General features: G+C 32.7%; 26 protein-coding genes across 26 annotated transcripts in view; 13 read left to right on the top strand and 13 right to left on the bottom strand.

Annotated features, from left to right (window-relative positions):
• The window catches only part of SHQ1 (Hsp90 cochaperone SHQ1), a gene marked incomplete at both ends in the record, with an annotated part of 1503 nt that extends 87 nt beyond the window's left edge, over positions 1-1416 (top strand). Inside the window, one exon of the mRNA XM_001644529.1 lies at positions 1-1416. This exon is cut by the window's left edge and continues 87 nt beyond it. Within this exon, the coding sequence (XP_001644579.1) occupies positions 1-1416 (1416 nt within the window).
• Positions 1417-1495: 79 nt separating this feature from the next.
• Positions 1496-2428, bottom strand: Kpol_1003p25 (DUF2722 domain-containing protein; the record flags this gene model as incomplete). Its single annotated transcript, XM_001644528.1, has 1 exon — positions 1496-2428. The coding sequence occupies one exon, from the start codon at positions 2426-2428 to the stop codon at positions 1496-1498; it is 933 nt and encodes a 310-aa protein (XP_001644578.1).
• A 3777-nt stretch (positions 2429-6205) lies between these two features.
• Kpol_1003p24 (bifunctional nucleoside/nucleotide kinase/histidine phosphatase family protein) lies at positions 6206-8488 on the top strand (the record flags this gene model as incomplete). Its single annotated transcript, XM_001644527.1, has 1 exon — positions 6206-8488. One exon carries the CDS (start codon positions 6206-6208, stop codon positions 8486-8488), a length of 2283 nt encoding a protein of 760 aa, XP_001644577.1.
• A 206-nt stretch (positions 8489-8694) lies between these two features.
• On the bottom strand, positions 8695-10749 carry Kpol_1003p23 (zinc metalloproteinase family protein; the record flags this gene model as incomplete). Its single annotated transcript, XM_001644526.1, has 1 exon — positions 8695-10749. One exon carries the CDS (start codon positions 10747-10749, stop codon positions 8695-8697), a length of 2055 nt encoding a protein of 684 aa, XP_001644576.1.
• A 2063-nt stretch (positions 10750-12812) lies between these two features.
• Positions 12813-15593, top strand: Kpol_1003p22 (uncharacterized protein; the record flags this gene model as incomplete). The annotated part of the gene is made up of 1 exon (XM_001644525.1): positions 12813-15593. One exon carries the CDS (start codon positions 12813-12815, stop codon positions 15591-15593), a length of 2781 nt encoding a protein of 926 aa, XP_001644575.1.
• Positions 15594-16108: 515 nt separating this feature from the next.
• Kpol_1003p21 (uncharacterized protein) lies at positions 16109-16958 on the top strand (the record flags this gene model as incomplete). The annotated part of the gene is made up of 2 exons (XM_001644524.1): positions 16109-16125; positions 16217-16958. The coding sequence occupies 2 exons, from the start codon at positions 16109-16111 to the stop codon at positions 16956-16958; spliced, it is 759 nt and encodes a 252-aa protein (XP_001644574.1).
• A 101-nt stretch (positions 16959-17059) lies between these two features.
• COG5 (Golgi transport complex subunit COG5) lies at positions 17060-18295 on the bottom strand (the record flags this gene model as incomplete). The annotated part of the gene is made up of 1 exon (XM_001644523.1): positions 17060-18295. The coding sequence occupies one exon, from the start codon at positions 18293-18295 to the stop codon at positions 17060-17062; it is 1236 nt and encodes a 411-aa protein (XP_001644573.1).
• A 1865-nt stretch (positions 18296-20160) lies between these two features.
• On the top strand, positions 20161-21009 carry POR1 (porin POR1; the record flags this gene model as incomplete). The annotated part of the gene is made up of 1 exon (XM_001644522.1): positions 20161-21009. One exon carries the CDS (start codon positions 20161-20163, stop codon positions 21007-21009), a length of 849 nt encoding a protein of 282 aa, XP_001644572.1.
• A 485-nt stretch (positions 21010-21494) lies between these two features.
• Positions 21495-22049, bottom strand: OCA2 (Oca2p; the record flags this gene model as incomplete). The annotated part of the gene is made up of 1 exon (XM_001644521.1): positions 21495-22049. The coding sequence occupies one exon, from the start codon at positions 22047-22049 to the stop codon at positions 21495-21497; it is 555 nt and encodes a 184-aa protein (XP_001644571.1).
• A 920-nt stretch (positions 22050-22969) lies between these two features.
• On the top strand, positions 22970-24001 carry Kpol_1003p17 (uncharacterized protein; the record flags this gene model as incomplete). The annotated part of the gene is made up of 1 exon (XM_001644520.1): positions 22970-24001. The coding sequence occupies one exon, from the start codon at positions 22970-22972 to the stop codon at positions 23999-24001; it is 1032 nt and encodes a 343-aa protein (XP_001644570.1).
• A 379-nt stretch (positions 24002-24380) lies between these two features.
• Positions 24381-26630, top strand: ARP5 (actin-related protein ARP5; the record flags this gene model as incomplete). Its single annotated transcript, XM_001644519.1, has 1 exon — positions 24381-26630. One exon carries the CDS (start codon positions 24381-24383, stop codon positions 26628-26630), a length of 2250 nt encoding a protein of 749 aa, XP_001644569.1.
• Positions 26631-26700: 70 nt separating this feature from the next.
• Positions 26701-28602, bottom strand: NOP2 (rRNA (cytosine-C5-)-methyltransferase NOP2; the record flags this gene model as incomplete). Its single annotated transcript, XM_001644518.1, has 1 exon — positions 26701-28602. One exon carries the CDS (start codon positions 28600-28602, stop codon positions 26701-26703), a length of 1902 nt encoding a protein of 633 aa, XP_001644568.1.
• Positions 28603-29107: 505 nt separating this feature from the next.
• On the top strand, positions 29108-30493 carry GCD10 (tRNA 1-methyladenosine methyltransferase subunit GCD10; the record flags this gene model as incomplete). Its single annotated transcript, XM_001644517.1, has 1 exon — positions 29108-30493. One exon carries the CDS (start codon positions 29108-29110, stop codon positions 30491-30493), a length of 1386 nt encoding a protein of 461 aa, XP_001644567.1.
• Positions 30494-30628: 135 nt separating this feature from the next.
• MTQ1 (S-adenosylmethionine-dependent methyltransferase) lies at positions 30629-31603 on the bottom strand (the record flags this gene model as incomplete). The annotated part of the gene is made up of 1 exon (XM_001644516.1): positions 30629-31603. One exon carries the CDS (start codon positions 31601-31603, stop codon positions 30629-30631), a length of 975 nt encoding a protein of 324 aa, XP_001644566.1.
• Positions 31604-33719: 2116 nt separating this feature from the next.
• YDJ1 (type I HSP40 co-chaperone YDJ1) lies at positions 33720-34946 on the top strand (the record flags this gene model as incomplete). Its single annotated transcript, XM_001644515.1, has 1 exon — positions 33720-34946. One exon carries the CDS (start codon positions 33720-33722, stop codon positions 34944-34946), a length of 1227 nt encoding a protein of 408 aa, XP_001644565.1.
• Positions 34947-35309: 363 nt separating this feature from the next.
• On the bottom strand, positions 35310-37055 carry QDR2 (cation transporter; the record flags this gene model as incomplete). The annotated part of the gene is made up of 1 exon (XM_001644514.1): positions 35310-37055. One exon carries the CDS (start codon positions 37053-37055, stop codon positions 35310-35312), a length of 1746 nt encoding a protein of 581 aa, XP_001644564.1.
• A 2162-nt stretch (positions 37056-39217) lies between these two features.
• Kpol_1003p10 (uncharacterized protein) lies at positions 39218-40582 on the bottom strand (the record flags this gene model as incomplete). The annotated part of the gene is made up of 1 exon (XM_001644513.1): positions 39218-40582. The coding sequence occupies one exon, from the start codon at positions 40580-40582 to the stop codon at positions 39218-39220; it is 1365 nt and encodes a 454-aa protein (XP_001644563.1).
• Positions 40583-41897: 1315 nt separating this feature from the next.
• SUN4 (putative glucosidase SUN4) lies at positions 41898-43232 on the bottom strand (the record flags this gene model as incomplete). Its single annotated transcript, XM_001644512.1, has 1 exon — positions 41898-43232. The coding sequence occupies one exon, from the start codon at positions 43230-43232 to the stop codon at positions 41898-41900; it is 1335 nt and encodes a 444-aa protein (XP_001644562.1).
• Positions 43233-47110: 3878 nt separating this feature from the next.
• On the bottom strand, positions 47111-47419 carry RPL9B (60S ribosomal uL6 domain-containing protein; the record flags this gene model as incomplete). The annotated part of the gene is made up of 1 exon (XM_001644511.1): positions 47111-47419. The coding sequence occupies one exon, from the start codon at positions 47417-47419 to the stop codon at positions 47111-47113; it is 309 nt and encodes a 102-aa protein (XP_001644561.1).
• Positions 47420-50122: 2703 nt separating this feature from the next.
• On the top strand, positions 50123-57604 carry TAO3 (Tao3p; the record flags this gene model as incomplete). Its single annotated transcript, XM_001644510.1, has 1 exon — positions 50123-57604. One exon carries the CDS (start codon positions 50123-50125, stop codon positions 57602-57604), a length of 7482 nt encoding a protein of 2493 aa, XP_001644560.1.
• Positions 57605-58181: 577 nt separating this feature from the next.
• On the top strand, positions 58182-60566 carry Kpol_1003p6 (uncharacterized protein; the record flags this gene model as incomplete). The annotated part of the gene is made up of 1 exon (XM_001644509.1): positions 58182-60566. One exon carries the CDS (start codon positions 58182-58184, stop codon positions 60564-60566), a length of 2385 nt encoding a protein of 794 aa, XP_001644559.1.
• A 357-nt stretch (positions 60567-60923) lies between these two features.
• Positions 60924-61592, top strand: CSM2 (Csm2p; the record flags this gene model as incomplete). Its single annotated transcript, XM_001644508.1, has 1 exon — positions 60924-61592. The coding sequence occupies one exon, from the start codon at positions 60924-60926 to the stop codon at positions 61590-61592; it is 669 nt and encodes a 222-aa protein (XP_001644558.1).
• Positions 61593-62658: 1066 nt separating this feature from the next.
• On the top strand, positions 62659-63802 carry Kpol_1003p4 (60S ribosomal protein uL13; the record flags this gene model as incomplete). The annotated part of the gene is made up of 2 exons (XM_001644507.1): positions 62659-62692; positions 63234-63802. 2 exons carry the CDS (start codon positions 62659-62661, stop codon positions 63800-63802), a joined length of 603 nt encoding a protein of 200 aa, XP_001644557.1.
• A 435-nt stretch (positions 63803-64237) lies between these two features.
• Positions 64238-64420, bottom strand: TOM7 (Tom7p; the record flags this gene model as incomplete). The annotated part of the gene is made up of 1 exon (XM_001644506.1): positions 64238-64420. One exon carries the CDS (start codon positions 64418-64420, stop codon positions 64238-64240), a length of 183 nt encoding a protein of 60 aa, XP_001644556.1.
• A 390-nt stretch (positions 64421-64810) lies between these two features.
• RNH201 (ribonuclease H2 catalytic subunit RNH201) lies at positions 64811-65749 on the bottom strand (the record flags this gene model as incomplete). Its single annotated transcript, XM_001644505.1, has 1 exon — positions 64811-65749. The coding sequence occupies one exon, from the start codon at positions 65747-65749 to the stop codon at positions 64811-64813; it is 939 nt and encodes a 312-aa protein (XP_001644555.1).
• Positions 65750-66141: 392 nt separating this feature from the next.
• On the bottom strand, positions 66142-67857 carry MSK1 (lysine--tRNA ligase MSK1; the record flags this gene model as incomplete). The annotated part of the gene is made up of 1 exon (XM_001644504.1): positions 66142-67857. The coding sequence occupies one exon, from the start codon at positions 67855-67857 to the stop codon at positions 66142-66144; it is 1716 nt and encodes a 571-aa protein (XP_001644554.1).
• Between the last annotated feature and the right edge of the window lie 2427 nt (positions 67858-70284).

Here is a 70284-nt window from a genome sequence, read left to right as displayed (position 1 = left end):
GGAATGGAAATGGTAGTAACTGGCAATGTTTTTGTCTTTCATCTCTCACCATACTATTTAAGATTGAGATTTCCTCACAATTTGGTTGACGATGAGAGGGCAACTGCTGAATATAAGCTATCTGAAGAAACTATACATATAAAGCTTCCAAAAGAGGAACGTGGGAAAGTATTTGAAGATCTAGATTTCCCATCTAAGCTATTAGCAAGAGAAGGTGATATACTACAAGCAGATAATTTGAATAATGTTGAAGCCAATACCAACAATATTGCAAAAGGTCCTTTGATTCAGGAAATTGGAGGAGAGAAATCTCAGTCTGATGAAGTTCAAAATATAGCTCAACTTGGTGAAACATTTAATTGGGAAATTGAACAAAAGATAGCTGAAGATTCCATGGATGTCTTGTCGGCAAAATATGGGTTTGATAATAATTATAATTCTATCGTATCAGTTTCTGTTGCAAACGGTAATGATATAAATGAATTAGATGAACCAGAAAAGTCGACCGCCGATGAACGAGTTAATGAAAGGTTAAGAAAGGAAAACCTAAAATTTGATCCAGAATATTACGTCTCTGAATATATGACAAATAAATTTGGCTCAGACGAGGACCTAGTAATAAATGGTATAAAAGAGCTATTACAATTTACACCTGCTATAGTAAAGCAATATTTAAAATGGTACAAAAATGCAGAAAACAAAGATGCGACTATGCCAGTAGATTTTACTGAAAAGGAGCAGGAGCAAATGCAAAAAAACCTACCCAATAAAAATTATTTGGTTCAAGATTTAAAACCATTATACATAACTATACTAAATTTATTATTTGCATACGTTTTTGAACAAATTGAAAATGAGGGAGTTCAACAAACCGAGAGTGGATGGACAATTGGAAAACTAACACCACAATTATGCTTCCTTGATCAACAATTAATGGTGAAAAAAGAAGTTTTAATTAGTGAAAACCCCAATGAAGATATTTCTGTAATCAGAGCTGCAATTATTGCCGGTATTAGAAGAGGATTAAGTTATCCATTACATAGAAACTTTGAATTAACTAAAAAAACCTGGAATTACGTCTATTATATACTTAGAGGCGGTAAACGATTAATCATAAAATGCCTATTAACTATTCATGAACTATTTAGATTTCATGATGTATATTACGTTTACAACAAAATTTTGTTGGACGACTTATGTTCGTGGTTCATATCTAGTGGTAATGAGAATATTATCAGAAGTCTCGCCATTGAACTGAAGAAAGAATTGGACACAGTCACTAGTGAAACTATTAACTTCGATTGCATAGCTGATTTCAATGCTGAAACTGGGGAGCCTGTGTGGGAAAACCTGACTTTAAAGGAAATGGAAATTCTTTCCGAGTCAGAATATTTAGCATCTTTAGAACCCAATTAAATAACATGATGTATTAATAGAATAAAATTTAGATAAACCTTTACTCTAAAATTTTTTATTGTTACCATTTCCTTTTAATTCATGTACTATTTAGTAGTTTATTGATGAAATGTGGAGGTCTTGTAGCAGCTGATCTCACCGGACTTGCATCACGACTGCTGTTCTCACTACAAGTTTTATCATCGAAATCTTCATTTACATCGACTGTTTTACCCTTTGGGGTTACTGGTTGAGCCTTTGGATCATCGACGACATTTAAATCTATAACTTTAAATCCTGTAGCTGATTTTGAACGTCTGTGTTTTCTCTGTTGTGAATGATTAGAAGGAGGTTGTAAAGTTTGCTTGGAAACACTTAGATTTGGGCGTTGAACTTGCAAAGTTGAATTGCTGTTGAAATTTAGGACTGAAGTCATTCCTGAGAATGTATTTGAACTTGAATTCATCGGCAGAGACATATTTCTACGATGCATATAAGTACCATTTTCATTTGGAATTGGAATTGGACTAACAGAAGACCTATGTGGGGGAGTAGTTTCTTCTTTTATAATAGTACCTCCCAAGGATGCTATAGCAGATGCACCTATTCTTGCAGGGGAATTAGTTCTTCTATGTTTCGGTTTTGCTATCGATTTTGGAGGTAAATAATTGCCCACTGGAGGAAATTTATAACTTGAAGGTTGTTGCGAAGAAATTGATTCCGACTTTAATAGCACAGTTTTATTCGTATCATCTTGAGTTGAATTACCAAAATTAAATACATTCGATATTTGATTTGGCGGAATACCATTTTCCCTTGCCATTTTAAAAAGTTCAATTGATTTATTAATTATTTCTAATTTATAGTACTGTTGTTTGGTCCTTTCTTGTTCTTGCTTTAATTCCAATGCTTTTATTAAAGAGTTCTCAGAAAAAGTCCATTCATTCACATGTTGACCAAACAGTATATCCAATATAGTCTTTCTATCATCGTTATCCGCATTGGAATTGGTATTTGAAATTGGATTACTCATGATATGTTAAAAAATAAATCAAATACTCAAAACAAGACAAAACACTTCAACGAAATTTCTATCCACAATTTTCTCCCTTCCTCTGATGATGATCACTCTATTATATTACAATTATATCACAAACCCAAAATAATTAATAAATATCCTCGAAATGTAAATTGTATTTTAAAAGGAAGCCTATTTTTAGAGTAGTTTATAGAACAAACTAATATTATCTGGATTGAAAAAAACAAAAATTTTTATTAGAAAGAGATGCCTAATTATCCTTTAAGTGTGCTGAAACCGTAATAATATCAAACTAAACCAAATCAATATAATATGAATCCAGATATATTCATGCCCATATAGATAAACATATAAATAATATATATATATATATATATATTTATACAAATAAATTATACGAATAGATAAGGAATTTATGATACAAGTTCGTGTTACTATAAGGTTCAACAATTTGCCAAGCAAATACAATGTTGATTTATCCTCAATCAATATCAATTTAGATGTAATATAATAAGGAAAACTAAGCAAATAAAATGTTTCCTTACTTCATTAAGCTGTTAAAAATTTCAATATTTTTTCAAATTTATCACAATTTTTCCTTTTGAATTTTAATTTTTTTTTTTCCCTATAGTTTTTCACTATTTAGTAGTGAAAAATTCCATATTATTTAATTCTGATCTATTTCATCGATCAATCAATATACAAACGATAATTTAGTATTTCAGTATTTAGTATTGAGTATTGAGTATTGAGTATTGAATATTTCTTCTTTATTTCCTTTCTTAAACAGATTGAGTGTGCAGATAGACGAAAATGGAAGTGATGGGAATAAGGTATGTTATCCAAATCAAGTCCGTATTGCCTAATTAGGACAAGGGCAATCAACTCTGCTTTCGAGGGATATCAGTAGGGCTCAATTGGGAAACAGAGTAATTGGTGAGTTTCGGCTTTTCTCGTCTCTCTTTAATTTCTCTGTCTGACAGGTAAAAAGAAACGCAGTTGTACTCGAAAGGGATCTGCTGTGGGGCACTGCTGCACAGTCTTCATTTTTTTTCAAATTTCTTCCTTTCGCTCTTTTTGTTCGCGGCGCGGGACGGCGCGGTCTCAACAATCAGGACAGTTGCACAGGAATACTTAGTTGAGTTTCGGGAGACAGAGAGAGGCAATTAAACATTAAAAGAAAAAGAGACAAATTTGTATTCCTTGTTTATCTGTTCTACATTCTTGGCCGACTTTCTATGGGACATTTACTGTCGTCTTTTCATTTCATACCATACTACATCCTGCATAATGGGGGAGACAAGCTCTTGTTCTGCGGGAATTGTATTGTCAACTCATTTTGAAAATTTTATGGGCTGTACTAGAACTGAAAAAAATAGGTAGTTCAGTTCTCATTGAACCACTTCGAGGACAGTTAGTTATTTGAAATTTAGGCTAAAGAGAGAGACATTTGTTATCCTAAATGGGAAATTAGAGAGTGAATTCGCATAAGTTCAGAATTGGTGCCAGACGAATGTTGTTATTAATTTTAGAAATCTTTTTTTTTTTTTATTTTTTTATCTTTTTTCTTGACTGGTCTGCTGTCCTTTCTGTATCCCGGTGTCGAAAACACAATATTTTAACAGAAAGGGAAAGCAGACATTAAAATACATAATTTATTCTTTTTTTGGTTTCTGTTAAAATAATTACCCAAAACGGCTAATGTGATAAAATAAAATTAAAATTCTTTGTACCGATTAGGTAAAAATAATAAGTAGAGACATCGATGTGTCCAGTTCCATATACTTATCTATCCTGATCAATTAAAATATTTATTTGACATATTATTATCTTCACTATTAATAGTAACAATATAATCTTAGATAAACCCATTCATGCCCCTATAATTATATATTTCAGATGAGTATTTTCAATTGTTTAATTCCAGGTTACCATCCAATGAGGTATTTCAGTATATAAAAAATGAAGTCATAGTAGTAGTTATTACCTCCAGAGTTTTGAAATGGTATTACAGCATTGGTACCACTATTGCTGTTCCCTCCTGTAACCGCTTTCATCGCTAACTGCCATTTAAACAGGTTGCTTACAATCGAAAGTACATCATCTATAATAGTCTTTATCACTCTGAGAACTAAGAGCACTACTACTGCAACAAAACATACAGTAATTACTGTAGACGTCGGAAATTCTATTATAACATGTCCAATTCGACTGGCCCTTAGATTTTTATCAATATCTTCTTTTGCTAATATTGGAAATTTCCCTCCTCTACCCCATTTTTTCATCAATTTTTTCTTGACAACAATTTTTTTACAATTACAGTCTTTATCAAAATCCGAATCTCTCTTGTCTTTAAAATATTTCGATTTTATCTTTGAATACCAATTTCTTTTAAAGGTCACAGTTTTGTCTACCATCTTATCTCTAAAAACTTTGTTATCCATAACCTTACCCTGTAAATAAAACAGTCCTTTAACAAAAATATCAATTACGTTCTACTTTACCATCTAAATTATAACTAGCCTTTCCCTAAGTCAATTCGACCATCTGATTTCTAAATCGAATTGAAAACACATATAAAAACCAAATCTGGATTCTCACAGTTGTCAAGAGTCTTGTTCTCTGAGCATCATCAAACTCCATCACAAATCAATTCAAAACTTCTTTAAACTGAAAATATACCAGATCAAACCAGCCATTCATCACAAGAAGATTAAAAACTTAAGCTTGTTAACATAACGAATATTAGATAGAATCCCAGCAATAAGCTGCTTGTGAGGTCAACAAAACACCGTGCATATATCATCAGGAACGGGGCATCTGGCCTTCCACAGCTGAAGACATCTCGAGCATCTGACCATAATTAACAACTAGATTCATTCCATGTCAAATTGGTTCAGTTGATCTTCATTTCTACTGCATCAATTGGCGGTGTTTGGGGGGTTGATCTTAGTATTAGTATTTGTAGGGAGTAGAAACGGAAGAGGGAGGAGCAAGATGGAAGGAATTGCTTTTCCTATCAGCTATAGCCATAGCCATGTATGTCTATTATTTGTTTTTAGCCATACGATATTGTCTTGTACCTCCGGTAAAAATGACACAACATATCCATTGACTAAGCTGGGCTGCTTCAAATCCTGTTGAATATCGAGAGTTAGCTTCGCTATCACCCACCACCAGAGAACTCAAATGTCTTTTTAAAAGATTGACAATGATTCAATGTTGGAGGATGAGTGAGGGAGTGAGTATAGATAATCTCCACGTTTCTAATGGAATATTCCTCAAAGTAGTTTGTTCTTTCTGAAGTCTATACTTTTCAGTTAACTTTGTCTGTTCAAGGAGATTGATTATCCATCCATTTGGTGCATTATCTATTCTGCTAAGATAAACTTCTTTTTAGGTTCTATCAAGACATCATCTCTAAACTCCCCCCGTAGACTACCCTCTTAAATATGAATATTATAAACTGATTATTTATCTAGAATTGCTCTTTCTATCAATCTTTTTGATTCATTTTGTTTTTAAAAATATTTTTTTTTTTGACGTATTTAAACTTCTTGATTTTACTCCTTTGGTTCCATCGATCCAACGTTAATTTTGTAATCTTAATTTTATTGTTATACTATTTAGCTTCATTCTCCTTTTCTTATCTTCTTATTTTATTTTTACAGGTGTCATGTCTCTTTAGTTTGGGTCAATGAACTCAAAAATTCTTTCATGTTCTGTTTCTTTGTCTCTTTATCTTATAACAAATATGATAAGTGACTGGAAATGACTGCATGCTCACATGAGTCAACTGTTAATGGAAACAGCAACAATGGCAACATTACCAGGACAAACGAAAATGGTAATAATATAGCCAAAAATAACAATGTTGTAAGATTTTTAGATAATGATGGCGCCAGTTCTAATGAGTTGCCGCTTTTTTTGAAACGACCTTATAGTGACACTCCAGTGACAAGTAATTGGAATTCTCCAGAAAACTCTACCGATGGAACACCGTTAGTCTCCCCAGATACAAGTTTCGTTAATTTAGGAAAATTGGATGAATTGATCTCTGTAGACAGTTCAACTGAAGAGATAAATCAAGAAAATTTTCTAAGATTACAACCAGATAATATCAATAATGATGATATTTCACCTTCGAAATTTAATCACCCAAGGAAAAGAAATACAACTTTCGATGTGCCAGGATTGACAAAATCAAAAAAGTCTCCAGATGGGACCATTTCAAAGGAAGACCCTTGCTCTAAGCTAATTATAATAATGGTAGGTTTACCAGCCACGGGTAAGTCATTCATTGCAAATAAATTGTCAAGGTATTTGAATTACTCAATGTATGACTGTAAAGCTTTTAATGTTGGTAATACCAGAAGAAAATACGCCAAGGATCACGGTTTAGAAGATCAAGATTCAAAATTTTTTGACCCAACTAATCAAAAATTCTCGGATTTAAGAGACCAATGGGCATTAGATACTTTATCTGAATTGCTAGATTATTTGTTAGATGGGAATGGCTGTGTAGCAATTTTTGATGCAACTAACACTACAAAAGTAAGAAGAAAGCTTGTTGTAGAAAGAATAAGAGAAAGATCTGAACATATTGGGATCTTATTTTTGGAGACTATTTGTTCCGACAACAAAGTAATAGAAGAAAATGTCAGATTGAAATTATTTGGCCCAGATTATAAGGGAAAAAACCCTGAAAAGTCATTAAAAGATTTTAAAAAGAGATTATTGAATTATAATAAAGCATACGAACCATTAGAAGATCATGAAAATATCCCATATGTTAAAATGGTCGATGTAGGTAAAAAGGTAATCTCATATAAAATAAAAGGTTTTTTAGCGTCACAAACTGTTTATTACTTATTGAATTTCACTTTAAATGAAAGACAAATCTGGATCACTAGAAATGGGGAAAGTGAATATAATGTCAGTGGAAGAATTGGTGGTGACTCAAATTTAACAAAGCGTGGTAAGAAGTATGCTACCGCCCTAACCAAGTTTATCGATAAACAAAGGACAGAATTTAACAATTACGAATTAAAAAAGCTTGAATCCAATAAAAAAAAATATAAGTCATTTGATGTGTCTTCAGATGAGAATTCGGAAAATCATGATGATGATGACGAAGATCACCAATTCAATGAGTTTTTTGTATGGTCTAGTATGCGCAAGAGATGTGTACAGACAGCAGAACATTTTAATGAAATTGAGTACCCAATAAAACAAATGAAAATGTTGGATGAGCTAAATGCAGGAGATTATGAAGGAATGACATACCAAGAGATTCAAGAAAACTTCTCCGAAGAATTCGAGGAACGCCAAAAGGATAAATTGCGTTATAGATATCCTGGTATCGGTGGGGAATCTTATATGGATGTCATTAATAGATTAAGGCCTGTAATCAATGAAATAGAGAGATTGGAAGATAATGTTTTAATTATTACCCATAGAGTTGCTGCAAGAGTACTATTAGGTTATTTTATGAATCTAGGAAAAGATATTATTGCTAATTTAGACATACCTTTGCATTGCATATATTGTTTAGATTTAAAACCCTATGGCATCTCTTGGTCATTATGGGAATATGATGAAGAAAAGGATGATTTCTTTAAGCTACCAACATCAGGATTAAATACATGCAAGGTAAAAGAAGTGGGTTCTGTATACAAGGAGAAACATTACTCTATCGTTCCTACTGCCCCTTTAAGTTCTAGTAGTTCTGTTTCTGATTTAAGTTTCTCAAGGAAATTACGAAATGGAACTTCACCAAATTCATCCAATATCAATGATTCAACATTATCCAACGAACCATTAATCACTGTACCAATTATATCTACATCCAATCTATTAGAAGGTGGAGGTACTTCTATTTCTAACGTACCGAAAAGAACAATAATGGTTCCCCAAAGTTCAAGCCAAAGCACAGTCATATCTTCGATCCTAGCAAATGAATCCATTGAACCAATCTGCATAGAAAGTAAAAACAGAAGTGATACAATTGACCTAAAATCTGTCAAGAATGAAAATGTTCCAGATAAATTGTAACTATAAAGCTATTATATAACTAATTTATATAATTTAATCGTTATACCTCAATGTGTCTCTATATTATTAGTTATTTGATAATTAATTATTATAGGGTCAATATATAATTTAACAATATTTTTATAAAACCAAACTTGATTGGATAAACCTTCCAATTATTACCAATTAAAAACATAACGTAGCAAATATAATCAATAATTTAGAAATCAACCGTATACAATACCCATTGCATCAACCCAATTACTCATTCTGCCATAGAGACCTAAAATATATTTACCTTCAGGAGCTATTAACTTACCAAGACCACCACCATTGGCATTACCAAACATTTGTGTGATTCTGCCGTAACTAGTAATTAGTTGAACAGCATCTATCCAAGCCCCACATCTTACATTGAATCCTGTTATTATTTCTCCTGGTTCCATAATAACATCACTGTAATTTCTAGTCTCTTTACCAAATAATACGTTATTATCAGCCTCTTTGATAGCCAAATCCTTCATGGAGTTTGTCAATTTTCCAGCATATGTCCTAGAAGGAATGGTGGGTGGCTTATTCGGATCTTGTCTTTTTTGGTAAAATCTGATACCATCCAATGCACCACCGTGATATATTCTAACTGCAACTATATTAGCAATATCTAATGGAATGATATCTATTTCACTACCTCTATTCCCACCACCTAACATGGTAGATTTAATACCATGAACATTTTTACCAAACCCATATCTGTCCATTGGTATTGTTGATATATTCATTTGATTAGGGAAGTTATCAAAGGTTTTACCTGGCCCATTGGCAACTAGCAATGAGATCTTAAAATCATTACCGTGTTTGGCCAAATGATCTGGCGGTATTCTAGAACGTATATCTTGTATCGATAATGTTAGTTTATGTTGGGGTCCTTGTCCACCGAGAGATTTTGGGATATATTCAATGTAAGCCCTGGCCAAATCACCGCAGACTATTTCGACACAATATATACCACCTTCTGAATTTATAGTACACGTACCATTTCCTAAGGGATAGAGTGAAGGTTCTGCGATTCCAGGGTTATTTAATCTGGTAGGTCTCATGAATGAAGGGTCGTAATAATCCTCAGGTAGAGTAAAGGAAGGGTGATATAAGAATCTTAACATATCAAGTCTATGCCAACCACATTCTTCCTTTGGATAAATTGGAGGTTTAGCACCATACGATTTTGTTCTAACAGAAAATGCTTCCTGAGTTAAAAATGATCTATTTAACCTAGTATAGTCTCTTAACATAACACCATTTTCTTGATGGGGACATCCCAATAAATGCCCAATTTCATGCATAAACGCACCTAAAGTCACCACTAGACATTCCCAATGAGTACCACATTCATTACAGTCATTGGCGACTTCCTTTGTAGAAGCTTCAGTACTATCTAACATATACGGAATCAATTGCTCCATTGATGGTGGCCATGAATATAAACCATGAGAACCAAAAATTGCTAATTTTATATCGCTTGTTCCACCACCCAATGCAGCATGACCTGTAATAAGTTTACCATCCCAGTGGGTATCTAAGAACATCACTGCGGCTTGCACTGGTTTGTCACTATTTGTAAAAGGACCACCATATTTTTTTAAAGCATCCATTGCGACACCAAATAAACCACCACCATCTTTTGCCTTTGGATTCTGTTGGGCAATATCATAATCTCTAATTTCCTTAGTTGATTTATCAGATCGTAGAATATGAATTTTGATTGTATTTCTCATTTGTTGTCTAGTTTGAAATTGGGTATCCCAAGTGTATTCTTCAACGAATTGGAAAGTACGATGACCAAACCCATTACGCAGCATTTGTTCATTTGTGAAAGCTTGCATCAAACGACCACCAATTCTTAATTTCCTGATAGCTAAATCCAAATTATTACCACCTTCTTTATCCTTTTGAGATCTTGGAGAATCGAATTCTAAAGGAGAGTCGTTAGCAACAAGCAGACATAAATGAATTGGTAAATTTTGATATTGTGGGCTGTAAATACAAGTAACGACTTTTGATATATTGGTATCAGTGACAAAAGTTAACCTATTTGAACCAGGGTTTAAAATTATAGTAGCTTTAAAGAAATTATCAATCACAGGGAAATTCAAAGTAGGTAAAGCAGGATGTTGAACTTGAATATTCTTTGAACCATTTTGTTTTGAGCATTTACCATGAATGATCAGACATGGAGAGGTTACTAAAGCATTTTCTTGCAAGTTGAATAATTCTATTTCACTCATTGCAGCTGTATTCTTATTTGAGGTTATTCAGGGTATGTAGCTAGATTCAAGCAAGTAAATAGATCTAGCAACAATGCGAGTATTGTCTTCCCGATGGTCCAGATCACNGATTGTTAAAGATATCTTCTAGGTAGGCATAACTGCTTATCAATGTGTCCATATATATATATATATTATAGTTAAATATGGTGCTCGAAGAGCTATCATACATATGTTCGAGAAAAGCAACAATGAAACTTTTCCCTAAAGGCTCGCTTTTAAGCATGTGATGATATCATTGCTAAAGAGGGCGAGATCTTGCAGCTCAGCTCAGCTCAGCTCAGCCATAAAGAAAAGAATTAGAGATGAGAAACAGCGGATGGTATAGGGGTTCTGCTGCCAACCGTCGTATGTCTACAACCTCAGAGACAGACTGACAGACCGACAGATATATATAGAGACGTGCATATTAACATATCAAGTAAGAAATGAAATGAAGTGATGGTGAAGTTCGAACTGCGTTAATAATGAGGATACTTGATATCTTGGTAGCAGAAACTACACCTTGCAAGAATCGAACCAAGAAGTCCAACTGACTATTTTTCAGTTAGAGATGTAAGAATTGTCTTCTTTTTGGTCTTAAACGCTTCTTTTTTTCTATCCTTCTCCTCCAGTCCCGTCCCATTACATCGCATCCCGATCCTCTTGGTCTCCCTCTCCCCCATCACTATGAAACTGAGACAGCAAGATCAGGTGACCTAAAAATAACTGTAACGTGTTCGGATAAGGAAAATTGTTAGAGCATATCATTCAAGACGTCAAACTTTCTCCATCTTTCTTCCACGTTTCTTTTTCATCTTGTGCAGTTTATGAAATCGAAAATCGAAAGGGCACAAAAACTAAGAAAGCAAAAAAAAGAAAAAGCATACTTTTCAGTTTGCTCTTTTTCTTTTTTTAGCATCTCGGCACACAAAAGCACTAGCACAACTACAAGAATTTTCGAATTTAAACCGACCGGCCGACCGACCAAACTGAAAAAAAATAGAAAATTTTACAAAAAAAAATAAATTTAATTTTTTTTTTTTTTTTTCAGTTTGGTCGAAAAACTCCAAAGGAATGAATGAAATACGATGCAATACGATTCATTACAACACAAGAGACAGACACACACAGTCTTAAAAATATATCAAGTAGGTAGTTGTTCTAACACTACAAAATATACTACTACTGACTTAGCGGCCAACAAAATTTTTAACCAGTAGCACTTACTGTTGTCATTATTAAGAGATTGACAGCACACTTATAAACTCTCACATAAACTCTCACTCTTCCCGTCTTCTCTCTTCATTTTTCATCTACTACTCCCAGGTTTACTGCATATAAAACAAAATGATCAAGAAATAAAAACTTAAAATACTGACGTGTACAACAGTTGAACAAGTTGGCGAAAAAATACAGAACATGTTAAAAAAACAACGGTTCCCTACTCTACACTTCTGCTCTTGTCTTGTTCCTTTACTCATATTTTTGGCTAAATATCACTTATTATATTCATCGGTTTGAAATGTATTAGGATTACGTTAAAACTGTTAACTAACTAACGTTAGGTAGCAGTTTTAACTTGACCCTGTGGTAATCCCTCTAGTGATGTTTCAATTCAAGGTTGATTTATTCTCTGTTTTTTTTTTTTTGCCTAAGTTCTAGTTGTATTGTTGTAGTTGTCGTTGTTGATGTTGTTGTTTTTTTTGCCTCTCGTAATAGTTGAAGTTACCTCTCAAATTTGACAAAAAATATATACAACTAAGCAAAACGACTAATATTATCATTTTTATAGAATTGTAATACTTACTTTACATTTTTCTTTTCAGTTTAACTCAAATTTTTAACTTATATTAGGGAATAGTGGTTACTTTATAAGCTTTTTTTTTTCATTAATATATTTTCTAGTTAACAGTACTACTTCTTATTCTATTTGGTATTGTTAAAGCTTTTTGTTCACTAGCATTATTTCAGACTTGGTGTTTACAATAAAGCTTGATATCTTTGAATTGTATTATAATCATCAATAAGGATTCCCAGTAATCATGTCACATAAGAAACGTGTATACCCAACTATGTTGGGATATTCCCAAGATGCTGGTAATGTTGCTAATAACAATCTCAATCCTGTTTTGACCTCTGATGTAGGTAATATAAATTATCAACAGCAAATGGGTAACGCAAATATTGACCAAGATCAATTTGCCAATCAACAAAATGGTTTACCAAATGATAATTCACAGCAAAGAGTTTTCACTCCTGCTCAACAACAATTACATCAACAGATTGATCAGACTGCAAATGCTATGAGTAACATGCAATTGCATAACGTACCAGTTGTAGACCCAAATGCTTATTACCAACAATCAATGCAACAACAACAATCAGGTGTTAATTTAGCAGGAGGTTCAAATGCTCGTCAATCTTCAATTTCTCAGAATCCACAATTGAATACTCAATTCTCAAAATCAAATAAACCAATGAATCAATTGTATCCAATTGATTTATTAGTAGAATTGCCTCCTCCAATATCTGATTTAAGTTTACCTCCTCCTCCTTTGATGGTACCACCTGAAAAAATGATTGTTCCAAGTGAAACTTCAAATGCTCCTCCAAACTATATCAGATCAACCTTAAATGCAATCCCAAAGAACAATTCTTTATTGAAGAAATCTAAATTGCCACTTGCTTTAGTTATCAGACCTTATCAATATTTAGACGATGATGTCAGTCCTCCTCCATTGAATGAAGATGGTTTGGTCGTTCGTTGTCGTCGTTGTCGTTCTTATATGAACCCATTTGTTACATTTACTGACCAAGGTAGAAGATGGAGATGTAACTTCTGTCGTTTGGCTAACGACTTACCAATGTTGTTCGATCAATCGATGGGTGGCGCACCAACTAACCGTTACGAGAGAAATGAAGTTAGACATTCTGTTATGGAATATTTGGCTCCAAAGGAATATACTATGAGACAACCTCCTCCTTCCATCTATTCATTCGTATTGGATGTCTCCCAAAATGCTATTAAAAATGGTTTATTGGCCACTGCTACTAGAACCATTTTGGAAACCTTAGATTCCATTCCAAACCGTGATGAAAGAACAAGAGTCTCCTTTGTATGTGTCGATAGTTCATTACATTTCTTCTCTATTCCATTGGATGAAGATTCCGATCAAGTTAAAATGATGGATATTGGTGATTTGGAAGAACCTTTCTTACCAAGACCAAATTCAATGGTTGTCCCTCTAAACTCATGTAGAAAAAACATCGAGAAATTATTGAACATGATTCCAGAAATTTTCAAGTACAATATCATGCCAAGCTTTGCACTAGGTTCAGCATTAAAATCTGTATATAATATGATTGGTGGTATTGGTGGTAAAATTATCGTCATCTCCTCCAGTTTGCCAAATAAAGGTATCGGTAAATTGCAAAAGAGAAATGAAACCGGTGTTGTTAACACCAACAAAGAATCTTCTCAATTATTATCTTGTCAAGATTCTTTCTATAAAACATTTGCAATTGATTGTAGTAAAGCTCAAATTACAGTTGACCTTTTCTTAGCTTCTGAAGAGTATATGGATGTTGCAACATTATCTAACTTAGCTCGTTTCACTGCAGGTCAAACTCACTTTTACCCAGGTTTCTCTGCCTTACATATGGCAGATGTTACTAAGTTCACCAAAGAATTCTCTAAACATATTTCTATGGATATTACAATGGAAGCTGTTATGAGAGCTCGTGGTAGTACAGGTTTGAGAATGTCTTCATTCTATGGTCACTTCTTCAACAGATCTTCTGATTTGTGTGCTTTCTCCACAATGCCAAGGGATCAAAATTATGTATTTGAGGTCTCCCTAGATGAAACTATTCCAACAGAATATTGTTACGTCCAAGTTGCCATTTTGTTATCTTTGAATACTGGTCAACGTAGAATCAGAGTTATAACTTTGGCTATCCCAACTACTGAATCTTTATTGGAAATTTATGCCTCAGCTGATCAATTGGCTATTACAAACTACTTTGCTGAGAAGGCAGTCGAAAAGGCATTGAATTCAAGCTTGGAAGATGCAAGATCTTATATTTCTAAATCAGTTCAAGATATTTTGGCTGTTTACAAGAAAGATATGGTGGTTTCAAACACTGCTGGTGGTGCACCATTGAGATTATGTGCCAATTTGAGAATGTTCCCATTATTAATGCACGCTATGACCAAGCATATGGCTTTTAGACACGGTGTTGTTCCAAGTGATCACAGAGCCATTGCTTTAAATAATATCGAATCAACTCCATTAAAATACTTGATAAAAAACATATATGCCAATGTTTACTCCCTACATGATATGCCGGACGAAGCTGGTCTGCCTAATGAAGATGGACAAATTGTTCTACCAACACCAATTAACGCTAGTGCTACTTTATTCGAAAGATATGGTCTATATTTGATAGACAATGGTACCGAGTTATTCTTATGGGTTGGTGGTGACGCTGTTCCTGATTTAGTCATGGATATATTTGGTATCCCAGATATCTTCCAAGTTCCAATTGGTAAGCAAGAATTACCAGTATTAGAAAACTCTGAATTCAGCGAAAGGGTCAGAAACATCATCAGCAAAGTTAGAGAGCATGACGATGCTATCACTTATCAAACATTATACATCGTTAGAGGTGCTTCTTTGAGTGAACCTGTTAACCATGCATCTGCAAGAGAAGTCGCTACTTTAAGATTATGGGCTACTAGTACTTTGGTTGAAGACAAGGTATTAAACAGTGAAAGTTATCGTGAATTCTTGCAAAGCATGAAAACTAAAATTAGTAAATGATAAAAATTAAACGTAAAGCTACTTTACAATAAAATATAACTGTACAAAATAAAATTTAAAAAAATATAATTAGGAAACATTAAAGCAATGATCATTTTTTTCTGTTAATTACACTAATCTATTCTGTATTATTTTAAAATTTAGGATAGAAAGATGATAATGAAAATAACATAATATTTTTGAACATTAAATATATTTAAATAAAAAATTATATATATTTATAGAACATTCAAGGCCATAAATATTTTCTGTAATACTTGAATTTAAATAATTAACTTACAAATATAGAGGCATCAAACAATTTAGTTTATAAGGATCGATCACATATTCACTACTATCAAGGTATCACTTTTTATCACTATGAAGGTTTAGAGGGCATCGGGAATTTTAAAGCTAGAAATGTTAAGCGACTAAAAATATTTAAGTGAAAAAAAAATTGTATACCATTCTTAATGAGATGAGATACAAAACATAATGTGATAAAAGAGCTGAGACAGGCTCAAATTAGTATAAGAATGAGTGAACTTAAAGTGTATGTTAATTGATTTTAAGGAGAAACCTCTTTTCTTTAGTATTGCATCTATTATGATAACAATAAACTAACATTTTATTATTTTCTGTAGTGTTTCGAGAAAGGATGTCTTCCAAGATGATGATGCTGGAGAGATGAGTATAGATAATGAGACAGTGGAGGAAACAGCATACCAATTGCCAGCATCTGAATTATTTGAAATGGTTGAAGTAGAACCTTCTACAACAGATCTAAAAGAAGAAGAGGAGGAAAACGATGAATTTGAGTTTCCATTATTCTCATTTGGAACTACCCAAGATACCACAACTGAGGACAAAAGTGAGACCACAGATGGAGTAGAAGTTGAAAATGGTGAAGAGGAAAGAGGACGTAGCAAGAATAAATTGATGAAGATTTCATTGAGAGAACCTTCGCCTGAAATCATTAATCAAGAAAGACCGAAAGAATATTATTTTCATATATATGATGAGGAAGAACAAGAAAAATATAAATCTAGTGCCATTGACTATGATAGCATATTTGTTGATAAAGATTTTATAGTGCAAAAACCAGGAAATAAAAATAGAGTTATAGATATTACTAAGAAAAATGATCAAGTAGAGAAAGAGTTACTTCGAGAAAAAATGCTTAAAAAGAGAAGACCTAGTAAGAAACAGAGGGTAGCAAAGAAGTTGGCATTGGAAAGAATTAAAGCCCGTGAAGAGCTAGCAAAACAGTTGAAGAAAGAGGCTAAGAAGAAACTAGGGAGACGTGGTGGGAAAAAGAACAAGAAGAAAGAAAAAATGAATCCATTGGCTAATGCTGGCGCCACACCAAGATTCAGAACAGAATGAAGCATTTCATATATATTAAAATACAAATTTTATCTGCATCTTATAATAATAAATACATACGAACGTCGATTTTCATTTATTACTTGTTAATTATTAACAAATTATTTAGATAATATACTTATTGAGCTTAGCATTATATCAAGATAATTTTCAAACGAGACATTTGTACTCTCTATATTGAACTTTTCCTTCATATTTTCGTTTATCACATTTAATATTAGATTTTTATTATTTATTAATGATTTCCCTACAGGACCACCTCTATTAATTGAAATTTCTAATTCTTTTTTATAACTATTTGATATTGAGCTCCAATATAATTCTGATAAACTTTTATTTAATTTGTTTGAACTTTGATAAGAGTAGCTTCCCTTCTTTCTCTGTAAAGAAATAAATTCATTTAATAGATTAGAATTACCATTATTTTCTAATTTGATATTTTTCAACAGTGTCTCTAAAGAATTTATAACCAATGCGTTTTTAATTACGACGTCTTTATAAACATTTGGTAAATTTTTCACAGAGTTAATTGTTTTTGACAATTGATTAGTTGTAGTTGACGCTATAGATTGGACGATTTTAGAGTAAGTATTTGTAAAATCCATTGGCGATAATATGAACAATGAATTTGATAATTTTGCAATTGGGCTATCTACGGAAGTGTTAATTGAAGTGTCATCCAATTTCAAAGACTCGTTAGTCAATGACAGAGATACGAAATTCAATAGATTTTTCTTATTTGGAATGACAATTGAAGAATTTAGATTTTTGATCAATTTTAAAGTAATTAAATTGACATTTTCATTTAATATCATTGATAATTGTGAATGGATAATTGATAATTCCTGACAATTGTTTATGGATAAATTAATTCTATTCAATTTATTTATCAAATGTACGAAAACCAAAGAATCTCTTAGTAAATTCGAGGTTTGGTGAATTTTATTTAATACATTTTGTAGTTTTTGTATTTTTTCATATGGTTTTAGAATATCATCATTTAATCTATCATAAGAGATATTCAAATAGTCTAAACTTGGTTTCAATTGCTGATCTACAGTTTCGTTAAATTGTTGTTTTTTCATGTATTCGTTTATTAAATCGATTGATCTTGATTTGATTAAATTATCAATTGAAGAATTAATTTCATTTAGATCAAAATTTAATTTCTTTAACGGTGTGTTTAAATCCAAAGTATTTATATTATTTGCAAATATTGATTGATCATTATCTTGAATTACATTTGTTGTGTTAATTAAGTCATTGGTATATTGTAAGACGTTAAAACCTTCAGCTAATAAAGATTCATCGAAATCTTCAAAAGATGTAGTTGACATTCTTGGGATGAGCAATGGGATGAAAGTGATATTATATGTTCTTTATGAACTTTATTTGGTGAATCTAATATATATAATAACCCATTAGTACGGTATTTATGGCGTATTTATTTTGTCATGAAGAATGTACAATTAATAGATATGATAATTGTGGCTACTAATGCCTAAATAACGGTGATACTAAGAATTATAGTGAATGATCGAATATTAATGACACGTTATACGAATCTTGCACGTGATACATTTTCTTAAATTCGAGTCCGGGTAAACAGTCTGTAATATATTATATAGCTAGGTTTTACACTGGCGTAAAGTATCTTATTTGAAGAACCGTTGCCCCCCATCAACTAGTTAACTCGATGCAAGATTGCTGACATTGACATCACATAGTAAGTGTGACCATGTGACTAGGGTAAGTTACTTAGAAGTGTCACACTAATGAAACTTATATATATATATATATATATATATAAGCTATGGTCTAAAAAGTGCACGCCGCTAATTCAAATAGCGACCTTAAACTTACATGTCGTACAATCGGATCAGATAAGATCAGATAAGATCAGATCAGATTAAGTTACATTAAGTTACCCTTCCGGTGGATCTTGCATCAGTTTAACTTCGAAAAAAGAAAATAGAACACGGATATATATTTACATTGCGCACCTTTTACGAGGAGAGCGTGTAGACATAAGTATGTATATATTCATTTGCCAACGGGTTGAATACACCCAAACACCTTCAATTTCACTTAATTTATTTTAATTTAACAATTTGGGAAGTTCCTGATTGGTCAATAATGCAAAAAGATATGTCCAGACAATACACGTTCTACAGTAACAATAGAGTTGGACAACTGGATAAATTTGTCCCACCAAATATATTCTCTGGTGTCGTGCCTACTTTCCACTCTTGATGAGAAAGTACCAGGACATTTCTCTGAAAAAGAAAAATGTCCCAAACCCAATCTCAAACACAAGCCCTAATAATTGACGGATAAATCCCAGATACAATCACAGTCAGCAAACAGTAAGACCATTTTGGCAGCAGCTCACAACGTTTGTGTTTTTCCACTCTATCAAGTATGAAGCACCAAGCATTAAGCATTAAGTATTAAGCATTAAGTATATGAATATAATATACAATGAGATTGTATGGATCTGTATTAAGGCATACCAGTACAAAATGTACTTGTGGTTTATGCTACCACACGCCTTCTCTACTCTACTCTTCCTCCCCCATGCATTTTCAATTTACAACAGCAGTAGCACCAACAACAGCAACAATACACCGACTGATCTTGCCCTGCAACATAAAACCCCATGCTTTCCCACGATTACACACATTAAACACACCAACCACCCCGTGCAAGAAAGCAAAACATAGCAAAACAATTACCATCCCACCTTGTTGAACTAACCTGTGTGTGTACCTCTATCTCATCATTGCATTGCATCTGGGCCAGAACCAACACCAACACCAACACCAACCCTTCAAATTACGTTGTTATCTCGAACGTAACGTAACCTACTCCATTCTATACGTATTGTCTACTTCACTTTCCCACCTGAGTTCTTTTTATGTTTTTTCGTCTCGTCACTTTCTCTTGGCCTTTGTCTGCTTCCAAAGATTTGAAATTTCATTAGTTTCTAATTGGGCATGTTCCCATATCTTATTACTTTATATATAAAGGTCATAATGATTCTATCTATCTATCTCTCTATCTATAACGACCTTCCGACTCTCTGTCTGTTCCTAACTTGTATAATTGTCTAATTTCTAGTTTCTCTTAGCTATCCAGCACTCACGCACCTAGATTCACATCTATATACTTGTTCTCTCTTCACTCATTAACTCATTTCATAATGGCTCCTCCTTTCTATAACGATATCACTAAAAATGTTAACACTTTGTTGAACAATGATTATTATCATTCTCAAGTCGCTTCTTTCGAAGTCTCCACTGTCGCTAAAAATGGTGTCAAGTTCAACGTCAAATCAAAGCAATCTACTCAAGGTGCTCCATTGTCTTCAACCATAGAAACTAAAATTAATGACAAATCTACAGGTTTGACTTTGACCCAATCTTGGTCAAATGCAAACAATTTGAACACTAAAGTTGAATTAGCCGATATCCTAACTCAAGGTTTGAAAACTGAATTGATCACCTCAATGGTACCAAACGTTTCCAAAAACGCTAAATTTAACGTCTCTTTTGTTCAACCTTCTTTCACCGCAAGAGGTAACTTCGATTTATTGACAAAACCATCTTTCGTCGGTGATTTGTCTTTGGCTCACGATGGTATCGTTGGTGGTTTACAATTCGGTTACGATATCACTCAAGGTTCCTTATCTAGCTACGCTTTGGCCTTAGCTTACAACCAATCTGACTACTCCTTAGGTTTATCTATTAACAACAAGCAATTCACCACCGTCTCTTTCTTCCAAAACGTCTCTTCCATTTTGCAAGTTGGTGCTAAAGCTACCGCTAACGTTGCTTCTGCTTCAAACGTTAACATCGAGTTTGCTACTAAGTACGTCCCAGATGAAACTTCTCAAGTTAAGGCTAAGATCCAAGATACCGGTATCCTAGCTTTAGCTTACAAACAAGAATTGAGAAAAGGTGTCACTTTAGGTTTAGGTGCTTCCTTCAACGCTTTGAACTTGAACGAACCAGTCCATAAGTTGGGTGGTTCTTTGACCTTCTCTGCTTAGGTATCTTTGAAAACAATAATGTTATGAGTTTTTTTTATGATATTATGTTGAATTAAAAACAGTCTGTTCAATTCACTTTTTGAGTATTGAATAGATATGCTTTTTTTTTATTATTTTTATTAGATCTCATTAATGTTCTTTTTTAAAAAATTCTGTATATCTCATCTACTCCCCCCCTTAGCAGGTACATAGGGTTAAGCTTAACCAGTTTCCCCATTCATGCCAATTTGTTAATAATGAAATCCAATGAATAGATTATTAGGTTAGATAATTCTCTCCCCTATATTTTGATATTGTTTATATTTACTTAAAATAGATATTCTTAACTATAAGGAATGGGTAATGTGTTAGTTCTCTATAATGAAATAGCACAATTCCATTCTCCGCTCATTAAATCGACTATTGTTCTCTTCCGAATTCCTAATTCAATTATTATATTTTTATTCTATGAAGTATACACGAATATATGTATAATATTCTTATGTTTAATCCTTCTGGGTATTATCGATTGGTTCATTGATGACTGCAAACTGTGGGATCTTATTTCTTGATATTACTAAATCTGTTTCAAACATTGTGATAAATTCTAAATCTGCATCACCTTTTAAACCTCCTGAAAATATATTGTATTCTTGATAAATTCCTGCTGTTGACCAACCTTGTAACAGTTTGCGTATTATACCAACAACAACACCTACCCTATGCTTACCTTTATTCGAATGTATTAAAATTGGGTAATTGCCAACATCTAAAACTAGGTTCAATACTTCGTTCATTCTATCTTCAATACCCTCATCTCTACAGGAATCCATAAATATATGATGATAGCTAATCTTCTCATCTTCTAGAAATTTAGAATATTCTTCTGAGATATCTTTTCGATCACCAATATATATTATAGTCCTAAGGTTAAGTTGATCTTTAATAAATGGGTAATTCAGAGGCATTGGATATCCAGAACGGTATATTGAGACATCTGTGCTTACCACAGGTGAAAACCCTAGCGGAGGTATATATTTTGGTTTAGTAGTCTTTACCATCTTGATATATATTCTTGTGATTCTTATATGAACTACGCTTGAATTGTACTAGGAAAAAAAATGTCGATATGCTTCTCTTGATCCAAGTATTAAATGTGTCCTCTTCGAAACAGCTCTAATCCCTTTTAAAATTGAATTTTAACAATTTTTTTCTTACTATCTTCAACAGTACAATGTCTACTTAAATTGATGATGTCAAGTGAAAAGTTCAAAGCTTAAAAGTTGTTTAAACACTATTCGGTCATATATATAAACCTTTCAACTATATTTTTAATTGAGTCACTGAAGTTATAAGAATACGTTATGTAAAGAGATCATCGCAAGATTTCACATTGATATACCTCATCATGTTTTTACGTTATCATATCTGCTTGATATTTGACTATAACGATAATTCGAACCGAAATTAAAAGTGATCACGATGTTGTAGCAGCGTCAAGATAAGAAACTCGATTGTTTATAAGAGAAAAATGAATTGCATGTAATGAATCTTCCATTCTTCATGTATTCATGTAACTATTATACGATATCGATAGTTGTAATCAATCTTAAATAAATATATATATATATATATAAATATATTAGTTTATGAACGTTTTCCATCAATTGATGCTATTTTTAACCTTTACGTTCCAGTGCATGTCATGATTTAAGGTTTCCTATAAGGGAAATATCTAAACAAAGATCCAAGAGGAATTCGAATCGACATTAACGATCAGATGGGGCTAAATGAAGAGAATCCGTAATCGAGCTTATAGTTTGGAGATCTGTTTGGGTTGGTTTATGGTAACGTAGAATGATTTGTTGACTAAGTGTCTATTTTATATATTTAAGTGTAAGTTGAATTTTGAATTAGTTGATTTGGTCTCAACCAACAGGAATAGTGTTCGAAATAGAAAGGCAAGAGTCTTAATGAGAAGATGAATGGTTCACTAAACATTCGTGGATTGCCTAAACTTACGACATCTACATCGATATCAGTTTCGTCAACTTCTGCGTCAAGCACTCTATCGACAACAACTTTGAGTTCAAACTCTATTATTAGTAGTATAACAACGGATACAAGTGGTACAAGTACAAGTTCAAGAGATGTCTCTTCAGGTCAAAGTACTTTGAATTCAATATCTACAACTTCAAGTATTATTGTACCTTCGATAACACCTCCTTCAGCTGCAAAAAATCCAAATGTATGGCATTCTGAGGATAGTGATGGTACTGTGTTCATAGCAGTAGGTTCGATAATAGGTGGTATATTTGGTGGAGTGCTGATATGGTGGATGATAACTTCCTATCTGTCCCATGTGAAGACTAAGAAAGCATATCACTCCGATATGGAAGAGCAATATATGTCTCATCTAAACGGAGGTTCTCCTCACAAAGTAGGCTCGTACCATGACGATAAATCAAAGATTGAAAACCCATTCTCTTCCTTTTATATGGATGATTTGGAAAGCAGCAATAAGAAAAAATATTCTAGAGTCAGTCTGGTTTCAGATAACCCCTTCGATGAAGATTTGGATTATGCTTTAGATACTACTGAACAAGTAAGATATAATCCAATTCAAGATGAAACAAACCATTATGCAAATAAAAAGGATACCTTATTCATCTCACCTACTAAGGAAGTTTTGCAACAGCAAAGACAAAGACGTGAATCGAAATTATTTGATAATCCATCGGAATTACCATCCACACCTCCTTCGAATTTTAAAACGTTGATGTTGAAACCAGAAAGAAGTGCTTCTCCTGAAAGGAAGTCACGATCACCAATACGACAACATCGTAAAAATAATTCATCGGTTCAATTAACCCCATTAAAGTTAGATAGCGGAGAAGATGATTTCAAAAAGACTCCAACCAAGAAGAAGAATGTTAATAATAGTAATAATAATAATAAACATAAGAAGACTCCTTCAATGTATCTTGATGATATGTTGGAAAATGATAACTAAATTATCTGTAAGTAAATAGGTTTTTAAAATTTAGGAATAATATGTATAGGACAATAGGTATGAAAATGGACAATTATGGATTTGCTCTTTTGTTACATCTAATATAGAATAAATATTTATAAATGGTTCATATTTATAGTTCCATTTCTAGTTGATTCATAACCAGTTCAGGCTGTCGTCATTATGATCTATTACTGACGTCAAATATCGTATCATTTCGAACGGGAGTCGATAAAAGACCATTGAATATTCAATGAGCTTAAAAATCTTGGGTAGGTTGGCTGTTAAGAGCAATACTAGTTCAAGTGATGTTATTTTAATATATTTTAACCAGTCATAGTTACAACTGTGGGCATTTCGAAGATAAACCTATTGAAGGATGAATTCCAGAGATTCTTCTTTAACTCCTTTACAAGTAGCAGTGCTAGATGAACCTGCTTTGGCAAATAATCCTGAACATTTTATAAGCAGTGATGAATATAATGGAGACGTACCCATTGCCATTGATTTTGGGTCAAACACTTTGAAGGCTGGTTATACTAATCAAGACGTTCCAAGTTTGGTCTTTCCAACAAGATTGACTCGTTTTAGAGATAGGAGATTGAATAGAACTATGACATTTATTGGTAATGATATTAGTTTGGATCAAGCAGTTCGTGCACAATCTAAGTCACCATTTGATGGGTCTATGGTTACGAATTGGGAATATATTGATGAGATGTTAGAGTACACATTTAAACATTTAGGTGTATTGGGAGATAATGGTATATCAAATCCACTTATATTCTCGGAAAAATTGGCTGTTGTTCAAGCTCAAAGGTCTCAATGGTACCAACTTTTATTTGAAACATTTAACATATCTAAAGCTACCTTTGGTATCGATAATCAATTTGCATTTTTTGCTAATAATAGCATTGATAGCACTGGTTTAATGATAGGTTGCAATAACGAAGATACAAATGTTATCCCCATAGTTAATGGGGTAGCTTCCCTCCAAGAATGTAAACGTATTAATTGGGGTGGTAATCATGCAGTCTCTTATATGAATAACTTATTGTCATTAAAGTATCCTTATTTTCCGACTAAATTGACAGATCTCCAATATCAAAAATTATACCATGATTATTGTTACGTCTCTCCAGATTATTCAGCAGATATTGATAAATATTTAACGTTAGATGTGTTGGAAGAGAAAAACATAGTTGTAGAAGCACCATTTACTGAAATTACTCAACCTCAAAAGTCAGAAGAAGAACTTCGAATCCAAGCTGAGAAGAGAAAGGAAACTGGTAGAAGGTTACAAGAACAAGCAAAACAAAAAAGAATGGAAAGGTTAATTCAAAAACAAGAAGAACTAGAGTACTATACTCAACTAAAAGAACAATTTATAGACCAACCAAAAAAGAAAATATTATCAATCTTACAGAATGCAGGCTTTGATGATGAACGTGATTTCAAAAAATATGTATCAAATCTAGAGCGCTCTGTTAAAAAAGCACACTCGGCTGAACTAGCAGAAGATGATGACGTTGATGAAGATCCATCAGCAAATAAATTTGACCTTCTTGATATTCCAGATGATCAACTGACACCTGAACAAATAAAGGAAAAGAGGGTTCAAAGACTAATGAAAGCAAATGTAGAAGCTAGACAAAAAGCTAAGGAAGAGAAGGAAAGGATCCAAAAGGAGGAGGAAGAGTTAAGGAAAAAAGAAGAAGAATGGAGACAAAGTGATCTTACTGGCTGGATCAAGGACAAGAGAGGTAAATTGAATGCATTGATTGTAAAGAGAAAGGAAAAATTAAAGATGCGTGAAGAGATGAAAGATCGTAAATCTCAAGCTGCGCAGAATAGAATGAAGAACTTGGCGACATTGGCAGAAGACAATGTTCGTCAGGGAGGCAAAAGAAATAGAGATCAGGCAACTATTGATAATGATCCAAACGACACATTTGGTGCTGATGACGAAGATTGGATGGTTTATAATGACATAAGTCAGAATCCCGAAGCTTTGGATGAAGCCATTGAAGAGGATTATAAAGATATTGTTGAAATAGAGAAAGAATTATTAGAATTCGATCCAAACTTTACTGGTGAAGATACATTAGATGCTCAATATGACTGGAGAAACTCGATATTGCACTTATTCTTAAGAGGTCCTAGGCCACATGATAGTGATGATGTACATGAACAGCATCAAATGCATTTGAATATTGAACGTATTAGAGTACCAGAAGTATTATTCCAACCAACAATGGGAGGTTGTGATCAGGCCGGTGTAGCGGAATTATGTGAAACAATTCTTCTTAAAAAGTTTGGTTCTTCTCCAAACCAATTAAGTAAAACTGCAGAAGATATGGCTAATAATATATGGTTATCAGGTGGTAATGCGAAAGTGCCAGGACTGAAGAATAGAATTGTGAAAGAGTTTACTTCATTTTTACCTGTGGGTACAAAGTTATCTGTAAATATGAGTTCAGATCCGTTATTAGATTCCTGGAAAGGTATGGCTAAATGGGCTAAGAGTGAGGATTATAATAAAAGTTTCATAACAAAAAAAGAGTATGAAGAATATGGACCAGAGTATATAAAAGAACACAAGATGGGTAACGTTGCCTATTTTGAGTAATGTAATATTGATTATTTAATAAACATATATAATGTACAAACAAATGATGTTATAAAGTTAATGAGATGTTCTATTTTTTACTGGCAGGTTTGGTTGCCTTTGGGTTTACACCCTTCTTTAACAAACCAATCTTCTTTGATTTTTCCATATATTTTTTGTCTTCATCGTTATCAAATGAAGCGAAGTCATCATTAATAATACCTTCTTCAAGAGCTTCTTCTCTTGCGGCAGCTTCTTTTTCTCTTGCACTTGCTTGGTTATCATCATGAGGAGATGGACCAATCTTTTGGAATTTGGCAACGTAGAAACCGTCAACATTATAAGTATGAGGGTAATATCTTCTAGTTAACTTCAAACTTGGGTGAAACTTCTTACCTCTAAAGCTTGTAAAACCTTCCTTACCAATTGCCAAACCAGATTCGACTAATTTAACATTAGGTCTCTTTCTTAATGCATAATCTACAACAGCTTCATCTTCTTCTACAGCTACAGAACAAGTTGAGTAAACAATAACACCACCAGTTTTAGAGTTAGCATCGACAGAATCAATTGCAGATAGTAGCAATTGCTTTTGAAGATGAGGAATTTGAATAAAATCTTTTTCGGTTCTTGAAGATTTGACAGATTGATCTTTACCAATAACACCGGTACCAGAACATGGAGCATCTAATAAAATTCTATCAAAACCACCAATAACTTTTGGGAATTCACGAGCATCATAATTACAAACTATGGTATTGGTACAACCTAAACGATGAATGTTGGCAATTAGAGATTTTGTTCTGGCCTTGTTGGCATCATTAGCAAAAACACAACCAGTATTTTTCATTAAAGCTGAAATATAAGTGGTTTTACCACCTGGAGCAGCAGCCATATCAAGAACACGTTCATTTTCTTGTGGGTCTAGTGCAACAACTGGTAAAAATGATGAGGCAGCTTGTAAAATATATTGACCAGCTAAGTATTCTGAAGTAGCACCAATTGGGACTTGAGAATCGAAAATTTGTAAACCGACTTTAGTCCATGCACCAATTGGTTGTAAATTGACACCTTTGTTGACTAAAGCTTGAGCCAAATCTCTTCTTCTTGTCTTCAAAGTGTTAGTTCTAATTGAAATTGGTCTTGGAACTTCATTTGCTTCAAAAAATTCTAAAGCTTCAGCTGGGGAAAATAAATTAAATATTTTTTCAGCTAAGAATGGGCTATAACCAAAGTAAGAACAAATATCTTTCAATAATCTATCGATATATTCGGTTCTTGATCTTCCTTCAGCGGCAAGGTTCCTGAAATCCTCTAATACCTTGACAATTTCTAAGATTCTAGTTCTTACTGCTGTCAAATCAGGTGGTTGGTCGGCCATCAATTCTAATTCTTCTTCGGTTGGTAGAATATCAGCTCTTGGTTGGTTTATGCTAGCTTCTAACAATTCTTGTTCAGCCTCCTCTGCTTCCAAAGCATCCTCCTCATCAATACGTTTCGATAGGGATTCCATGTTTGCAGCATTCAATTCTTCTAAATCAGCCTCTTCGTCATCAGAAAACATTGGATTGGCATGACCATCTTCGGCGTCTTCATCATATTCATATTCTTGTTCTAAATCAAACTCATCTTCTAAACCTTCTTTACCTTCATCTTCATCTTCGTCATCATCATCAAACAAAAGCTTCTTAGCTTCAGAAATTTCTTCTTGTTGTTCGTTTTCTTCCTCTACTTGAACCTCTTCATCTTGCTCTTCTTCCTCTGCCTCTTCAACGGCAGCTTTTTTAGATTCCTTCTTCTGCTTATGAGAGTGTTCCTTGGACTTATTATCCTTCTTATGTTTTTTTGAAGATCTAGAATCAGCACTTTCTTCAGTAGAAGCAGAACGTTTAGACTTTTCTTTAGTTCTATTCAATTTTTTCTCCTTTCTAGCCTGGAATTCATCCAAACTTGGTGGAGCACCTTGCTTGTTCTTAGCACGTCTACTACCCATCCTGTATTACTCAATTTGATTCTTACTTGATATTCGAATGTATTTAAAAATATCAAAAATAACCCAAGACCAGAATAAAGTTGGAAGCCTCGAATTTAAATACTATAAATCAAAACTTTATGTATATATATCTATTGGATACAGTAATATCTTAATTAATTTTTCATGCGATGAGCTATCTTGAATTGTAATTTTTCTTTTTGAAAAACTTTCATGATCAATGAAAAATTCTGTTCGTACAGAATTACTGAAAATTTTGAATATTTAAAAGTCATCTCATCTCATCTGATCTCATCGCTAAAAGATACATACTAATAAGTAGTGATCTATTGACAATAGATTGATGGATATTGGTGGTTTAAGGGACGGCACTGATTCATATTGATATTTTTAATCAGTTATTTTGGGTTATCAACTTTTTTCCCAGGAAATTAACCGTTTGAAGAGATTTATTCAACATTGTTTTAGATATTTTTAAGTTTGTGAGCTTTAGGTAATATTAACTATGGATCCATTGAAACATATTGTCGCTGGACAACATGTTATTTTGAAATTACCTTCAAATAATTCCAAAATAGTGGAATTAAAACCAGATGGTTCTATATCGTTAGGTAAATTCGGTTCATTTAATGTAAATGATATTTTAGGGTACGCTTTAGGTACAACTTTTGAAATTTACTATAATGAAGAAAATCAAGAGACCAATCAGACAAATAAGAACAAAAATCCAGTAGGTCAGGTCAGAGTAATTGACAATTCTAAGGACACATCTGCTAATGAAGAAAGTCGTGCTACATCTGAAGAAAATGATTTAAATTCTATGGATAGCAGTTTATCAAACAAAAACTTAATTAATGTAGGGAATGAAATTCAAAAGATGACAATGGACGAAATTGAACAATTGAAGAAGCAATCAGTATCTGGTAATGAAATCATTGCTAAGATGATTGAATCACATGGTAGTTTTCATCAGAAAACATCACACTCTCAAGAAAAGTATTTGAAGAGAAAGAAACAAAAATTTTCAAAACGTTTTACTGTAAATTATCTAAGTTCATCAGCTTTGTTGAGTTTTCTACTTGAAAAGGGTGATATTCAACGAGTCATGGATATGTCAGAAGAATCAATGGGTATGTTACTAAATCTAGCCAATATTAGAAGCAATGGTACCTATTTATGTATGGATGGTACTGGCGGTCTATTGGTTTATTTCTTACTGGAAAGAATGTTCGGCGGTGATATAAAAACAAAATTTACAGGCAAAATAGTTGTGATTCATGAAAATGAACATCCAAATTTAGACTTGTTGAAATTCTCAAATTACCCAGAAGAATTTATAAGAGATCATGTAAAAACTATATCTATTTTAGATTATTTTGAACCTCCTACAGTTGAGGAAATTCAACAAGGTTTTACGCCATTATCAAAGGAAGAAGTTCATGAGATGAAAGGAAACAGAAGAAACGCTTATTTTAGAAGACTAAAATTATATAAAGGCCAACTAGAAATGGTTGATTACGCTACAAAAGTCCAGTATGATGGTCTGGTTGTAGCTACTACTTTAAGCCTACCATCTCTAATTCCAAGATTGAGTGAGCATGTGCATGGTTCTAGACCTATCGTTTGTTATAGTCAATTCAAGGAAACCTTATTAGAATTATCGCACACATTATATGATGATTTAAGATTCCTGGCACCATCGATCGTCGAAACAAGATGTCGACCATACCAAACCATCAGAGGAAAACTACATCCTTTGATGACGATGAGAGGTGGAGGTGGTTACTTGTTATCGTGTAATAGAGTTATTCCAGCTCCTGAGCCAGAACCTGTACAAGCAAAAGGCTCGGAAGAACCCATAGAAACTCTTAAAAAGCAGAAAACCGAATAAATGTTAAGTCAATAATTTATAAATTACAAGACATTATTAGTATATTGTGAATATAAATGTAATCATATAGATTTTTTTAGTTAAAATCAAATGCATCGTTTGGATATAGGTTGTATATATTTTTTTGTTCTCTTTTCATTTACTAGGATGAATAACAGTCCCAAAATTAGAGAATATTTTTGAGATATCATAAGAACTAGAATTTGGTGAATTGACATATCCATAAACAACTCTACATTGCTTATTGGAATCGTATTTTGAACCAACGGTCCATATCTTGTTTAGAGTATTGTCATTAGATATATAATCCTTAACGAATTTCACCTGATCGATGTTCCCTACCTCATATACAAATGAATTTATATGTGGGATCCATTTTTCTAACAGATTTGAATAGAATTCTTTGTCCCCTATCAATGCTAATTTTGGCTCAAATAACTTAACCGACTTTGTAACATCTCTTTGGAAATCTGACTTAGGTATGTAAGGTGGATTGCAAGTAAGAATATCAATTTTTTGATTTGATAAAATTGAATCTATATTATTACTCTGCAGAATATCAAATTTCAAAACCTCTATATCAATTGGATCCTCTGATGATTCAAGTTTATTTCTATTGACTAAGTCAATTGCAGAATCAGAACAATCGACAGCTTTTACATTTAAATTACTATTTAAAATTTTGGAAAGTTCTCTTTTGAGGAGTAAAGCAATGCAGCCAGAACCCGTACACAAATCTACAATTGATATTTGGTTTTTGCTTTCTAAACTTTGTTTTCCATTTTTAATTGATTGGATTAAATCCATTACCCATTCTTCAGTTTCCCATCTTGGAATCAGTACACACGGTTGGCATTTTATATTAAGTGAACCAAATGGTTGAGATTTTAAAATGTATTGCAATGGTATGTGATGAAATCGTTGAATGCAAGCTTTTTTGATATTTTTCTGTAAAGTATAATGATCTGGGGCAGTTTTAGCAAACTCTTGATTGATCCATTTCAATTCTAATTTAGCCTGGGAAATAGTTCTACATTCTGGTAGTAATAATGGTAAAAATGGATTTATTTTGTATGCTTCATGGATAGTCTTAGTTGAAATGCGTGGCATTTAGTAGATTGAATTATGAATTGTGATTAGCTGTTATATATTTGAACCATGTTTTCATTCCTTTTTGATGCGATGAGTCTAACAAAAGCTTGAATTTATAAATTTGATGTACTTTTTGTATGGGGCAGAGAGAGATGGGAGAAGAAAAAAAAAGAGAGATATTATTGTACTCCGAAAATGACGTAGAGAAATGTTTTAATACCTCAAGAGGTAATAATTACAGGATATCGAAACAATACTACTGAGCAACTGCAGTTCGAGAGACATAATTCTTGTGAGGGTGTGACACTTGGCTTAAAAGAATGTAGTTTAAATTTTTAAAGTAGGTAGACAAGGTTTTAGAAAATATTTGTGGAGCTCCTTTAAGCCTTTTAAAAGTCTACTCACAGCGCAGAATAGGCAAAACTAAAAAAATTACAATATAACCAAGAATAATGAGTGTTATATAGAATGTACAATAGAGAATGATCATTAGAGATTATTAAATCAAAGTCTCTGACGCATTTCCAAATCTCTCCTTCCATTTATATATTTATATATTTATATTTATATATATATATATGTGTGTGTGTGGTTTTTTTTCTTTCGGCGGTTTCGGAAAGTTCTACGAGATCGGTTCGCACCATCCTGATAAAACGTATCTTATCTAATCTCTTATCTNATCTTATCAGGCACAACTTTTTTTAGGAACGAATGAATCTTCCGATAAAGGAGAAGTGATCTTAAACAGCAATTGTATACCAGTCGAAGTTAATTACTTTTTTTTAGAAAAACTACAAAGGGAGAAAGTAGCTTGAATACATATTTACTAGTTGAAACAATGTGACAAAATACAGGGTCCTTGCCGAACATACTATTTATCTCTTTGTACGAAAGGTATTTCGGAGAACCTTTATTACTTTGTTCGTTGAAGATTATGAATAGGAATGGTGTACCTGTTATAGCACAAAGGTACACACACACATACAGAAGCTAATTGAAGGGACAGAGAGGCAACGAAAGTTATAAAACTTGAACAATTCGAATGTTACCATTAAAATTACCCTCTCTCTTTCTGTTTCTCTCTCTTCGCTTCGCCCTGATGTGTACTCGCAGACAAGACTACTTACTACTACCATTACACATTCACTTTCATCCCATTCAAGTTGGTGGGAGTGTCCATCTAAACCTAAAAACTATCGCATTAATAATGAGACCATCATGATCTTTCTCTGTGGTCTCCCCTCCCCCTTGCCTATCCTTCCCTTGCAACTTTCCAAACACTTCGAATATAACTATTACAAAGAACCAAGAAGACTAACAAGATACTTTATTCCAATAAACTGTACACGTGATACCTTTTTCTTTTTGCCTTACAAAACTAAAAAAAACTAAAAAAAAAAAGAAAATTCCAGAAAAAAAACGAACTGGAAAGAAAAAGAAACGTTGGAAAATTTTTTTATCAATTTGGAAAAGTTTAAACCGTCTTCATCATCACCATCATCATCACCACCTTCAACTACTATATGCTTAAGCTAACGCTATATACTATAATATAATATACTACACTAAACTACACTAGACTACACTCTATACTATGCTATCATTGCTTCTTATTATTCTCCTACACCGCTCGTGAGCCAAGGACCCATCCATCAATTAATCTACCCATCAATCTCATCTTGCTACAATTATGGTTCTTTTTTTAATATTTCAATAGTATTATTAATACGTCAAACTGTTTTACGTTTGTAAAATTGATATCATTTTAGCTTACAACTTACCTTTATATATATATATACTAACATATTTCATAAATTTGTCTGTCTGTTCAAACAAAGAAAAAAAATTTGATTAGATTTCGTTGTTCTTTATTTTTTTAATCATTCCATTCATCTTGCAAGATTTTGTTTTTGATAAGAACAAGAAGTTAGTTTGAATCTTATTTCGTTTGAGTTTAAACCTATTCCATTTTTATCTATTCTATTCAATTATATTATTTAATCCTTCTCGGAGATCAAAAGAATTATCTTTTTTTTAATCCACTTAATTGAATAGTCGTCGATATTTCTATCAGGTTAAAGAAGTTTATTTAGTTTCCAAATTGAATTCATCAACATCTACAAAACGCCAAAAAATGGTCAAAGAAACAAAGTTTTACGATTTATTAGGAGTCTCTCCAAATGCTTCAGAATCTGAAATTAAAAAAGGTTATAGAAAGGCTGCTTTGAAATATCATCCTGATAAGAACCCAACTGATGAAGCTGCTGAAAAATTCAAAGAATGTTCAGGTGCTTATGAAGTTTTATCTGATTCACAAAAGAGAGAAATTTACGATCAATATGGTGAAGAAGGTTTAAGTGGTGGTGGTCCAGGTGCTGGTTTCGGTGGTTTCGGTGGTTTTGGTGATGATATCTTTTCACAATTCTTTGGAGGTGCTGGTGCATCAAGACCAAGAGGTCCTCAAAGAGGTAAAGATATTAGACATGAAATTCAAAACACTTTGGAAGAGCTTTATAAAGGTAGAACTGCTAAATTAGCTTTAAACAAACAAATTTTATGTAAGGGCTGTGAAGGTCGTGGTGGTAAAGAAGGTGCCGTTAAGAAATGTTCAAGCTGTGGTGGTCAAGGTGTTAAATTCGTAACAAGACAAATGGGTCCAATGATTCAAAGATTCCAAACTGAGTGTGATGTTTGTCATGGTTCAGGTGATATTATCGATCCAAAAGACCGTTGTAAAGAATGTAAAGGTAACAAAGTCGCTAACGAAAGAAAAGTTTTGGAAGTTCATGTTGAACCAGGTATGAGAGAAGGCCAAAAGGTTACTTTCAAAGGTGAAGCTGATCAAGCTCCTGATATCATCCCTGGTGATGTCATCTTCGTAGTAACTGAAAAGCCTCACAAACACTTCAAGAGATCTGGTGACGATTTGTTATATGAAGCTGAAGTAGATCTACTAACTGCTATTGCCGGTGGTGATTTCGCTATCGAACACGTCTCTGGTGACTGGTTGAAGGTTACCATCGTCCCAGGTGAAGTCATCTCCCCAGGTGTACGTAAAGTTATAGATGGTAAGGGTATGCCTGTCCAAAAATACGGTGGTTATGGTAACTTAATCATTACATTCAAAATTAAATTCCCAGAAAATCACTTCGCTGATGAAGCTAAATTGAAAGCTTTGGAAGATATATTACCTCCAAGAACAGAAGTTAAAATCCCACCAAAAGCTCATATCGACGACTGTGTATTGACAGAGTTCGATCCAGTCAAGTACGGCAACAACAACAATAGAAGAGGACAAAGTTACGATTCAGACGATGAAGATCATCACGGTGGTGAAGGTGTTCAATGTGCATCCCAATAAACAACTTTTTTGAAAATTACTTGTAACCCTTTTCTCTGTATATTGCTAAATATGATAAATTCTAATCTGTACTTCTAATTCGATATCAAAAAACATTGGGTTTAATATAATACGTTAAGGATTATATATACGTTGAAAAATAATAGCATTCTATGTAAAAGTTTATCTGATTGTTTCTTATACAATTATGTATAATATAGTTTTTTACTATAATACTGAAAGATCGTGAAGAAAAAAGCGTCATATTTTTGAATATATCATAATAATTATTTAGTAATGTTGACATATTTATAATTTATCAAATGGATGGAAAGAGTGTAAATTTGGAATATTAAGGAAAAGAAATTAAATTTAGTTGTTTAATCAATTTCTCAGTAATGCCTCTTGTTTTGTTCTTAAATATGACAATTTTTTACCATTTCTGACTGGAATTAAAAGAAGGAAAGATGACAGTCCAGTTATACCTGCCATAAATGTAAATACACCACCATAAGTCATACTCTGTTCCATTCTGCTTAAAACACCAATAAATAGAGCGGATAGCAAACATCTAGTTAGATTTAGGCAACCAGTCGCAGTAGACGCTATCGATGGAAATAGGTCAACACATAGGGTTGTTGACATTGTTAAAATACAGTTGGAAAATAAAGAAGCTATACCACTAGTAACTAAGACAGCAGCTAATGGAGCTTTACTTTTTATACACCAACCGTAGGCACAAAACCCACAGCTACTAATTAGTAATGTTACAAATGCAGGTTGTAATCTTGCTTTGCATATATTAAACGTATAATAGTGATTATTGTTAATAATATCATGAACTTTTTCAGGGTCTTTATATTCTTCCAAAAGCTCTTTTTTACGTTCCTCTAACCATATTTTATATCTTGCATATTTTTTTTTATAGCTCCAGTTTAAATACCTGCCACAGCTTATAACACTAATTAGTGTACAGACACCTGCTGGTAAGAAACATAGACCAATTTTAGCAACAGACAATCCATAATCCTTACTTAATACAGTACTTAATGCTGTTTGGTGAGTGGTCCACATTGAAAATTGTAAACCAGACACGATTAATAAGATTGCAATTTCTGGCACTTTTAATACTTTGAAAGGAGCAAACAGATTTAATGGAGATTTGGGTTCCAACGTTTCGTACTCTGGGTTGTCGAGATGTAATTTATTCTTCAAATAAGGAAGGGAAAGTATTGGTGCTCTATTGACATAAGGTCTTGGACGAATGGAGCCGTTTCCTACCAAAGTTCTTTTAGTTTCCGGTAAGACGATAATAGAAATCATCAAACATATACCTGAACCTATAGTTAAAAACCAAAAGATGGATCTCCAACCCCAAGTTGAGGATAGACCAGCACCAATCAAAGCACCAAATGCACTACCGATGACAATGAACCCAGAGACATAACCTACATAAGCGCCTCTTTCAGCACGAGTAGTGATGTCACCACAGATTCCACTATTGATGGCAATTACTGGTGAGATACCAGCAGCTTGTAGACATCTTAAAACAACGATTTGTGTATAGTTTTGGGATAAAGCTAAACCTATACATGCACAACAATAGACTAATATTGAGAATAAAACGACAGGACGTCTACCTAATGAATCGGCTAAACCTCCCATAAAGGAAGGAGCGAGACCTTGAAATATAAAGTAAACTACAACTGTAATATTAACTAATTCTTCAGTAATATTAAATTTCTTTTCGATGACTGTTAAAACAGGATAATAAATTGCACCAGCTACACTTGAGAAGAAACCAGTAAAAGCACACTGGATTATTAATAAAGACTTTTCGGTCCTACCAAATCGTGAATATGGAGGAGAATCGGTAGTGTTTGGACCAAGCTTTACAGATTGGGTTTTCATGATATGTAGAGAATCTATTATATCGTCATCGTCATCGTCATCGTCATAGTTATCTCGATCAGCGGTATGGAGATCATTCTCCTTTGATATTATCGATGATTTGTCTATTACACCGTAGTCGGCTAAATCTGTTGAAGATAGATTCTTTTTTATAGGGTAATCTGATTGATCCATATGGTAATCGAGGTTTGCCAGACTACTTTTATTATCATCACTCATGATTAGTTGGTATATGTGAGGGATTTTATTTGCTTTGGGGATATTTGGTCTTATGTATATGTAGAATTTTACCTTTCCAAAATATCTTGTCCAATTTTACTGGTAGAATAGCAGTTAACCTCTAAATAAAGATGAGATGTAAGATAGTTATTAACTCTGCCGCAGTGAAGAGATGTAAAAGTGTATGGCAATGATAATAATTCAATAATAAAATCAAAAAAGAAAGATAGAAAGAAAAGCTAATATTAATTTAAAACCAATGAAAAAATAAAAACTAGAAATATATTGTCCTTATATATCTTTATAGTTTAAGAAATTTCAGCCTTCAACCGGTATTCTACCTCTCCTACATATATATATATATAGCTACATACCTATTTGATATATGCGTCTCTACTATGTATGAGCTCTTATTGCTGAACCTTCGAATCAAGTTCGAAAGAGAGAGAAAAGTGCCGATGATGGATTCTTTCCTTCACTTCATTCAACAGTAATAAGCAAAGATATGATTAGATCTGTAAGAGGAAGTTTCTCACAATATGTGTGCCATCCATATATTCCAAGATATTTTCATTTTATGCCTTATTCCCATCTTTACTAATGTTTTTCTGTGCTGTTTCCTTGGTAATTTCCGCTTCCGCATTAATAAATCACCGAGATGTAGGTTAAAATTTTAATTTATCCGATTCTAGGTTTTTGCTCATTAACTCTCTCTGGTTATTCTACAAGAAAAATCAAATAACCAGTTTCGAAATTACAATAATAAATAAGCTAGTGACCTTATAGTTATAGAATATCTCTATATAATTTAAGTTAATATGTTGTAGATTACAAAATGGTAACATATTGAAATAAAATTAGGTATCATAAGAGGTTGTATGTATGATTTATTGTAAAGTTTCTAAATTTCGTTGTCCCAATTCCTACTCCATTATCCATCGGCGTATCTATATTTATGGAAATAAAGGTTTCAATGTGAATTGGATAAGTAAAATTTAAAATAGTCTTTTGACTATCATTAAAATAACTCCTAAGTTTGTCGTGTGATGCATTATTTAAATTATTGTTCACTAGAATATATATAAATATATATAGACATTAGAAACAAGAGATTCAAATTCATTATTGCTATGGAGTTGCCCTGGCATTCGAATAGTTGTTAACGTCACCAATTGGTGTGATTGAGTTCAAATTGTTTTACAAGGATGATCAAGAAATAACATCACCAACTTGTTAGTGAAAGTATAGCAGCGAAAAATTACTTGGGGATTTAACAATTCAGGCTCTTGTCTTAGCGGGAAACAATAGACCGTTATTAACAAGTAAGGAGCACTATGTTTCTTGGTAATCTAGTTTGTTATTAAAGAAACGGAAAAATTCGGTTAAACTTCAATACAAAGTACTTACATCATGGTAAGAATATCTTTTGTACAATTATTGTCGTCATCAATTTGTTCTTGATTTTTCTTTAATTTCTTTTTCCTTGTATGCATCCACCTATCTTCGGAAATGTTAGCCTAAGCATTCCTCCATATTCTTACTCTATCCTGACTTCATACTTTCTAAAAATAATAAAATACCTACTGTTTCACTACGTAAGTTCCTATTTAAGTGGTGACTCAAATTTTAAACAAGGATATCAAAATTTCTATTTCTGATTATCAGATATCATCAATCAAATGATGTTAAATTTCAAAAATGGTAAATAAACTAAAGTAGACGAAGTCTTATGTTGCATAAGGATTCAATTATATTCCTTCTTCCCTTTTCGTGCTTTCTTGCACTAATTAGTATCAATGTAGTATAATTGCGTATAAATTAAATTCGGAAATTAATTAAACAATGAGCTATGTCATAATAATGTTATAAAATATCACAATGCTTCTTGTAAGTTCACAATCCGCATTTAATCATTAGTACATCGAGAAACCAAATGAATTACTGATGTATTTTTTGAATCTAAAGAAATATAATTGGTTATATTTTTAAGACATCTAAATATTTCAGAATATATACATTTCTCAAGTTGTTTTATAACGTACTCATTTTAGATTATCAGTTAACTATATATGCCCTTGAACAGTAATTATAAAAATTTGTGCGTTAAAGATAATATCTAAAATACGTTAATGATATGTCTGTCTTTATACTATATTATACTATTATTGATTGTCAGTATATCTTAGTAGTCTCTCTTTTGATTCATTTACGTTCTGAAGTTGAGACATGTTTGGGTTATTGTAACCATTAGATCCCCACTTCGACTCCACATATCCTTTAAAATTGGTAAATGGAAGAGTGTTGAAATGGGAATATTGTGGTGATGGTTGTAAATTTGATTCTTGTTGAATATTATGTTCTCCATTACTATATACATGATTCATTGCCCCAATTTTGGGTAATTGGACAGATAATTGAGAATGCTCTGAATTAGGGGGTAACTCGATAGTGCCATTCGATACCTTTCTCATTGTATCTTTCATTGGAATAGGTCTTCTTGTAATACTATTATTACCAATTGAAATTGTGGGGAGTGGATTTGGTACCATTGACCTTTCAGATTGGTGAACTTGTGAAGGGATATAGTGGTTAAATCCTTGTAAACTATGATTTCTCATTTGTTTGAACGATGTTACATTGTACTCATTATGTTTTGGGAAAGCTGAATGCTGAGAAGTAATACCAAAAGAGTTTGTCTCTGGAGCATTAAAAATCTCTTTCTGGGTTTGACTTTCATTTAATATTATGGGTCCTTTTGGAGTTAAACTTCTGTTTTTTTCTGTTACTTCCTGTTTTAACTTTGGCGTCATAATATCTCTATATGAATAATCATTGTTTTTAATTACTGACATTTGCCTGATTTTCTTTGTCTTTTCTTTCTTCTTTATTCGTTTCTTAGCTGTAGAGTCGGAATTTACTGGCGTCATTCTTCGCTTAAAAGATGGATCATTATTACTGTTGTTGTTGTTGTTACTATTATTATTATCTTTCTGTGATGAATTCGTTTGGGAATTGGCTTCAACTGGCTCTACCCACCTTTTTACTTTTAGTTTATCTGATTTTATAAAAGCTTCCTTCTTTTCTTTCTTTTCCTTCTTGTGGGTCTCCATAATTGGTGGCGATGGGATAACATTTGGATGCTTAATAACTGTACTTGGAGTATTATATACGGTACTAGTACCTAAACCTGGGCTTTCTTTATTGTGTACCGTATTGCAAATTGCTTCTAAAATTTTGTTAATGGTAGTTTCTGAAAATTTGTCGCTTTTTATACAAGATTTTGTTATCGATCCTAATAAAGCTAGATTGGATTTTCTTAATTCTTCTATCTCTTTAAACTCTTTTGCAGTCTTAAACTCTAAAAATCTGAAGAATAATTCCTCAGAAACATCTGAGTTACCTTCAATATCAGTAGCATCAAATTCTTTTAGAATTCTTTCTTTCAAACTTGACATTTTTTTGGGTTGCGGCTCTACCATAGAAACTGGCATTTTTTTTATATCTGACGGACAAGCATTAACAGACATTGAGGATAGTAAATTAAATTGCTAATCCTATAGTATAGTAATCTTTAGTAACTTTAAACTAAGAATTTTAAATATTACTTGATATGTTACTTTATCCTTCTTTTACTATCAAGATTATGAATGACACTGAATTTAAATTGATTAATTACATACAGAATTCGAAAATAAAAACCTTAGTGAAAAGAGAAGTTCTAATTCTAAAATCCCAATTAATTTATATAATTTGAAAAGGTCAGCATCTTCACCATCATAATATAATAAAATATATACTATCAATCCAGTATAACAAAGATAATAAATAATTAAGATCTATGAATTTAGAGACACGGCCAAATTAAGTCCAAGCTAGGAAATGTATCTCAAAATTAGATATCAGAGTAGGGGAATATACTCTATCTTCAATAATAAGTCTAAATCGGGCTATCATATCATTGATTTTAAGAAAACAAATACCTGTTCTGACATTTTTCTACATAAATAATCTATTGTTTTAGTTTTATAAACGTCTTTGTAGATTTTCATTAAATTTCGGACCGAAATTGGAAACTTTAAAATTTGGTGAGGTGAATATTGACCTGTCAATTTCGATAATAGACAGATCTTGATATCAAGAATGTCCTAAAGTAAGTTCCGTAGTATTTAAGGTAAATTAATTAACAAAAGTGGATGAGATCCATCACAGAGTTCAAGAAACTTTTTAATTTAAAGGTGTTTCTGATTTTTAAGGATACCTGATTAATTCAAAAATGATACAAACTGATATTCTCAACAAAAATTCTCATGGAATAATTAAGACTTTGAACATCTAAAGAAAACATACGTCTTTAGGATTTTCTTGTTTTTACCAGTTATGATTATTATGATTAGGTAGGAATCTTATTCTGTTGAATATTTTCATGCAATTAATCGGCCTTGGAAAGAAGAGAGGTCTTGACACTCGACTATATTCACCTGGACAACAGACTTCAAGATGTAAAGTTCAATCAGTTTAATCACAGTTGTAAATCAAAAGATGACGATATAAACGTCCGTAAGAATAATAACGTAGAAACTTTTAAAGACTCTTTTTTTTTATAAAATCAACGATGTATTATAGTTTAATGTTACAAAATTTGTCTCTTCACAATGGGTATACAAATATATAATATCAAACTCGATAACTATACATAAAATAAAAATCAACAAAAATTAGTTCCCAAAATAAAAATATAAAAAGTCCATGAAAAGCATATAAATTGATCAATTAATAAGCCTTAAGACAAAAGTAACTTTGAAAAGGAAAAAAAGAGGAGTGTCTTTAACTCAGCACTTACGCTTAGTATAAGACGAATTTAGCTTGACCCTTGGTTACTGCAACAGTACAACCATCAGAACCACCGCTGTAAGAACCGTTTTCGTAGTAACATTCACCGTTGACGACAGAGTTAGAATCAGCAGCAACGATCTTGACATTGAAGTTAGCAGCTTGTTTGTTGTTTGGATTTGGGATCAAGGACAAGTAAGAAATACCGTTAGTGTAACCAGCACCGAAGTTCAATGGAGCCCAGTTACCAATACCAGAACCTGCAGTACCCCAAACACAACCATCTTCAACAGAAACACCAGCGTTGTTGACGTAGTATTGAGCTGAAGTCTTTTGACCTTGCCAGACGTAGTAGTTGTCTTGGTCGACAACAGTCAATGGAACGGTAGAACCAGCATCAACCCAAGTTGGGATATCCATGTTTTCGGTACCTGGATAATCGGTTCTACAGATAGCAACACCTTGACTCAATTCAGAGACAACAATAGCAGAGTCAATACCCCATTCACATAAGTAATCGGTGTCAGTGTTAGATCTGTACAAGTAACCATTCTTACACAACAAACCACCAATAGATCTACCATCAGATGGTTGATTAGATGGCCATTGGGTCTTGGACATACCTGGTTGACAGGCATAAGAACAGTAAGAACCTTCTTGACAAGAACCACCTGTAGAAGTGTCACTGTTTTCAATACCAGACCAACCATTTTGGTTCATCCAGTCGACGGAGATAACACCTTGACCGGCTGGGAAGCTACTACAAGCAATAGTACCATCTTGGAACTTTTGGTTTGGACCAGAATAAGAGCTCAAGTCACCCATGATACCGCCAGAGGAACTAGAGCCAGAGTTGGAGCTGGAACCGGAGTTGGAAGCAGCAGAGCTAGTAGCAGCAGCAGCAGTAGAAGAAGTAGCTTGTTGTTGTTGCTCAGTGGTAGAAGTAGTTTGAGCTTGTTGTTGTTGTTCAGTGGTAGAAGTAGTTTGAGCTTGTTCTTGTTGTTCAGTAGTAGAAGTGGTTTGAGCTTGTTGTTGTTGTTGTTCAGTGGTAGAAGTGGTTTGAGCTTGTTGTTGTTGGGTAGTTGGAGCCAAAGTAGAAGTTGGTGGAACCCATTGAGCGGAACTGGTGGTTTGAGCAGCAGCAGCTTGACCGATAACATTACCGTTTTCATCGACAGTGACGGTTTCGTAAACGTATTCGACGGCAACGGCTCTCTTGTGGTGATGGTTACCAGTTAGAGTAGTGGTGGCAGCATTGTCATTACAGTCCTTAGCCAAAGCAGAAACGACGGAGGTACCGATCAAAGAAGCAACAGCGATGTTTTTAGCAGCAGTAGAAAATTTCATTGTTATGTTTTAATTAAACTGTAATGAAGTAATAATAGTAAAAAAAAGGGAACGATAAAATAAATTTATTAATTTATTTTATACTCTTTTTTGTTATTATATTAAATGAATGTTAGTAAAATGATGTGCTTTAAAGGTTGGTAAACTAGGGATTGAACAAACAAGTCCAATAAGAAAGAAAGTTGGGACCTTGATTTATTTTTGATTCATCCTTGGAACATTGTTCTAATGATATATATCAGTTGAATGAAATTAATATGATAAGATAATTCAATTTTGTTCTAATTTTGTTAATTGAAGAAAAAAAAACTCAAGTTGAGTTAAAAATTGAATCAACTCTTATCAAATCAAATCAAATCAAGCCAATACAAGTCATATCGAACTAGGGAAAAATAATTTGAATCAAAACGTATGGAAGATTAAACTTGAACCACATTGATCTAAAACCAAATATCAGAAACGCGAAAGTTAAGTTATTTCTATAGATAGTTAAAGTTCTATCCAGTTTCCTAATCGGGAAATTTACATAAATTACATCAAAAATTCAATAGTTAAAACGACACACACTCAAACCGTATAGAATCTATCATCAAAAATAAAAATGAAAAAGAAATTCAAACTAAGTTACTCAAATCTCCAGAAAAAACGATGCATACCATTTCGCTTTACTTGTGCGAAATGGACAGTTCGAAAAACTTTGAGAAATCTTTCTAGCAGTTAAAAAACAACTGAGGACGCATGTTAACTACTAAAATCAGCTACAAATTTATTTCCTGATTAGGAACATACACGTCTTTCCTTTTTATTTCCAGTAATCCCAGTGTAAACTGCGCGAACAGAAAAACACACCGATGAGTGAAAAATAAAAACTGACTTAAAAATAGTAGTGATTCTGCCGAAACGAAAAAATACAGTTATCATCATTTCTTAAAAAACATTATCTGCTGGTTAGGAGAAAAGAGAGATTGAAGAATTTCAGCAAAACAAAAATCTAATCAATTCAAAACGTTTCCACTGATTTCTTAATCTCTTCGTTCTTTCTGGTAATTAAACCAGCAACAATTACCAAAAGAGGTAAAATGTAAAACGCCAGCCAGTTAAAAAAAAATTTAATAATAAAAAAAATGAGCTGTGTTTCTCGTTATAAATGATCACGCATGTAGCGCATATCATGAGATTTTATCTTGTATTCATTTCTTCATTTGGATACTTTTATTAAATCGCCAATATGAACGGGTAACTGGTGTAACTAACTTTAAAACACTGACAGATGTATCTATTAATTAGATACTTACACCAGATGAAATCTACTTACTCAGGATTTCAATCCAAATAAGATTAATAATAGTAGTAGTTATGATATATCTTGGGATGGAACAGATTCTAGTGACGATGAATGTGGTTGAACTATGATTGAATTTTTAAGGTACCCGACTATCCACATGATAGTTTCTTTCTTATTGTAACATGTTGGTGAGTTCTAATATATATAGCTTTTCGTAAATTGTATTAAAAAAGGGGGAAATAGTAAGTTATACATACTTTCAAAATCAAAATGTGAAAATGTCTTAAAGACTCAAAAAAAGTTAATTGATAATCCAAACAAAATATAAATTTAAAAGAATAAAAAAATAAGTAGAAATTGATAGATTTCTTTTCTTAAATTAAAAATAAAGGAATGTAAATAGTTGGAAAATTAAGCTTATTCGAGGTTAAACTTTTGGTTTGATCTCTTGGGTCTTTCTAAATATGCAAAGATAGAAGAATAGAATGAACTTTAAAACAATTTAAAGGTTCTTTATAAATGAAATAAAAAGCTAAATTTCAAGAAATAAAGATATAAATTGTTCTAATAATAATAGTAAAATTAGAAGTAAATAGATTTAAATAGAAAATGAAATCAAGATGTAAGTAAATAAAGAAAAAAAATCTAAAAGTCATGTGGAGTTAGGAAGCAATCAAGACCGTGTAAAAAATTAAATCAAGGAAGTTTCGTAGTGTTTAAATAACAACTGCCAATTGACGGAAACGAAAAAAAAATTTTCCTTCCTCTTGATAATTTCCTCTTCAATAAAATGATCTATCTACTAACAAATAAACTTGAAAAAAGCAAATGAAAACCCACAGTAACCAAAATAAATAGCTGTTTGGCAAGATATTCATTAAAATCAGATAATTCCAAGAGAAAAATATTATACTTCCAATTAATCCCATAAGAATGATACTAGTGCAAGCTCCCAGGATCTATTGTAACCACTCAAAGTCAAATATTGTTACAATTTAATTTCAATTGAAGGTAGTACTTAAAAAAGAAATTCTCTATTCGAACCAGATCGAGCGTGCTGACAAAAATAAATGTACGAACGTTTTACAAGACTGAAGCTTCGAGCAATAGAAAAAGAAACGGTAAGCCAGAGATGAATAAATAAAGACAGAGAGAAAGGCAATAGACAAGAGACAAAAGACAAGTGAGAAGAGAATAAGACTGTTGAAAATTTGTACTAAACCAGAAGGTTTAATGAAATATGTAAGCTCTGCAGGAACTAAGCATGTTTTAACTTCATGTTAAATACTAAACAATACAGAAATCAAAAAAAAAAACATCGTAGCAGAAATATTATATCAGTGTTATATTTTCTTTTTGGTCTTTCTCCCATTAGTGATCTTTTCCTTGTGCTTACTGATAATACAAGATTGAGAACCTTATTCAATTACGTATTAGATATAGGTGCATAAGTTTTTCTCTCTTTGGTATTTTTTCTTCTTTTTTACTGTTTGAGAAAGGTTGGTACTGGTACATTAACATCCTAATTTGATGTTTTAACTAACGTAGTTATTTTGTCAGATTTTCTTAGTGATAATATGAAGAAAGTGTTGAGTTGAACAAACTCAAATAAAATATTATGCCTTTCGATCAATCTAAAATCAAACAGGAAATACGTTGGGTGTCTCTTTGATTTCTTGGTAAATTTGAATTATCTAATTTTAAAACACCTACATATTGTTATTGGTTAACTGAACCATATGTAGAAATGTCGATTAATATTATATTCTTTTAGGCCGTACGAGTTAACTTCTGGTATCATTTATGATGAGTTATCTCTTTGCACTATTCCTTTTTAATTACCAACTTTGTATAGCTCCTTCCCTCTGGTATGAAAAAGGAGTTGATCTCTTTTTCATAGTGACTTTAGGCCAGATCAGAATATGTATAATAATGATGCCTTTGTGTAATATTTTCTTCACGACTGAACATCCAAATATCGTATCATTTTCTAGATTTTTAAATAGTGTGCAGAATTTATCAATTCAAACAAAAAAACCATTCGTCTCTTCTTACATGCAAAACAACTGCATAATCTTAACTCGTAATAGTTGCATAACGCTTAGTACCTCAGAATTGTTAATCAATGTAATAAAATTATGGTTTATACTGCTGAGTCCACCTAGACTCAAGTAGTTTAATCCTTTGCTTCCAACATTGCCAAGCTTTAAAATTACTAAAAAAAGAAATATTAACCAATCGTACCAAAATTATCGCTTTATTCATACAGAAGAGAAGGTCATGAAAATAGGATAATGAAACGTAAAGAACTGGCTCTTTATTTAATTGAGCACTAGCAACGTTTCATCTAACCAAAAAACAATCAGAATAACTGAATGTTTTGGCCAATATGATGACGTGATCAATAATCACGTCATCATAAAACCTCTACATATCTTTATTTAGATATATACAACAATGAATTGTTGTCACTAATATACACTTTAAAACCATTATATATAATGGATTGATTGAAATTAAAAAAAATGATTACCCATGAAAAATTATTTGTGAAGATGTAAAAAAAGATTAAAATTCAATTCAGAAATTTAACTTACAATTCTTCAACAATACAACCCTTGTGGGAAACGTAGATACCATCTAAGAACTTACGGATATCCTTGTTTCTGACACGACAGATTTGTTGGATGTCAGCAGCGTTTTGGGAAACATCTTCGACAGAGTTACCAGACAAAACGATTTCATCCTTTTGATTGGTAGAGAATTCAACATCGACACCATCTCTGATTGGGACTAATCTGACCTTCTTGTCACCCAAGAAGTTTCTGATTTCAACGAATCTCTTACCATCTTGTTCAACAGTGTTTACGTTGATTGGGAAATGCGCGTAAACGTATCTCATCTTGTACTTGTAACCCTTGGTGACACCAGTAATCAAGTTGTCAACTAAAGACTTGACGGTTCTCAAAGCAGCAACGTGCTTTCTGTCACCGTTGTGGACAGCAACCCTGATCAATCTAGAGTCAATCTTGTTGAAAGTGACATCAATGTGCTTCAAGTTCTTGACCAAAGTACCTCTTGGACCAGTAACCTTAACAATTCTAGCCTTGATGTAACGGTACACCCTTCTGGACGTTAATGGGATTGTTCAGTTTGAATGTACTTCATTTTTTAATTAGCAGCAATCTTGAATACTGGTTTCTGTATAAAAAAGACTTTTGAAATAAGAATTAATTATAATTTAAAAATAATACAATAAATGAAAGGAATAATTATTTGAAGATAACTGAAGAAAAACTGTCCTCTTATATAATTATTGATGAACACAATGAAAAGTGAAAAATTTTCGAATTGTCGACAAAAAGTTTGATTGAAAAAATTTTTCACTCATCGAAAATTGAAAAATCCAAAAGTTGCGTGGGTTGGGTTCGCTATGTGTTAAAAGTTTCCACCTCGCCTTTCGCTATTTTAGGAAAAATTCAGTTTTAATCGAATTAATTTTATTAGGAGGAAAAAAAATGATTTCAAGTTGTTTATTTCGTTTTATATGATAAGTAATAGACAATGAGACTGAAACATTTGAGCATGGTAGGGTAAGTGTTACTTTTCGTGATTATATCACGTGATTTATATTGATAATGTTACCAGGTAAGTTACTTGAGCGGTTATATTATTAAGATAGTGTCACAAGTTTGATATCTCTTAGCAAGTGATCAAATGGATAATATGAGTGAAATAAAAGACAACTTGATATAATTGTCATTGGTTAAGTGAACTTAGGAATATCCATATGCTGAAAGAACAACTACAACGACATTAAAATGAATAGGTCGTTAATCTTGACAGAAAATATTTGATCTCTATATAGTCTCTATCTATAATTGGAAATGATAAATTATGTACATGTAAACCAATTAATGGTAACATGGATGTAGACATTAAATTAATTAAATTATCAGGTATATGATATTCATAAAAATACTAAAGTATTAAATCAAACACAACAATGGCCGTGACTGTAAAAATAGTGAAATTCCTTAATATCAAAGGAATCCTAAATTACTAAATTAATATATTTATATATTTATATACTGATTATATTTCAGTAGCAGAACAAGAAATTTTATTTGTAACAACTTGTGTTTGATTTGTGAATTATCATCAAGTAAATAAAAAGAAAATGAATATGTTTTTTTATTGCTTTGTGCTAATTCATATTTTAAAAGAGTTGTTGATATTTTTCTTGATTTGAATATCTATTTTAGTTAATGTTAGTGAATTATATTGGAAAATATTTTTTTTTACGTTTAGGTAAGACGTTCAAGAACCGTATGTTTTAACAACAAAAGGTAAATTAGTGACACTAAATATAAATTTTACTCAGGATATATTAAAGATTATAGAATACCCCAATCCCTCAAAGAAATACCAAAATCAACCATGAAAATAATCTAAACATACAAGAAACCCATTTCAAGACCACTGAGCTAAATTTTAGTATTAAATTAGAATTATATTGTTTTCTAACTTCAGTTAATTACACAAAATAAAATAATAAAAAGTATTTGCTTATCAATTACAACCCTCACGAATACCCCACATATTTACATATACATACAAATACAAATACAAGAAGTTTATATCTACAATGATAACTTTAATAAAGTAGAATACAAGGATGGAATATTCCCATCTTTCCTAAATTAAAAAAGACCAGATTAATCAACAAGCTTTTAGTTAGTTATCCTCTAAATGGAAGCAACAATTTAATCTCCTCCTCTCTTTATCAATACGGCAACATTTTAAACTGTGACAAATCAACTTTCATACCAACTACAGTAACAAATTCGGTCTATCGTTGCTAGTTTAACAATGACTTCAACATTGTACTAAGACAAACCCTTGGTTAGTTATTTCTCTCTCTCTCTCTCTCTCTCTCTCTCTCTCTCTCTCTCTCTACTATACTCTCCCTTACCCATAAACTAACTACTGATACATCTCCAAAATGCTATCAAATTTTCGAAACCGACCGATATCAAATCCTACATATCTTCAACATAAGTTATGGTAGTAACTAATGTGTGAAGAAATACGTATATCAATCTCGATAGTCATTATGCACGTAAGATCGAAATTTAATGTTTATAATACTTGATTAGATCAAATATAATAATAGAAACACAAAGGATGCGAAAAGTTCAAAAACTGTTATTTAAACATTAAAGGGCGTATCTTATACTGGAATTGACACTCTTTTACAGATCTGACCCTCTATTGGCGAATTAGGTATCTTTAGAGATATTCTTTAATCGCAAAAACATAGAAGAATCTATCAACTTGAAATATTATTTTATTTCACCAGAAAAATATTTCAAAGGTTATTAACCGAAATATTAAGAGAAGTATTATTCTATCCACATCTCTCTCTCTTTTTTATTTTGTTTTATTTGATTTGAACTTCAATTGGCATTTTTCGAAATAAACTATATTCTAGATAAATTTAAATTCATTCATTGGTCAAATTGCAGCTTGAAACGCTTTAATAATAAAGTCACTTCTTTGATCCTTTTAAGGCACTGTTAACATTTATAAAAATTATAGAGTAATGAACTCAGCATTCACTTTCCCACCCCAAGGAACTCCTGATGAAGGCTTTAAAATACAAGTTGTCGATACCAATAATGATAACAATGTTGTTTCTCAACAAATAGAGACATTCCAATACCCTGCAATAGATACCACGCCTTCTATTCCTATAGATGAAGATTTCGTCAATCAAGAATTACAACAAGATAATGGGATAAATATGTCGTCTCCAAAATTAATGTCACCAACTATTAACATACCCACATCCTTAGATTTTACAGATAATCCAACAACTCCAAATCTAACGAGTAAAAATGAGAAAGGCGCTAAATTTAGTATCGGTGAAACAATAGTAGAAAATAAAGTCGAAGTTACTTCAACTCCAGAACATGCAAACAAGTCAGTTACAGAAGCTTATGTTGAAAACTTAAGACATCAAATGGCTACTGATTGGAAAAGTCCTTCTGAATATGCATTACATATTTTATTCACAAAATTTGTGCGTCATGCTGAAACAAAATTAAACTTGTGTTTAAAACATCCAGTGGATTCAGAACCTCCAATTGTTGATATACTGGGTGAAGGAGTGGATTTAGAATTTGATAAAATAATAGAATCATTAGGACACATAGCGAAAAATAAACCAAAACCTGTCATTGACGCAATGATGTTTTGGAGAAAGACAAAATCAGAAATAGCCATTATGGCAGCTGAAGAAGTTGAAAAAGTAATTCAAGAATATGAATTAGAACAAAACCAGCTGTCAAAATATAAATCAAACCAATCATTTTCTGCATCATCAAATAAATCAAAGTCCCATAAAAAAACCGCAAGTAATACTAGCAGATTTTCACATCAGAGAAATAAATCATCAAAATCATCATCAAGTAGTAGAAACGGAATCGAGTCCTCAAATTTAAGAGAATTAGAATCTCGAATTGAAATCGCAAAAGAAACTGCCTTCCAAGCAGATAGAAAATCATTAATTAGCATTTACCTTCTTTGTAGGGTATTAATAGACATTGTGAAGCAAGCTCCAGAAAAGGGAGAGGAAGAGTTAAATGATAAATTAGAAGAAATAGTATTTACCCAATTGAAAACCACGGATCCAATATCCATCTCATCAAGCATAATAAAATCTTCCAATTGGAATGCATTTGCAGAATTATTGGGGTATATGTCTGAGAAAAAATTTGTTTCAGTAAGTGACAGGTTTATTTCAGATCTAGAAAAATTACCTCCTCAAATATCAGGACAGGCCGAGCCTGGTATCCATTTGTTAATTCTAGGTATGAGATACATAAAGTTAAAAAATTATCCACTTGAAAAATTCGAAGAAACGGCAGAGTTCATGAGGAGTATAGCAAAGTTTTTCTCTAAAACAACCAACATATCAGTCAAATTAGCATATGCTGAAGTAATAAACCAGTTACTTTTACCATTAACAGGATCATTGTCGGCTGAAGTAAATCATCCGATATGGGTAGAGACAGTAACTTCACTATTAAATACAGCTATAAAATTACAAAATGATAACAAATACTGGTTAAGTGGTTTCAAATTAACTGTTTCCATTTTATGTGCTTCACCTCCGGAACTCTTCACAAAGCATTGGTATTCATTAATTGAGAAAAATGCAAACACAATTAAAACAAGGAGTTTGCAAGGCCGAATAACATTTGCAACAGGTCTATCACGTTTAGTTTGGGTATATCTTTATAGATGCCCTGAAACATTGAACAATACCACAAGAAGATTACAGCAATTATTAGAACTTTATGTTTCTGGCCAGAAGAAAAAAGAAAATTGGATAACAACTGATTTGGAATTAATCAATCCACTCTGTGACGTTTTAGTTACAATAGGCCATTTGCATCCTAATATAGTACTTGAAAGTGCTATGTTACCCTTAATCAAACAATCATTCAATGGATCCTCATTAAATAACATAAGTTATGAAAAACTGATATTGGTGATAAATACATACAAAGGACTTCTATTAACCAATGTGAGACCAGAATTTCCAGAGAATGAATATAGATATTATGACGTCAACCTAAATGACATATCGGTAGAAACAAACGAAGATGTATTGCTCAGTCATGAAGAGATCACAACTAAATTATATAGGCTATTTTTATTGCTAGACTCCAATATTGGTTCAGAAGTATGGTCACCTGAAAATGAACACCAAAAGCAATCATTAACTCAATTTGGTCCATTTTCCTTCAGTTTTTCTAACGACACTAATAACAACAATAACAGAAACTTAAATATTGCACTGTTTGCCACATTGATTGAAACTATTCCCTGTTGTGTCGTAGTGTCTGGTAAAATACCTTTTAAATCGGCAATTGAAATTCTTTCTAGAAATGCTGTTCATGCGGATCTATTAATAGCAACCAGTTCTCAAAATGCTCTAAAAGCACTGGCCACTAAAGAAAATCCATATGCTTTAATTACTTGGTTTGCCAAATACTCATTTGATTTTGATGAGAAAACTCAATCAAGATATAATCTATCATATTTAACCTCTAATGAATACAAACGATTATTAGTACTATACGTCGAACTACTCGGCTGCTGGATAGAAGAATTTCAATCGTCAAAAAATGAGGAAAAAATTAAAGAAACAGGATTAGATGGTATCCACTTACCACTACCAGAAGTTGATGTGGATGATGCCAATGAGGCACATCTTTTACAATGGAAAAACACTGCTGCTGTAATTGAAGAAGTGGAAGGGAATGGTTTATTTTTTCTGTGTGCAAACGATTCTGGCGTCCGTATGCTGGCAATAAGGATTTTAAGAATAATATCAAAGTTTGATGAAGTTATGGTTCAAAAGACATCATCATTACAAAAAGGCCATTCGCGTTCATCATCTCATTTTGCCGCCGACCGCGGCACCAGACTAATAGATCTGTTGAATAATGCAGATGTCTCATCTTTAATTTATATCCCAAATGGTACGTTAAATACTACAGAAAGCTCAAGATTGTCCAAATTAACACTAAAGTTTAGAAAAGGACTATTGATAAAGTTGGCAGAATCAGAATATAGTGTCGACACCGCATTATGGATGCGAGCTTTTCCAAAACTTCTTAGCCAGATTTTTATCGATTGTCCGGTAACTATGGCCTTATGTAGGTCTATTGTTTGCGTTCGTCTAGTACAAATGCATGATACAATACTTAAGATTGCGAACGATCCATCATTTAGACCAGATGATGCTTCTCCTGAAATTGTAACAGAACAATGGAAAATCTACCTAATTGTAGCGTGCACCTTTTTAACTTCGACAAACAATCAAAGATTATTAATCCCCCCATCAAATGTTTCAACAGGGAAAAAGAAGAGCCAGCAAATATTTACTGTACAACATCAGAAAATCAAATCTGCTACATCTATATTTAAAATGGTTCTGCCATTATTGAATTCAAAGTCGTCACTAATTAAGGATTCTATTATTATAGGGTTAAGTTCAATGAATGTCAATATTTATCGAGCTTATATCGAGAGTGTGACGAAATCGTTGACCAATTGGAAAGATAACTATAACAATCAGATGAAATCTGAATTATTTCAAATTTTATCAATTCTTTCAAAATTTTTAAAGGAACCAGTTGTTTTTGGAGATAAATGGATATTTGAAAGGCTATCTGAGTTTTTGAAGTCGGTAAAACAATTTTTACAAGATGATTCAATCCAATATTCTTATGAATACCAACCTCTAAGAATATATTTTACGGAGTTACTATTGTCATACTACAATGTAGTTAAAGATCACGAGGATGTTAAACAACTATTCCCATTTCAGGCTAGAACTTCCTGTTTTAATTTTTTAAAGGAATGGTGCGGCTATGGAGAACATGCATATATTGGCGAGAACCGATATTCAGCAATGGTACAACGAGCAGAAAATTCAACACATAAAGCGGCTATAATGAGTGGTATTGAAATTCAGAAAGGTAAGCTAGAACATATAGCTTTGGAAACCATGGTTGCATTATGTTCAAGCCCAATAGTAGATTCCGTGTCTTCATCACCAGATCTACAATTGATGGTATCATTTGATACCAGTGGTTTGCTATCTTGGATAGAATCATTATTCGCATCGGATTTAAAATCAATCAATAAGCTAGGTGTTTGTGCTCTTGAAGGTATTCTAGAAAGTAACAAGGACAACGTCAAACTTTACAAAGAAGTGTTGTCCAAATGCTTAAATGAGAAAATTGAAATGACTGTTTCAATATTTTATTACACAACTTTATGCAAGTCGTTACTAAGGATGGACACATTATTACTAGAAGAACATGAATTAGCTTCATTGGGTTTGTTAGGGATAATTGCGGATGAAGAAGAAATTAGAAGTTATGCAGTCGAGTTATTATCTGCTGTTGAAACAAAAATACACAATTCTTCATTTACAAAAGTTTTCAAAGAAAGATTATCAAACTCATCAAAGATGGTTTTTAAATCAACAGCAAAAGAAATTTCTAGCATGTATGCAGAACTGTTATCAGCAGATTTATGTATGACAATTTTTTCGAATATTGTCAAAACTATTGATGTGTTTTCGTTAGAATCGAAAAAAGATATTTTGACTCTTTTAGTGCCATGGGTCAATAAGCTGACTGTAAAGGGAATAGATGATTTCGATACAATAATGATATTACAAAACATGTTTTATCTTACCATAAAATTGAATGATTCCCTTCCAGAAAACATCGAGCAACTATGGATCTCTTTTGGAAAGGGTAATTCATTTCAAAACATTCCTGTGACTCTAGATTACATTATCACTTCATCCATTGTCCACAGAAATCCAATATTTGTTCAGTATTCTAGGGATGTAGTTTTATATTTGTCCCATGTTCCTGGAAGTATTGGCTTAATTGATTCGTTACTAGATAACCTTCAACCGAAATCAATGATTCCTACAACAACCTTAGATATAGCAGAAGCCTCAGACAATGGTAAATATTCATTTGTTGCAGATATATGGGATCTATTGGATTACACAGGAGGTGGTGTTATCTTTTCGAAGGCTCAACTTTCAATAATTTTTTTGGCTAGCTTATTAGCTACTGCCCATGACTCTGTTTTGAATCGTGTACCGACATTACTTCATGTAGCGGTTTGTCTTTTAGATCATTATGTGCCACTAATTCAAGAAAGTGCTTCCAGGATAGTCTGTGACTTGATATTTAGTTTGGCTCCAGTCAAAGATGAATCAGAGAAAGCAGTTGGATTACTTAGAGATAAAAATATGCTTTGGTCCTATGACAATTTAATTAGGGATAAATCAGGAGCTAGATCGCCCAAGAAGATGGATTTGCTGATTAGACATCTCATTTCAATATTTTCTGGAATTGAATCACTTCAAATCGATTGGCAAAGAATAGCATTAAAATGGGCAACTACTTGCTCAGTAAGACATGTAGCTTGCCGCTCATTCCAAATTTTTAGATCCTTATTAACGTTTATCGACCAAGATATGTTACGTGATATGATCCATAGATTATCGAACACAATTGCCGATGAGAATACAGATATTCAGGGCTTTGCAATGCAAATTTTGATGACTTTAAATGCTATTACAGCAGAATTAGAGCCGGCAAATTTAATAGATTTCCCTCAATTATTTTGGTCAATAACTGCATGCTTAAATAGTGTCCATGAACTGGAATTCATCGAAGTGTTATCATGCTTTTCCAAGTTTATATCCAAAATTGATTTAGATTCACCAGACACTGTTCAATGTTTAGTTGCAATATTTCCATCAAACTGGGAGGGGAGATTTGATGGGTTGCAACAAATTGTGATGACTGGTTTACGTTCGTCAAATTCTATGGATATAACATGGAAATTTTTAGACAAATTAAATTTATTGAAAAATAGCAGAATCATTGCTAATTCAGAGTCTAGGCTATTATTTGCTTTAGTAGCCAATCTTCCAAGGTTTTTGAATGCCATGGATAACGAAGATTTTACAAACATATTGGATGCTTGTGAGTCATTAATTTCTTTAGCTAATGCTAATGAACAACCGTCTTTGGCAAGAGTTGTCGATTCATTATCCAAAAACAAATTTAGATCAAAACGTGATTTCTTAAGTCAGATAGTTAATTTTATTACAAGGAATTACTTTCCAAAATATACAGCTCAAACAATAGTTTTCTTATTGGGCTTACTGTTGAATAGGACCAGTTGGATTAAACTTCAAACTATGAAAATCTTGAAGTACATTCTACCTTTAGTTGATTTCAATTTGCCAGAATTCACTGGTGTTGGTGCAGATTTAATATCACCTTTGTTAAGACTATTACTTACGGAATATGAGACCCAAGCTCTTGAAGTTTTAGACTGTATTCCAAATATTTCAGGTAGCAAAATGGATAAGGATGTGTTAAGAATTAGTATGGGTAACAAAGACCTCAAAAATGGAACCAATGCAGCAACTACTATATTTGGTATTCCTGAAGATAGTGGATGGTCTGTTCCAATGCCAGGTATGACAGCCGCCACCACTAGGCATAATGTACATGCCGTGTTTACTACATTTGCTAGAGAAACCGATGAAGCTGAAGTTTCCCAAGATCCACCTCATTTAGAGGATATTGTAGAATTTCATGTAGAAAATGATTACAATTTGCGTCCAATGGATACAAGTGAAACAATATCAATAGCTGAAGAAAATGATGCTTCCTTAAGTCATATGTGGGCTGAATTAGATAATTTAGACAGTTTTTTCACCAAGAACACTATGAATACAATGGTTGGATCTGTTCCTCAAAATGGAATAGACTCTGTCTATGGTTTTAACCATGATAGATCTGCTTCTATGGATACTACAAAATCAACTCAAACTTCTACTTTAGATTCTGCACCACAGCTATATGATAAAAAAGTTTCAGCGATATTAAATAGAAGTCTAATGAGAACTCCTTCCAGCGTTTCCTTCAAGACTAGTCTTGTTGATTCTTTTACAGCTGATAAAAGCGCGGAAACAGGAATTCCTGAGTCTTTATATTCAAGAAGTCCGATGCGTAATCAAGCTGCTGTAACTCCTGACTTAAATGCTGTTCGTTCCAGAACATCCCAACTATTGAAGTCACCTAATTCAGCATTGTTATCATCATCTAAATCAAGACCATCAGACTCTCCTCAAGATACTCTATTTAGATTTGAAGGATTCTCAGGCGCTACTCAAAGAAATAGAAGAAAATGGCAATATCATCAACAACATCAACAATTAATGTCACAAACAATTCATGAACAATCATCACCTTTACAATATGAATCAGACTCTACTGCATTAAGAATAGCATCTTCCTCACCTTCACTAGGATTGAGCGCTCCATATCCCTATGGAAGTCCAATCAGTATTACAAAAAGTAACAAGGAACAAACGAAACAAGGACGCTCTCAAAAACATTATCATTTACCACATTTTTCATCGAACAAAGCTCAAAACAAATTAAGCAGTGAGAAATGAATTTTATCAAATTGTTATTATAGATTTTAATTAAAGATATTATCAGTAATAAATATTCATTATAGTACTAGATAGTGGAAAATTTTTTGTAATTTTTAAAGCATAACTTAATAATACATATTCCTAAAAAATATGTACTATTTAAATTGCCAGATTTCATAATATTTTAAAGTTTTAAACTATCTACAAATAAAAAACATTCATTATTTGCAATTTGTGGTCTAGTTGATCTTATCTCATCTCATCTCATCTCATCTCGTCTCATCTCAAGTTCACTACTAATCTCTTGTTACTACCTAACTTCTTAGACAATGCGTGAAATTTCTATTTTCGTACATTGTCCCTTTTTATAATTGGAATCGATGAAAAACGCCAAAATTCCCTTTATTGACATTTAAATCAAGCGATGAACTACCTATTCGAATAAAATGAAGCCAATTGTACAATACCAATTTTAATTAAATAGATTATTATTTTAATTTGGTTATTATACTTTAAATCAATTACCTTGTGATAACGGGCAGAGTTTATTTGTGAAGTTGTTGATGATCGTGATACCTTGTGAAGAGGGTACAGTATGAGTTTTCAAGATAAAGATGAGAAACTAATAAAATCAATTGAATTTAACAGATACTCACAGGTACAGCAGCAATATTTTATACAAGCTATTACTTCAGTGCTATATAAACCTGAGTACAATACTGTTGTTTCAAGAGAATATGCAAACGAAAAAAACCAAGATATACAAGTTCAAGCATACGCTAAGTTATCAGGAGTTGATTGGACTTATTATGTAAAGCATGTAGAAATTTTAATTGGTAGAAATATCAATTTAGATGGTAATTCACAAAAGAAGGATGATGATCAAAATTCCACATCATCTATCACTATAGATTTAGGTCCTTCAAAAGTTGTATCAAGAAAGCATGCTTCTATTAGTTTTAACATGCAGACGGGAAATTGGGAGTTTAGTGTGCTTGGTAGAAATGGTGCCAAAGTTAATTTCCAAAAATTATCTATCAATTCACCACCATATGCATTATATTCAGGCTCAATAGTAGAAATTGGTGGTACACAAATGATATTTATTTTACCTGATCGTACACCGTATATCTCAAAACGTTGTATTGAAAAATTTCTACCACAGCTTGTTGAAAAATATGGCGAATTATTTAATTCAAAAGACAGATCAAAAGTAAATGATGATCATATTTTACTGACAGATGTAATTAAAGATTCAGCAATATCATCAACAGAATTTGAAAACTTGAGTACTCCTTCCGATAAAGAAGGAAGCAAATCGAAGTCCCCACCATTACGCCAACAAAAACAGCAACAGCAGCAGCAACAACAGCAACAGATCATCACTTTCAAAATGTATGGAAGCGAAAATAGTAAACTTGCAAGCAATAAAGTTTACAAAAAGTCAATTCAAGGTAATAGGCTAAAAAGCAACCAAGGAAATATTTTATCCGCGCCTAGCATGCCAATTCCTATTAAATCTTCTGGTGGCGGTGACAACAAGATTAAGCATAGGTTTGTAGACTCTCATGGCTATGAGACTCGAATTGAAAATAGCATAAGTTCGGAATTTCCACAAACCATTGATTTCGCATCTGATTTATCAAATGATGAGAATAAAAATATTAAACCTGCGCATTCATATGCCACATTAATCACTCAGGCTATATTATCATCTGGAGATGGTCAAATTTCGCTATCTGATATATACTCACATATATCCACTAATTATGCATATTATCGTCATGCAAATACAAGTTGGCAGAATTCGATACGACACAATTTATCTCTAAATAAGGCCTTTGAGAAAGTCCCAAGAGCTGCTAACGAACCTGGTAAAGGTATGAAATGGAGAATAAGCAAGGATTACGAGGAAGAATTTTTGAAAAAATGGCAATCAGGAAGAAACTCCAAGCTAATTCGGAAAGGAACTTCAGTTGCGAGACAACTTCAAATTCATATGTCTAAATATAATAAGCTACCATCTCAAGAAGTCAAAAAGGAAAACTCCAGCATTATTATGAAGACAAATTCTCCGTCTGACAAATCTGCTGCTTCTAAATTATTATTACAAGCCGATAGAATAGATCCTAATTTATCAGAGACTTCTCAAACGCAAACACCTTACGAACGTATAAATGTCCCTAGGATTATTGCAAATGATGATGCTAACACGTTATTGTCCTTTAAGAATAACTCTAATAATTTTAGTAAACCCCAAATGGACTCTGCTATGACAACGCCTGGAGGAGGTTTAGGACAATCAACTTCCAAAGAAAATTTGTTTGTATTTAATTCAAATATAATGAATATCAATTTGCCTAAACCAGTGATCAAAATTCCGAAGCATGGTTCGGCTGTTCATAATATCCCCTTTCATACAAATTTGCCAACACTCTCACCAACCAATGACGATATGACGAGGTCCCCAGCAAGAGGATTTCAAATTAGTGCAGTTGAAGCATATACCCCTGAAAGAGGTAGTGGAAATTACAACAATTCGCCAAGACACTTACCATTAACCTCTACGAATAGGAACCTAAGTAAGTCGAGACGTAGTTCACCAAAAGGTATTAATTTTCATTCCACTGATAAATTTGAACTTGCAAAGCTAACACCAAACAATAACAGTAAGAATTCCTTTTTATTCTTTGGAAGTAATAAATCACAAAGAATATTAAGTTCGCCTAGTGTCTGGAATCTAGTACAGTTGACGTCAGGTCATGATGTTCAAGGTTTAACACAAGATATCGAAAAGAACAAAATGGAAGAAACAAAAAAGAAATTACCACAGAATGATAGCGATGATGGATGTGGCTTGCCTGATTTTGCATCTTCGCCGTTAAAACGTCAAAGTAAGCTAAATGTGCCTAAATTGAAAACGAGCGAAGCATTAATAATTGATCCAGAAAATTCTGAGATTTTATTACCTAGTAAATAAAACAATTATAATTTTCTTTATAAACATATATGTATTTTATGACCAACACATTTCCCCCACCACAACTATTACTGATAACATAAATAGAGACGTCAACAATCTAGTCTATAACCAACTAATATTTACTGTCGTCATTGTGTTTTTCTTAATTTTTGAGTTAGATTCACAATTTTTGAGTTAGATTCACAATTTTTATTAAATGATCTTTAAAGGCATCGCGAAAGTTTCATTTAGAAAAAACCTTAAAATTTAAGAATATAAAATCAAAGCAGAGTAGTAAAGGCGTTTAAAAAAGCATGTATCTATGATACCTTGAACTTGAAGTAGACACCGGTAGTAACTAGTACAAAGTGGCGAATGGAAGGAACTTTTGATGACTTTCCATTGTTGACGGTATGGGGATCGCCATCATCTTTAGAAATAGCTAAATTAATCTCTACAACATTAAATGCTCAAATTGAAAATAATACACCATTGCAATTGTACTATATCGATGCAACAAATTCATTTCCGTTGACCCAATTTCAAAAATTGGTACCTGTCAATGAGGATAATAAACGTATATATGATTATATAAGAATAATGACCTGCTTAGATCTATATGAATTGAATAGAATAACTAACAAGATGTTACAGTTAATAAGTATTGATAAAATACAGAAGAAACAAAATATAAAACATAGAAACAAAGAACCGGATTCATTGCATAATACATATGGAATACTTGTATTTATTAACGGTTTAGAAGTCATGTTTAGAAATACACAGATGAAGGAATCTCAAGAACGTACTCATTTATTTCTTAGAGATATCCTATTAAGAATAAGAGCCATAGCTAATCAACCCAAGGATGATAATTCAATAGAATTACGTTCTATAGTGACATTCCCTTCTAACGAGTTGAATAAATCCCTTAATAAGTCAAGTGACAATCCAGCAAAGAGACCTAAATCTATTAATTTAATTAAAGGTAATACCATTGCTGAATATGTCACTAAATTCTATTCAGATCGATTGGTCTCGTGATCTAATACGTTCAGTTTTCCTATTCCTTCAAAAAAGGAAATAAGGTAAAAAAAGATAATTCTAAGTGACTGTGTCTGATTCTCCAAACTCCATACACCCTGTAACCAAATACTTACACACGCACACCGCGAAATATTTTTGAAATATCACGTTTTTTCTGTACAACCTTGTCGTCTTCATCTTTTTCCTCTCCTTAGAAGAAAATTGAAAACGAGAAACTGAAGGACATGGGTTCGGAGATCGCGCGTTTTGGATTTGAAAGTACTAAGAGGAAAAGAGAGAATATAGCTACTAGCTAGTTAGTCTTTTCTAGAAGGACAATAATTTGGAGCCTCCTATCAAATCTCTTGCTAGACAGGAAATTGTTCACGTTCAAAGTTTCGCTCGCATGCCGTTCGATTCTCATCGCAGAACCGAAGAACTGGTGGGTGGCAGTGGATGTCAGTCCAATAAGTAACATCATTGAATTGAATTGAATTGATTTCCTCGATAAGCAAGCGACTCACTCACTCGAAATTTCAAACTAGAGAAGATAGGCATCGCCTTTACTGCAACTTTGGAAAAGTTTCAGTGAAACTTTTTGTCTTGTTAATGATCGTGGGTAGAAGGTATCTACCTAACTATCCCATCGAATTGATGGTAATGGACTAAGGCATTGACAAAGTCTTTGGTTAGGTTAATCTTGCCTATCTCACTAGGTTCTCGATATCCAGTTGTTCCTTTAGGTTTGGGTTTCCTAATAATTCATCAATTGAATTGAGCATTGTTAGGTTAATTGTGAAATATTGATATCCCATCTTGGTGTTGCTAGATGGAATTGTCAGTAGTTTTGGTGGTTGGTAGCTGGTATCTTCAATCTTGATTGAGCTTAGTTTATGATAGCTCAGGTTTGATATCACGAACCTTGGAGGAATCTGTTAGAGGATAGTCTAATTGTCCGTAATGTTAGCTTGATGTAGAGTCTATTGATTTCATTAAAAATCGTGGTATTAAGATATATATAAATATTGATTAGTATTATCAGCTGTTGAGGAAAGGTTTAAGGAAACAACAAACCAAGAGAGAGATGTCTACTTTCGAACCAGTCGTTGTCATTGATGGTACGTACTAGTTATTATTTCAAAAAGATAAAAACATAAGCAAACTGCTTATATATATCGTTGATAAGATATTGCCAAATGATAGAATAATATGTAATGAAAATATAATGTTGAAACACCCAACTGATAATTATGATATATAATGTTACCTGTTCCATTTAATTTAAGAGAAAATTATTTTGTAATGATTAACCATATAAGACCTACATTATGTTATGAATCGGATTACATTAGATACATATATTGGACAAGTGTATACTAGGTGATAATTATATTTGGATAGTATTGGAATGATCCAACATATTATTATGACTAAATTACTCTGTTGATTAATATGAATCAAATTATTTCAGTATTAGATATTAAGAAGAAAAATATAGATAGAGCATTATTAGGAGTGATAATATACAGGATAACCGGATAAAATATAGTATAAATCATTTGAAGAGATATTTCAATATGTATATTTTCATTGTTCTCAATTGTTTGAATATATGAATGAATGTTTACTAACTTTTATATTTTATTATTTTTTTAATAGGTAAGGGCCATTTGGTCGGTCGTTTGGCCTCCACTGTTGCTAAGCAATTGTTGAATGGTCAAAAAATCGTCGTCGTCAGAGCTGAAGCTTTAAACATCTCTGGTGAATTCTTCAGAAACAAGTTGAAGTACCACGACTACTTGAGAAAAGCTACTGCTTTCAACAAAACCCGTGGTCCATTCCACTTCAGAGCCCCATCTAGAATCTTCTACAAGGCTGTCCGTGGTATGGTTTCTCACAAGACTGCTCGTGGTAAGGCTGCTATGGAAAGATTAAAGGTCTTTGAAGGTGTTCCACCACCATACGACAAGAAGAAGAGAGTCGTTGTTCCACAAGCTTTGAGAGTTTTGAGATTGAAGCCAGGTAGAAAATACACTACTTTGGGTAAATTATCTACTTCCGTTGGTTGGAAATACGAAGACGTTGTCGCCAAATTGGAAGAAAAGAGAAAGGTCAGATCTGCTGAATACTATGCCAAGAAGAAGGCTTTCAACAAGAAGGTCGCTTCTGCTACTGCTGCTGCCGCTGAATCCGAAGCTGCTAAGAAATTGGCTACTTTTGGTTACTAAATAAATTGATATCAAGATCATAACGAATATTAATAAATGTATTTTTTATCTTTTCTGTATATCAACATAATTAATAAACAATAAACAAGAAATATTAAACAATCCTTTTTTATACCCTACAATCTGTTTAATTATTTGAATTACCTTGCAAATTATCACTAATAGTTCAATTTGACATTAAAATATTACAATATTATACTATTATAATTTTCATAGATTAAATTAGATAGATTATATACAGAATAAAGTTGTTACATGTTTATTATTACCACGGTGTGGTAAAGTGATGCCAAACAACTTATAATAATAATTGATTAAAACAATTATTTAAATACAAGTGGATGCTTCATATACTTAATTACCTATACAGAAAAGATAAAACAAAAAAGAGGATCCAAAAATAATCCTAATATTGATTATTCAAAGTAATATGGTTTAAACACTTGGTAATGGGGACAATAAATTGAACAAATTTGGCTTGTTAGCAGTATGAGTCCAACCCAAATATAAAATAAATGGAATCCAGCCATAATGAGCAATAGTGTGGGTCATATTCCAAACTTTGGAAATACGTTCTTTAGATTCGTCACTTAAAATGTAGGATGGTAATGAGATCATTGTATTTATGGCTGTTGGTTGGAACTTATTGAAGCTTTCTAGACTACAAAATCCCCTTTAAATATGTTTAATTCAATTCTAGTCCAGTTTAAATCAACTTTAATTATCCTTCTTTAAATTGTCAAATTCTCATTCGAATCTTATCATACAAATATCCGTATTAAGTGATGAATATACATAGTGCATAATGAAATCATAGGACTATCAAGGCAGAACTTACTTGAAATAACACCAATTCTTGATTAACAACCTTCAGCATTTCAAAAATTATATATCTATACTTTTATGTTATCATTATAAATTACAGTAATGCTTATCAACAATTTCAATTTTTCCAAATTGATACTTGTTTATAGTTTTGGGAGAAAATATGCTGACATCTCAATAGTTTTATAGAAACCAATTGTCCAAAGTTATCACCTTTTTTTTATTATCTGTCTTTGGTTTAGTCCATTGTTTGGACATATTTTTTTTTGAATTTATGTAGTCTTCCTCCCATTCAATTGGGACCATACCAATTTTATGCTTATCTTCTTTAATTAAAGTTTGACAAGTTTGCCAGGAAAATCTGACGAGACTTTGAGGCCATGCGAACAATTGCTTCTGATTCTTTGCTAACCATGCAGTAGTCTTGGGATCTGAAGGATATCCAGAACCCAAAATTTCATTTTCATTACTTTTCATTTGCTCCAAAATAATATCTCTAGTAACTTTAGCGACGACACTCGCCACACTGACAACACAATATAAAGAATCAGCTTTTTTGGCAACCGTGAATTTAATGTTAGGGAATCTAGTTTCCAGTTTCTTTTGATAAGAAACAGGTGGTCCAACGGTGTCGACATATACATGATCAATTGTAACACCTTTTTCTACTAACCCTTGTATTAAATTCATAGTAACGTCATGGGCTTGTTCATTTAAGTTATAATTTTGAGAAGGTGGATATCTTAACATACCACTTGAAATATCAACAGGCGTGATTGCAGTTGTAGCATATCCCACTCCATCAATCTCAATTTCACCAGTTCCATCGCCATTTTGATCATACATTTTACTGAATAAATTTCTACGTATATTGTCTGTCAATTTCTTAGAATCATCAAATGCATATTTTGGAATTAAAACTGTATCCTGATACTCCTTTGTACAATAGCTAATACCATATACCATAGGGCCCATTACTGGACCACGTCCAGCTTCATCTACACCAAGAATCACTGGCGATGAGGAAACACCATTCTTAATAACTTCCGGGATCTCTGAATAGTAAGTTTTGGTATGAAGTGTACCAAGAGATGTTAATACTGTTGGAGGTAAGGAAACCATTCTTGATATGCTCTTATCTCAGATAACTTGTCTGTACTTCCCAACTTTCGCAAAAATACAGTACAATGCTTCTATTTAATCAACTTTACCATAGTATTAATGTTCTTTTAACGTGTATGTATATTAAATAATTGGATCAATTTACGCGTAGCGATGCCTTTTAGATTATTAAGATTAAATATGAAACAATAGCGACAGAGGAAACTAGAAGAAAATACAATTTATACAAAACAATCAAAAATGGGGTCAAGTATGTCATTATAGATATTTAATGCATATTTACAAGTATAAAAATCTACTTAAAAGTCGATACCCAATTTTTTTGTTATTTTCTTGGAAAGCTTGTTTCCCTGTCGGTTGTGAATCTCAACTATAAGATGATTTTCGAATGACTATTGTCTATTTACAGCGTCAATACAACCAAATGAGAGGACTTCATCAATACGTTGCTTATTCAAAAGTAACATACATAGTCTATCGATTCCCAAACCCAGGCCACCAATTGGGGGCATCCCCCATTTCATTGCCTCTATATACTGACTATCTATCGATAACGCTTCTGTATCATTGAAGTTTTCATTAACGAACTTTTGGTTTAAGAACTTTTGCTCTTGTTCTTGAGGACAGTTCTCTTCTTCGTATGCGTTAATATACTCTTTCCCATTTATATATAGTTCGAATCTTTTTGAAATAATCGGATTTGCTGGATTAGATTTTGCCAATGGTGACATTACAGTGGGATGATGGTATATTAAAGTGGGTAACAAAGAGTTACAATATCTCGATTCGATATAGTAAGATGAGAGTTTGTCCAAAATTTGTTGTGAAGATATTTTGAACCCTTCTTCTGAAGAAGCAGGCAATATTTTATTTCTGGCGTCTGATGGTATTGAATTTAATAAAGAAATTGAATCGTTTAAATCAAATTTTGTGTAATCGATTCCGTTATTAATTTCCTTTGTGAGAGTTGGCAAGAAATCAACACGGTTGAATTTCCAGTTATTGTTTGAAAGTTCATTAATTAGTTTTGAAGTAACTTCCTTTGCATCTCCATGAATTAGTTTAGAATCATTCAAGTTTAACAAAATGAATTTGAATAAATCTTGAGATTGATTAATTAGGTCCTCTAGACTTGCATAAGATTGATAGAATTCCAGAGTTGTAAATTCTGGATTATGCGTTTGGTCAATACCTTCATTTCTAAAGACTTTACCAATTTCATAGACTCTGTCTAAACCACTGACGATTAATCTTTTCAGCCACAGCTCTGGAGATATTCTTAGAAATAGATTAGATTGTAATGGATCATGCTTCATTGATGATAATTTTGTTTCAAATGGTGTCGCATGAGCACCATTTGATTTGTTGGATAATATTGGAGTCTCAACTTCAATAAAGTTTTGGATATCCAAGAATGATCTTATTTGTTTAATAATGAAACTTCTCAGTATTAAGCTTGAAACACCATTAACTTGATAATCTACTACTCTATTATTTTTAATTTTATTATGATCTGCTAATTTTGGAGGTAATGGTAATTGAGCAGTTGATAAAAATTTTGGTAATTGATTACATTTTAAAGATAAATTTTTTTGATGTGATTGAGACAAACCAGGATAACCAATTGAATGAATGTAGTCACCTACTTTGTACAGGTTGATATTTTTAGTGAAAATTTCATTTGTTAGATTATTTTGATTAAATTTTGAGATTATATTGAAGTTTATAATTAATTGCAAAACTTGATCGTTTCTATTACTGTCATACAAATCTATAAAGCAAATTTTTTTACCAGAATATCTTATATTTTTGATTCTCCCATTAATTGATACTATATCGTTAGTAGAATCCTCATTAATATTTGAATAATCCAATTGGAATTGATTGATACTTTTTGCCTTTATACCAATATTACTATTATTAGTGTTATTGTTGATATCAGTCATTGATGGATAGAACAGATTTAAATTTTTTAAAATAGAATCATTACGTTTAGTGAATTCTACTGTACTGGGATCTATTATAATTTTTTTACTTGCATTGTTGGACAAGAGTCTTTTAATGGTATAGCTAGCGGTATATTTCGAAACAACAGTTTTCTTTAGCATAATTGAGCACCATATAGTAATGAATGAGGGTTTATAGGGTGAGAAGAGAGAGAATTAGTGTTAGTTCAAAAGTATATTAAAATCCTGAGTGCATGATACTGGGGCAGTAGTGTTTATACAGCCGTTCAAAGACATATTGTATTTAATATTACAAGATGATTGATTTTAAAATAGTTTCTTTGGGATTGATCTTAAAGTGATAAGTTTTGATATTTAAAAAAAGAATTAAACTGTAGAATAGTAAGTTAATCATGTGATAGTCACATGATCAAGAGTTATATTCTTTCTCCAGGAAATACACAAAAAAAGAACAGAACAGAGCATAAATCACGTGGTTGCAGAGATATACATTGAAGTTTACTTATTAAGAATTAAGAATTAAGAATTAAGTAATTTGTATTTGTATTTGTATTTGTATTTGTCTATGTTGTTGCCATTGCTACTACTATTTCTTTTTTATTGTTCCAATTATCTCAGTTTGTTGCCGATTTTAGAATATAGTTTGTATATCTCAAGGAATATCTGGTACAGACAAGAGGAAGGGAACAGAGCTAAACAAGCTGAGATGGATAACGTGACCTACAGGAATGGTATGGTATAGTTTCTTCTTCTCCCCCCAAATTGTTCTCTCCGACCAGTGTTTTTGACCGTACACCACAGTTCCAAAGTACAACAATAATCTTGCTAAGAATAGTGCCAATGCCAATACCAATGCCAATTCCAGTCCTAGTGCTTACATTACTTGCCCAAAAGAGAAGAAGAACAAGAGCTGCCTGTCTTTGGCGGAATTGCGTACCACACAAACCAGACAACAAACGCAAGACAGAGTTCCGTACGGCCAGAGGTCAGCATCAGTGTAGAAATAAGGGATAACCACAAAACGACAAGAACTATCCCCCAACAAGAGCTCCCAGCCACCCCCGTGGACGACACCGACACCCTGCCCACACACGTTTAATGCCGCAGATACAAAAGGAGGAAAAAGCTTATTCCGGAAAAAAGAAAACACCACTCGAAATCAAAGAGACAAACAAGGGCACGAGCACGATCATAACTATATCGTATCACACGGCATTCGTGTTATAAATATTTCCGTGACAGTTTCATCGTTTAACAATAGGTGTTTCAGAAATGCCTCATATTACGTTGTCTTGTCTTGTCTTGTCTTGCTGTCCCCGTGCGCACCTTACCTTCTCACAAACCGTGGTCATTCCGAATCCAACAAACTGCCCTCCCCACCCCCAAGAACAAACGCGCAGCCACAAGACGTAATATCTAGTTCTGTCGAGTTCAATCCTCACCATAAGTACACAAACACAAACACAAACACACCCAGTTTGAATCAAAAGCAGAAACAGAATCTTACTATTGTTTATTCCTATCATCATCATCCTTTTCTTCTTCGTTAGATTCAGTTCTATCCATTTCGATCCTCTTTGGTAAGGCAACATGACCTGTGTCGGTAAAAACATAATAAGAGATACCATCTACGTACGCTGTACCACATTGTAACTGTAACTGCAACTGCAACTGCACTTGACTCTCCCAACAGAGGCTTGTATAGCTCTCTCGATTCCTTTCGAAATGAAATAGCGTCCTTTAGCAGCAATTATATCCTATTTCAACATACTCAGATCCATCTTGGGTGTGTGTTTTAGTTATTGATCACAAATTTAGCAAAGTATGGTATAATCTCTCTCTCTCTCTCTCACCATGAAATAATCCAAATTGTTGCTTTTGACGTATTTAGTTTTTCCTTGCGGTACTCAAACTGCCGTACCACTCCATCGATATCTACTTAACTCACACATTTTCGCTCTGGTTCTCACTATACTGCTCACTGTTTTACTTCTTTTGTTTTTTTTTCTCCGACTACATAAATCCTCTGCTCTGCTTCCTCGAAACCGCAAACTGCAAACTGCAAAATAAGAAATCAAGATCCTAATGATCAGTATCTTTCTGTAATATCTTGCATCTTGCTTGTACTTGCAACTGCTATCCTATCTTCTCTCTCACCTCTTTTCCTCATACCATTTCAAGAAAGGTTCAACATTAATTAATACCAGCAAAAATTAAAATATTAATTAAACACTACTATTTTCGGTTTGCCTACTTTCATACTTTCATACTTTCCTACCTCCTGCTTTGTTTCTTCTCGGTTTTCTTTTTCATTACTAATTAAACTGATTCCGAGNAGAGTTTCGAGAGTTTCGAGAAATTCAAGACTTATCTAACTCCCCTATCCAAATTTACATGGCTTCATCCTCTTTCAATCAATGGAAGCTGGCTCCAACCTTGGTTCTACCTTTCCTCGAAATTTATCCTCCTAAAAATTTTTCTCTTTTTTGTACCGGATGCTTACCAAAAACCCCAATATATAAAAACCAATCCTTGTGAAAAGAAATCCCTTTGATATAAAAAAAGAGC

Source organism: Vanderwaltozyma polyspora, genomic scaffold, assembly GCF_000150035.1.
Source record: "Vanderwaltozyma polyspora DSM 70294 KpolScaffold1003 genomic scaffold, whole genome shotgun sequence".
Classification (NCBI taxonomy): Eukaryota; Fungi; Ascomycota; class Saccharomycetes; order Saccharomycetales; family Saccharomycetaceae; genus Vanderwaltozyma; species Vanderwaltozyma polyspora.
Note: the sequence above shows the minus strand (reverse complement) of the source record. Positions and strands in the feature narration are given on the sequence as shown.